The sequence below is a fragment of the Patagioenas fasciata genome, chromosome Z (assembly GCF_037038585.1).
Source record: "Patagioenas fasciata isolate bPatFas1 chromosome Z, bPatFas1.hap1, whole genome shotgun sequence".
Taxonomy (NCBI): Eukaryota; Metazoa; Chordata; class Aves; order Columbiformes; family Columbidae; genus Patagioenas; species Patagioenas fasciata.
The window spans coordinates 26,458,372-26,530,460 of NC_092560.1; the positions used below are offsets into that span (position 1 = coordinate 26,458,372).

General features: G+C 40.1%; 1 protein-coding gene across 1 annotated transcript; it reads right to left on the reverse strand.

Annotated features, from left to right (window-relative positions):
• Nucleotides 1-9,128: 9,128 nt before the first annotated feature.
• GDA (guanine deaminase) lies at nucleotides 9,129-41,842 on the reverse strand. The gene is made up of 14 exons (XM_065861765.2): nucleotides 41,704-41,842; nucleotides 34,779-34,867; nucleotides 32,963-33,134; nucleotides 30,292-30,379; nucleotides 28,947-29,052; nucleotides 26,127-26,154; nucleotides 24,615-24,722; nucleotides 23,463-23,570; nucleotides 21,222-21,319; nucleotides 20,358-20,425; nucleotides 19,698-19,844; nucleotides 17,932-18,050; nucleotides 16,811-16,838; nucleotides 9,129-15,806 (listed from the first exon to the last, which is right to left on the reverse strand). The coding sequence occupies exons 1-14, from the start codon at nucleotides 41,824-41,826 to the stop codon at nucleotides 15,736-15,738; spliced, it is 1,353 nt and encodes a 450-aa protein (XP_065717837.1). The 5' UTR covers nucleotides 41,827-41,842; the 3' UTR covers nucleotides 9,129-15,735.
• Between the last annotated feature and the right edge of the window lie 30,247 nt (nucleotides 41,843-72,089).

The following is a 72,089-nucleotide window of genomic DNA, read 5'->3' on the forward strand; positions in this document are numbered from 1 at the left end:
TTGCAAACTGCCATGTGGATTGTTCCAGCAAAGGAGTGTTGTGTGTCAGGTCCCTTTTTTATTTTGAAAGTGAAGTTCTTCCTTTAAAAGCAATAAACGTAGAATTTCTGCAATATGCAATTGTCCTTTATAGGCCTTTTTCATTAATTTTTCCCATAACTGACCTGACTTGAAAGACTTTTACAGTGAAGGTTTTCCTGGCTGCCTGTGCAAACTGCAAAGGGAATACCACACACACACACACACACACACACACACACACACAAAATAGTAAAATGCTATTTCTTGGAGTTTTATATCATGTTTAGGTGATCTGACATGCAAGCAGTAATAAATAAAGCATTTGTTCTATTTTTATAGTGATATAATAAAATGTTAAAACATGTGTCTCGAAGTCCAGTGTACAAATATTTTAACCTCTGGTGTCATGTTCAACTGCTATTTTAGCATTCAAAAGGCCACAGTTCCCTAAAGGTGATGATCCTCTGCACAGTAGACCAAGGGAAATGCAGAGGAGAGTGAAGGAGCTGTTTGTGCCAGTGAGAGCCATCACATAAATCATGCTCATACATAGTTTTGTCTGATAATTAGTATGCATTTGTGTGGGCATGGAAGGAATCAGCTTATTCAATTCTTCTTTGCAATCCATTAGCTCAGCCCCGATATTTTGAAGATAAATACGTAGAGATCTAGTGAACTAAGTGTGTCACCATCTCAGTAAATGCAAAAGACAGTTCAGTGCTTTTAGCACTAATATCACATATGCAATTAACACTTCAGAAGCCTGGCTAAATAACAGAACCACCCAAAGCAATTATTTAGGTGATACTAGTAGCTAGGGTGTAGCATTCATTGCTCAACAGGCAGAAGTCCCCTTTACATGCATCTTCCCGTGCTGTTGAGGCTGAAAGTAGTTGGTAAAATTATGCCTACAGAAAGGTTTAATTCTCCCAAAGCAATACAAACATTACAGAGTGGAGCAATATGATGCAATCTTTCACTGCTAATCAGAACAGGTTGCTTAGACTTTTGCATGCCTGCAGTGGTGCCTTTTTTTCCTCCAGAGAGGGGCAGAGCTGGTGGGTGAATCCTCCAGGCGAAGGGAGACGTTCATTAATATATCCCCTCTGTTGGCCAAGAAGCAGCAACATCCAGCTGGTTTTTCCTGAGCTCTGCCAAAGACAGAAAAAGCAATGGGGCCATGCTGATTTTCTTGCCCTCCAGTGTAAAAGGGTAAGTCATATTAAAGGTCTGCTGTGGTTACTACGAAGTGATTCTTGGTAATGTCTAGGGCCTTGGTTTTGTAACCTGCTTCCACAAGAGGTGGACAGCTGAAATTTTCATGGTCTTTGCGTCTGTGAGAATGTGGGGGTTCCACAGTAATCTTACATTCAGACAACAGGTCACAAATGCTTATCCTTGCTATATATTAATATAACATAGTTCATTCATCTTTCTCACATTCATCACCACTTTATTTACCTAATTGTACTTGGGTGACCACTTGGAAAACAAAATATAATTGTTCTGAGCGCTCATGTGAATAACGGAAGTGACTAGGAATAATGACCAGAGGCTATTTTGTACTTTGTGCATCTATTTGCACTCAAGCTATTTTAACTTTGAGTTTGCTGGGGCTGGAGCTCCATTATGTCTGTCTGTAGCTTGATGCAGATTTTTAAAGTGGACACAGAACATTAAGCTTTGGTAGTGGTAACAGACTGGACATCAGCAGGAGCTTGCAAAACATCTCTGGAAGGAGTTGTGAAGGGTAACACCGCTGCCAGCTGTGGTGCCTGTTCCTCTCCTGTTCTTATTAGGAGGGGAAACTAACCATTTTACTTTTTGTATCCCTTTTCCGTTGGAAAGGATCTCTTTTAAGAATTAGGTTTTGTGTAAGTAAGGGCTTGTGGAGAGGAAGGAAATATCATCCTCTTGCCTCTCTCCCCTTTCCATGCTCTAGCACACCATTACTGCTAGAAACCATTGACATTTGATACTGTTAGTCAGTCTTGGATCAAGATACAGAGATTAGCTGCACAATATATTTTCTAAAGTCTGGCCAGCCCTGAATCTGAGGCCGTCCTTCAGCAATGCCCAACTCAATGTGTCTGTCATCAGCCTTGACATAGAGAGACCAGACAGTCCCGCAGCAGCAGGCAAATCCCAAGCTGTTTGGCCTTGCACAACATGTACAAAATGTTCTGCACCTTCTGAGTCTATGAAATGGTCTGTTTTGTTTGGGGTCTGGATAGGACTGGCTGTTACTCCATGCTTTCCGTGAAACGAGCCCCGTCTACTTCATGTGTAATTTGCTGTCCAGCCCTAATTTTTCTGTCAAATCAAAATTGCAGGATAAATACATGAAAACACCTTTTTGATAAATGCGAGTCAAAATTCTAAGAAGCACAAAACATTTCTACTTTCCCTTAAAACAAATTTTAAGGACAGTGATGCTAATGGAAAAGGTGACACTATATTATTCACTGTAGCCTGCAGCCTGGGAAGCAGGGATATGTTTAGGCAGCCAGTTTAAAACAAACAGAAGAGAAGGTTGTGCCAGCCAACACATAGTGAACAGGTCATTGTCACAACACATCGTGACAACTCACAGTCACCAGATGTTACAAGAGAGCAAAAATGTAAGTGCTTCAGAAAGGGATTAGACAAACTAAGGAGCTAAACCAAACTGCCCTGTTGTAATGTTACCTTTAAACTTGACTTCTTGGCTGGAAGCAGGGAAGGCTACAAGGGAAGGCTCTTGCTGTGTCCAGCTGTCCTTCATGTCCACATTTATCAGGCTCACTAGAAACAGGACAAACCTTCCGTCTAACCCAGCTCAGATCCTTTTACATCCTCACATATGGAAGAGCACAGATATCACTGCAAGAAGGATGTGGTGAGCAGTGTCTGGTGTGACATTGAGGACACACCCACTATCCACATGAAAAAAGTAACACTGTTAACAACTCTCGGGTTCCTGAGCCCATTCCCCGTTGCTGTAGTCGGTTTGGTTTGGTTTGGTGTGGTGTTTTTGTTTGTTTGATTTGTGGGTTTGTTTTGGTTTGGTTTGGTTTTGTGTGTGGTGTTGTTTGGTCATTTGTGGTTTTGTTTGTTTGTTTCCCCCCAGGACAATTATTTTAAATAAGTGATAAAGGGTGTGTTTTTTTCAGTCTGGAGATGGAAGGGCTGAGGTCATCAGTGTGACTGCTGAGGTCTTCTGAATTCACAGAAGAGATATTCTGTAGGAGAGAGAGCTGTTCAAGCCTGGTTAGTCCCACAACAGCCTAATATTCTCAGCAGGATTTACAGATAGTATTTGCCAGGATAAAATCAATTCTATTTGCAATGGGTGAAAAGTTAATTTGTCTCTTCTTAGTCTATACTTTTAATTCAGTTGCATTTCAGTTAGCAGGGGCCATTTCAGTTGGCAGTTGTTTGCAGCAGCTTTCTGCTGTTGACAGCCTAAGCTGGATTTAGTGGATACCCTAGAACTGACACTGCATGAACTAATTTTAGGTGCAGCTGTGTTTCAGCAACCTAGAAAACTGACTGCTGACTGAAACAGGGATATAGAAAACCACTGCTCTCCGATCTCTCAGCTGAGCACTGAACTCACTTGGTTACTCAGGGGTATGAACAAATTCACTTGAGGCCCATGCCGAGTACATATTGACATATTGACAATTGCAAAAATTGTTATCAAATAATATTTTACCTCAATGATGATTAAATTCCACAGGAACTGACGAAATATTGGAAACAGCACTTTTGCCAAAAGATATTTTCCACCAGAAAAGGTTTCACATTAAATTTTCCAAGCAGCTCTATGCTGAATGTTGCAAGCAGGGCACTTGCCTGACTGGCTCTTTTTGCAGGGAAAAGCTGAGATGATGTTGCTATTTGTGAGGAAAAATAATTTCTCACCTTTTCTGTTTGTGTTTAAGGTAACCAGGGTACGTGGCCACATGTTTGGTGGGGAACTGATGAATTTCTGCGGTGTCATCTCCCTGGAGAGTGCTCCCTCTGCACATTCCCTCAACTATTTCAGGTGACCCCCAGGCCAGCCTGTGCCCAAGCAAGGACTGGGAAGGTTGCCATGGACACCACTGTCCTGGTGGTTTACCTGCTGCCTTCATAACTGAGATCACCCATCCTTTTAATGATGTGATGTGATAATGAGGTAGCACCATTTACTTTCCTGTGTTTCCCAAAGGCTTGGTTCGTTTTTTGGTTTTTGTTTTTGGTTTTTTTGGTTTGTTTTTTGGTGGTTTTGTGTGGTTTGTTTTTTACTGTTTTTTACTGTTTTTTTTTCTTTCTGCGCAGCCAGTTGTGCCTAAATACTTGCATCTTTCATCATACTTTACCATCCTCACTAGAGACAAAAGCCCCCCTGCCAGCATTAACAACAGGTGTTCTTTACTCAAGCAGGGATTTAAAATGCTTCTAAAAGCATATATAAAATAATTTTTATTGTGATCCATTCTTCTTTGACTTTTTCTTTCTTGTTTGGGGTTAAAAGTGAGCGCGAATGCCAGAAGATTACTATAAAAATAGCCCTTCTTGGACACCACAGTTGCAGCAAATAAAAGGACCAGAAAAGCTGGCTGACCTTTCTTCCTACGAGGAAAACTAGGATTCATACTGGGCTTGGTTTTCTTCCTTAAGCTTCACCTTTATGGAGGGACAAAGCAGTCCCTCCCCACAGAGGGCACAGGGGTGTTATTCGGGAGGTGCCAGGCCCTACTCCTGGGCGCTCTGGGGGGCAGATGCGCAGGAGGGCGGCCAGTGCAGGGGGCGGGAGATCTTCTGCCTGGTCGTATTTCCCTGCTCGTTGCAGCTTGCATTGAAGTTCATTCTTGGTTTTCTTCTTAGAAATCCACTACATTAACTTTTTGGAAAGAGGCTAATTTGGGAGGGGATTATTGCTATCAGCCCCATGCTGCTGTGACCCTGTAAAGAACTTCTTGAGATCACAGGCCATCATTAAGCAGTCTTTCAAGGGAAAAATAATCTAGAATAAGATTCCTTGAGGCTGCATTAAAGGTGAACTGCACTTAAGATGTGTACAGTTGGAGAACAGGAGGAGGCAGAAGGTAGATATGTGTTTTACCATTCCTTCTCCCATCTCATAGGTCTTACTACGTGTTTCCTCTCTCATCACCTTAAAATCGAACCTGTTTTCTTCTCACCCAGCCCTTTACACTTTGTGGGAAAATGTCACCAAAACCAATACCAGGCACTTTAAATTAAATACCATTTTTGCAAGGAAGACCCAGAAAGTCATAAAAAAGGTCATCTCCAAACACAGGCACAACTGAGTCTATAGCTACGTGTACCATAGGGGACACCAGCCACAAAGCCTGACGCAGATCCTGCAGCCGCACACGTGATGATGTTGGTGACTGGCACATTCATGGGTTCAGTACACGTTTTGTGCTTTCCCAGCCTATAGCCTTCAGCATTACAGCCCATGTAGCATCTGCCCTTTGGACAATAACCATCAGGTAACTCCACAGATCCTAGAGGGTCCACATTACTGTGGGTTTTATTGTTGTTGTAGTACTGGCTTTAATTTAAATGCAATTTCATGGCCTAAATGCTAAAGAACTGATAATTCCTTTGGGCAAGCTGTGCCCTCTTCTCCAGTGCAGATCTGAACACTGGCACGAAGGCTGGAGGACTGTTCAAAGAAGTACTACAACTGTAAGAAAGAGTAGCACCTAAGACTCTCATACCTTTGCCCACTCTCGATTTCAGCTATTACTCCAGCTGTCTCTATGGGTCAGGCATTTTTAATGGAAGGTTTATATGTTACTGGAGGCAAGAGCATGAAATGGCAGTAAGCGTGTAGGGCTGCCTGTTGCTCACAAGCAATTGCTTCTCTAGATGAAGCACTTTTCTTTGGAGGTGTAGAGATGCTGATGAAATGTGATGGCACATGATGGTGTGAGGGAAACATTATCAGAGGGCTGTGGCTTGCCAGGGTGCTAGGAAGACTGTAGATGCCCTGCAGCCCAGCCTCGAGAAAACATGTTATAAGAGAAGAGGCAGAGGGGCTGTGCAGGAATAGGGAGAGAGCAGCACAGGTGGGTGCCATGATCCACTTACAGCCTGGGCTGCTCCCACTGGTCCAAAACACCTCTGTAAGGTACAGCCTTGGAAATACAGTAAGGAAAAGCCAAAGAAAAATAAAGGTTTGTTTCTTCCATTTTTTTTTTTTCCTCTCCTGCCCTTCTGTTCTGTAGTGGTTTAGCCCTAGCTGGCAACTAGGTACCATGTGGCCACTTACTCATGCCTCCCACCCCTGGTGGGATGGGGAGAAGAATCAGAAAAAAAAGTAAAACTTGTGGCTTGGGATAAAAACAGTTCAACAGGACAGTAAAGGGAAGAAATAAACAGTAACAACAAAGAATATATAAAGTGAGGGATACAAAGTGCAATTGCTCACCATCCAGAAACTGATACCCAGCTCACTCCTGAGCACTGTATTCCCTCCCCTAGTCAGCTCCCCCTAGTTTATATACTGAGCCTGATGTCATACAGTATCAAATGTCCCTTTGGCTAGTTTGGGTCAGCTGTCCTGGCTGTATCCTCTCCCAGCTTCTTGTGAAAATTAACTCTATCCCAGCCAAACCCTGGACACTTTAATAATTTCTTTTGTTCTTGCTTTCCTTTTTCTCTCCTATTTGCTTCCCTTTCCATTTCCCCTGCAACTTTTCAAAGGGTTTTACAAAGTACAGGGAATATTATCAACCACTGTCCTTTTTAAAGAGAGAAAAAAACTGAAGTGCAGGGGTTTATGAAGGTTGCTCATGCCATGTCCCACCTCACACTGCCTCACTTTGTCTCAGTCCTACATCAGCACCTAGAGCCAGATGTGGCAGCTGCTGCAAGGCAGCAGCAGCTCCCAAACCAGGCAGAGGTGCAGCCATGAGCTGTCTGTGCACATGAACAGTTCAAGAAGGACAGGGAACTGCTGGAGAGAGTCCAGCGCAGAGCCACAAAGATGATTAAGGGAGTGGAGCATCTCCCTTATGAGGAAAGGCTGAGGGAGCTGGGGCTCTTTAGCTTGGAGAAGACTGAGGGGTGACCTCATTAATGTTTACAGATATATAAAGGGTGAGTGTCACGAGGATGGAGCCAGGCTCTTCTTGGTGACAACCAATGATAGGACAAGGGGTAGTGGAACACAAGCAGTTCCACTTAATTTTGAGAAGGAACTTCTTCTCAGTAAGGGTAACAGAGCACTGGAACAGGCTGCCCAGGGAGGTTGTGGAGTCTCCTACTCTGGAGACATTCAAAACCCGCCTGGACACCTTCCTGTGTAACCTCACCTAGGTGTTCCTGCTCCGGCAGGGGTATTGGACTAGATGATCTTTCGAGGTCACTTCCAATCCCTAACATTCTGTGATTCTGTGATGAACTGCCTCAAGATGACTTTTCTATAAGAAGTGCAAGTATAGCAATTCAAATTTAATTTTATTAATGATCTTGTAATCTGAGATGGTGGTGGGGTGAAAATGCTTGAGATGGCATGGAGTTGAGGATACCCTGCTGGTGGGGGCACAAATCCAGGAAATTGAGCTCAGTTCCCTGCTCTTCAACAGGCCTCTGGTGGGAGTTTGGGCTGCTTGTGCAGGCTGGCTGGGCAATGGGGTATCCAAGTGACCTCCTGGACTGTTAGCCAAGAGTCCCGCACAGCACCATATTTGAGGGAACAAGCCCTTGTAGTAACAAGACAGCAAGCACTTAGAATGTGGATGGTGTTATGCTGCTCTTACCTACCCTGTCTGGAACAATTCTAACTCTAATCACTCAGACCTGCTCTGTGTGTGTCCTGGCCTTCACTGACACTTCCAGCCCCGCGGGTGGATATTTGATGATGGCACAGACTTGAGGGATGCCACAGCCACCCTTGTCTCAGAGCCTGGAGGAGTCAGAGCTGAGGATTGCAACAGTTCATTCCTTTATAGTTTTAGGCTCAAAAAATCTGCAAACCACTCTTTCTGTAACAACATCTTCAGCACACAGTTCAAACTCTACTCTTTTCCCTCAATTATCCCTCAGAGCCTGTGAATCTTCATATAACAATGCTGGAAATGCCCCCAACATATGCAGCCCCTCTGCGAGGGGAGGGAGGACTGCTCAGCACTGTCACTCCATTGGCACATCTGTTTGCTGTTTCACAAGCCATAAAAATATAACAATGGTGACTCCTCAAAAATAAAATCTCAGTGAACAATTTTTGCAGCACTGAGTTAATACAATGAGAATTAGTGCTACCCAGAGCTAGCTGAAATAAATAGATATTCTGTAAGAATTATTGGAGGAGTTGAGTTTCCTACAGCTATGAACCTCCACCAGTGTGCTGGAAGGTTGAGATTTGCTTAAGTCAGGGCTGAGATTAAACTTTAGCTTCTGTTTTAATACCTCCAGGTTCTTTTATATTTTATATTCCATACCTTTTATATTTTTTGATGGTACTTCTAGGATAAAATATTAAAGGAAGAGGCACCGCTCATATTTCACCTGGATTTCCTGGCATTTCTGGCCATTTTTTTAGGTTAATTTCTAAAGGACAGTTTTAATTGGAATTAGTGTGAGAATGCAGTCACAAACATTACTTTGGAAGGAAGACAGCTAATTACAGAGTACAAGCACAGGACAAGCAACTTTCATTTTCCCTTTTAACTATTCTCTTAGCTCATGAACTATAAACCTATTAAGCTCAGTTATGAATGATTCGGTATCTGATTCCAAATCAAGAGTCTTTCTGTTCTTCTCAAGGATGAAAATTACTCTGGTAATGTGCTCGTGACTATTCAATGACACTTTAAGTCTGCAAATTCTGTTTTTACTTATGTACACTGTGCCTGCATCAACTCATTGTAGTGAAACAGGTAATTGTAGCCTGAGATTTACCGGCAACATGCTCAAAGGATCCAAGATTTTCTAGCCAGCTCACAAATCCTCTATACTGTAACAATTGTGCTCATATCTGGGGTTTGTTACGGAAGTTCAGTAATCAGCTTGCCACCTTTCTTTCTCTCCTCCAAAGTCAAACACAGAAAGAGCTGAGGGTTGCGGTAAACACAAGGCCTCTTTATTTTGTTTCAACAGTACATGAGTTCCCATTTAACATGATCAAATCCAAGGAGAACAGTGGATATCGCATATGCCATTTTTCCTAATACATTGTTCTTCCTTGAAACTACACAAGTACAACAGGAAGGATAAATTCAACAATGTTAACTCCAGTTAGGCATTTTTCACAAACGAACCAGAGCCTATGCACAACAGGAGGCGTGTGAATAAAACCAAGGGCCAGGATCAGAAAAGCTTACTCCAGTGAGATGCGAACCCTCCTTTGAGGAAAGAAGGGCTGCAATCTCCCTCAGCTAAGGAGTATATGCAAGTGCTTTTTAAAAGCTTCATCAGCAAAAGCTGCTAAAGGAACACACAACCCAGCTCTGAAGCCACAAGGCCAGACAGAATACAAGAGATCAAAGCCTTCAGTTGTCACTAACACTGGTCCCTTCTACTGGAGACTCATCTTCAGGGAGCTTTTGTACCTAAATGCACCTAGGCACACTGTTTTTATCAGCTACTCACAGTTTACATCTGGGACTTGCCTGGGTTTAACTGTTGCCAGCTGACACAAGTCATTAAGCCAAATCACTGAGCTGAAGAGCTGTGCAAATATATTAACATCTACCTTATGGGACAAATCTTTTGAGTTGAAGTGTTAGGCAGGCAGGTGTTAAGACTGCCTTTTAGCCTTATCCTTCTCCCAGCTCTACTAATTCAGCATAGTTATTTTCAAATAAAAACAAGGGTATGAGTGACCACAAACTAAAGCCAGAATTAAAGCAAATACACAATTCCAAGCCCTGACCAGAGGAGGAAGTGCGAGTCTAGGCATGACTATTGCATTCACTTCTACAGGAGTGACTGCCTCTGCAAAAGTCACAGGGGACCCCATCGGTCAAAGCACACTCCGATTCAGGACATTTTCCAAGAAAGTATTTCCACTGATATTTCCAGGAAACTGCCCTCCAAAAGTATTGCTCAACCCTTTGAGAAAAACTAACAGTTCTATTAACTTCACAAAACAGATTGTTTTTGATGTTGCTGATGTCCTTTTGGCTTTCCAAGAATGTTTTTTGCTGCTGTTGTTTTTGTACAGTGAGCTGTGCAGATGTCATTTGCTGGCTTCCTTGTTGAGAGAAGCACGAGCTGTTGCACATAGAGTACAAGGGCTTAAAAAACTTCAACTTTAAGCCAAAGATTCTAATACCTAGAAGTTCACTATTAGTTCTATGCTGTGCCCTCTCCAGTGTGCTTAACTTCAAAACAATCATCTGATTTGTAATATAGCTTATTTTCAGTTACTGTAATCACACCAGGTGCTCGTCTTCCTGTGTCGGACTTAGTCATCACTGTGCCACCAGGCACATGACTGGGGATGACGTTTGGGGCATGCAGGAGCAGAGATTCTTCCCCGGGGCTAGGTTAGTTCAGTTTCTGTCCTGGCCAGTGCCAAATGTTTCATAGGACACATGGAGATAACGCACAACATGCCCTTAAGTTAGATTTCTTCTGGAGTTGTTACAGGTAGTTTTGATTTAAATATTGAAGTAGAGGTTGAGAGGTTGAGAAGTGTTATATTATTATGTTATGATTAGCTATGATATTTTAGGCATGTATTATTAAGCATGTAAGTAACTGCACTGGAAATCTGCTCAGTTGTTGGGCCTCAGTGACTTTCAGAAGGAATGAGGTCTGTGATTTAACAGAACACTGCCTGAAAAGATGTTTTCTTTTCTTAGCGTTTCTCACCTATAACTTAATCGACATGTTATTTTATTTTTATGAGTTCCTCTCATCTAGCTTCTTTCTACTTTGCATTATTTTGTAGTCTGGTACCACCCTTTTCAAACCTCTTTTCGAATTCATTTTTTTCCCCAGCTCTTTCTCAAATTTTCAAAATCCCTTGGCTTTTTTAAAGATGACTCCTACTTGTACACTGTCATTTTAGAGATTACTTGATCACTGATATACACAAGGCTGCAGATAAGGCAGCACCATTTATTCAAACAAATCCAGTACTTTAGAAGCTGTCCACCTTAACATCTGTTATGGATTGTCCCTGGAAATGTTTAAAACAATATTTTTAAACAGCGTGACTGAGTAATGTTGTTAATATTGTCTCCTTTTAAGACTCTGGTATTCTTTGAAAGAACTTGGGCTTTTTTTTTTCCCAAGACTCACAAATTCTTTTAAAATGTATAATCAAAAACAGTTTCATTCTCCTTTGCTCAGCAGAACAGTAGATATTTAGCAAGAATTATCACCTTCTGCTAATCTGCATTGTATAATCATGATTACATTTTTTAAAAAAATCTATTTCTCTGTAAACATTTTAAAATAAAAGCATTACTATTCATGTTTGCTTTCATAAAATATTTTTTTTTATTCAAGAGTGTATAATCAAGTACAGACTTTAAACTGTGTCATTTTAACATTACTTAGTTTCTAACAGAAACTCCACTTACAAAAATGAAAATATTCAGTATAATGAACAAATAAACATTTTATCCCCTTCAAAGCTTTTTGATTGCACAAATAACACAGAATAAATATAAACATGAGGCCAAGGCAACATTTTAAAGTGCAGAATTCCACTTGCCACATATGAATAATTCAAATAGTGCTGCATAATGCATAGGCGATACTTACTAGCATTTCATTAATAATCAAAACCTAAAGTGACACTATGAGATCAACATATAACAGTAATTCAAATACATTCCATTTATAATAAATAAGTTATCATCTGAACATAGAGTACATTAAGCATATTGTCCCAATAAGCAAGATTTCCACAAAATACCATTTTATTTTCTTTGACTGAATGGTGTGCTAACATTGAACCCAAAGACACATTAAGAAACAAAGATCTCATCCGCAATCTGGCAAGAGAACTAACTGGCAGCGACATCTGGAAACAGCTGTGTGCACATTTCTCCAGAGGTTTTATCCTAAGTCAGGAGCAGTGTGTCAGTTTACATTGACTGAAAATTATCCCTTTCTTTTCTTTCACTTATTCATCTCTCCTTAGTGTTTGGTTGCCTGTTGTTTTTGTTTGGAAGAGGAAAGAAGAGGAAAGGAGGTTGCTTTAATTTGTCTTTAGCTACTAAGTTTTGTGACAATGAGGATGGAGGGGGAATAGTCCAAGTCCTGGTCTGCATTAACATTTTGGTTTGAGACAATAGTGCTGTTCTGAGCTGAATTCTCGATCATCCTTCCTTCTTCAATATGCAGAGTGGCTTTGGTATGCAAGGATTAAGTTTATTTTAGAGGAAACTACACTGGAGGCCCAGCTGCATGCCAAATACACTCCAGCCTCCCAAAGAGACATTAAGTATCCAAACGAATTATTTGACCTGCTTCAAACTGCATATGTAGAAGTGTCTTTTATCCAAGCAAGCAGACTATATGTAGTCTTTAGCTGCATATAGTGCAGATGTATGAGCCTCAGCAGTAACAGCTTTCATCTAGTGATCCTCCCATGCTGCACAAAGTTATCTTGGCAATCTACATATAACCAGAGTTACAAGCACCAAAACTTAACAGTGCGATCCTCAGTGACTTTCCCAAAATTGCTTCAGAGAAGCTGAGTTACTACATTCCCTGTATCTCCTAAAAACCTTAAAATTTTTGTGGCTAAGCCATTTTCCACTGAACAAACTTTTGGGGCTACCTCAGAGGACTCCACTTCAATCTTTTTTTCTGTCATTACAGTATTTCTCTGTTCAATTCTATTTCAGTTGCTGCTGTTGAAAGTACCTCCTGGTTTACTTGTTATATTAATTCCTCCACTGGCTTACAGTCACACCAAATTCAGGCTTCTTTCATTTACCCCCTAAGCACCTCAGCGTTTAGCCTAACGCTATCCGTCTTGGTCATCCTTGGTCCCCCGGGTCTCAGGCATTGCAGGGTGGTGTGGGCAGCCCATAGCATTACCTGCAGACAGAGCTCCTCTGCCAGCTGAACTTCTTAAAGCGGACTCTCCTTTTTTAAGTCTGGGTAGTGTCTGAGCACTAGACTCTAGTAGAGGTAAAATCAGAAGGCTGAGTTCCTACCTTGTGCCTGAATTTAAGAAGAATCAAACTGTTCATGATGCAGCCAAGACTCAGACACAAAGCTCATTGGCAGCACTTATCCTCGGGAGTCCCTTTATAACTGGGCCAGCAGCATAGTGTTGGACTTGTTAAAGTTTTTCTGAATTCCCAGTTTGCAAATAAGCAACACCTCCTCCCCTGTGAATCTATTAAGAAGAAATGCTGAATCCCTTTCTTAACAACACTACAAAATAGCAGGGAAACGAAGTCAGAGACAGTTAAGACTACCACTAAAAGTGTTGATTTAATTCATAGTTCCGGAAGTGAAGCTGAGCACAAACACATATTGCACACAAGGCTGTGTAATCTTTCTCTGCCCCAGAAAACACTATTCTAGGAAAACCAAAGCTGAAAACCATGCAAATCTCTAAAAATAGTTTCAAACAGTAACTGGGAGGATTAAAATGTGTCTCACAAATCTTTGGTTTTGGAAAGTGAAATTTGGTCAATTAAATTCCTGTCAAAATTCATGAGGAAATATACTCCCTGAATCAGGAAACCAAGTTAAAGAGCTGAAGATTCTATTTGCCAAGCAAGTGTGCTACTATGTAGGTGACCGGGACACATGAAAACCAAAATGTTTAAGAAAACACCCTGATGGAATGTGGAAAGCCTAATCATTAAGTCTTGACTCCTAAAGCCTTAGGAATCAATTGGACACAAAGGCTGTACCTCCAAAAACATATAGCATAGTGCAGTGCTCTGTGATGCCACTGAGCTGGCTCTCCATGAGTAGTGTCTGCAAGCCAATAAATATCCTCTGCTCTTCAGCAGAGATACTCAGCTCCAGTAAAAACAAACAAACCCCACAAAAAAACCCCCAAAACAAATGAAAAAAACAAAAATAAAAACAAACAAAAAATCACAAGGAAACAAAAGAAACCCCACACACTGAAAAGACTGCACTGCTTTAAGTGCCTAAGCTAGCCTTTACAGTACTTCCACTTGATGCTATACTGTCTCATGTATGAATAACCATAATGGTATGTGAGCTCTGAAAATCCCCTTAAAATCAGAAAGTTATCAGCAACATTGGGCCAAGCACACTCTCAGAATGAGACAAGAAGTAAGACTTCGGTGCAGTGACCTCCCTTGTTTTGTGAGCAGAGGGAAGTTCTGTGCCTTTACATCACCAGGCACTGTGATGAAAGCGTGAAACAAAGCTTAGTGAAATCAAAGGAGTTTGAAGCAGGCCTTAAAACCATATTCAATGCATGTTTGTAGTAACTCAATACAATGTTGTCTCAACTGATGCTGAAATTAAAGCTTACAACATTTGTGTTGTGTTACAAACTTAAAAAGCAGGGAAATAGGCTTTTTAAGAATGGAAGTTGCACAGATTTTCAAAGCAAAAATGGCACATTTTTTTACTTGGAATTGTACAGAGCTAGAATTTTGGTTGTTACATTGAAAGACACAGTAGATCACTTTAAAGCTGAGCTGCTTTTTCCAGCAAGGATTTCCGCCTCAAGCCAAAGGTGGTACTGGCCAGAAATAGCTCGTTTCTCTTGAATTTTTTTTAAACCTACTCACTTCCCTTAGAGAAAGGAGAAGGGACATCATATAATCCTGTCCGAGCAATAAGGAGCAAACAAGCTTGGGGAGGTTCTGCAGGAGGCTGACCTAGATGAAGTAGTGCCTCTAGTCCAGAAAATACTCTTCATTTTTTTGCCATCAAGTAGCCCACTCAGATACCTTAGTGCCTGCTTCTGATTTAACACAAGATCCATTCAGCTGTGGTTCAGCTGAAGGTAGTTCAATGCAGTGGGTAGGGAACTGGTGGAAGATCTAGACTTAGATGGAAAATCTCCAGAAATGCAGTTTCAGCTGTCGACATCATGGAATGATGCAGCCTTTCCACTCTGCCAGCCCACCTCCCTCTGACTAATGCCACATTTATTTGGTTCTTCCACCAGTTCTCTTCTGTCTGACTGCAAACAACATATCTGAACTCTTTGATAAAAAAGGACCCTTATTTATTCATAAATACACACCTCTTCTGTTATTTCTCTTTAAAAAAAAGTGGTTTAAATGAGATAATTACTTAAAAAAAAGCACCTAAAGAAAACTGAAAAATGTTCTAAATGCCTCAAAACGTCAACAATTGTTCCATACTTGGTGATAATATTATGGAAATTGCATTCTGCCCTGATATTAATTATCTTCAAAATCAATTCACTAGCACTGGCTTTCTTTAAATTCAGATGCATTACAGACAATGAGAGTCTCATTACTCTTCATAACACTTCCTACACTATTATTAAAAGGAACAGCAGGTGTCCTATTTAAATAAGGTATTTACCAAATCCCTTATCAATGCACACACATGATGTTTACAGATAAATTTAAACATTAATTTCCTCTAGAACTGTGACAATTCTGGTAAAGTAATTTTAGAAATATCTAAGAAAATTTCCAATGTTTGCAAATTTTGAAACATGAAACAAAAACTATGTGTCATTCCTGATGATCAGGCACTGTGTTTAACCAATCTTTTCCAAATCAGATGCAAAAAGATCAGCAGAGCATTTGCAAAAAGGAAATGAATTTATACTGAACTTGAAAAAGGAACCACTTGCTTTCCAGCCACATACACTTCAGAAATATTCCGATCATCACCTGAAACAACATGGTCAAAATAGAGATTTGCATCTAAATCTATGCACTGATGTAATTAAAGAAAATTGTGCAATTCACAAAAATCAGTTTTGGAATACATCATTTGCAGGGACCATTTCTAGGACTGAGGGAGTTTATTTGGAGAGAGATAGTCAAGGCTTCCACAAAGATCAGTGGATTTTGAAACTACCCATGTTTTTTTTGGCTAAATAAACATAGGATTCCGCTGCTGCAATGGTGTAATGGGATTTCTATATGCTTAGTACATCCAAACCCTGAAAATATTATATATCAGCATAGAAAATTCATAGTTGCAAATAGTTGCACCTGCCATAGTTGTACTAACTCCGGTACGAGGCAGCAGTAAAGCTGGATTGCCTCAGCCAGCTTCTCAGAAAGGCAAAAGCCTAATGAGAGTGACCCAAAAGTGGCCAGAATACCAGTTACATTGACATAGCAACATAACGGGCAGCACAGCTTTGGTCCAGATGATGGCCTACAAGGAATATCTATTCTCCTAGAGAGACTGGATTGTTTGCTTTGGGTTTTGTTTGGCTTAACACAATGGCAAATGGCCTGCAAAAGTCCTTCTGAGCTGAACTGGTTCTGAACTGGTGATTAGCACATCAGTGTTACTTTACTCTATGATTTAGCTCATATTGTAGATAAAGTTATGTGTGGCAATACACTGGACAAACTTGGTGCATGTGGTCATGTTAAACTGACTATTTAACTATGTACCAAGGAACAAAAGTTAAACCACTTAATTCTTACTCAGCATTTATAAACAAAGGTAAATAAATATATCTTTACTGTAAATAAATATTAAAAAATAAAGACCTTTATTTTTATATTAAATGTAAATAATATATTTAATTAATATAAATTAGTATATATTTAATTATTTACAAATACATTTATTATTAACCTCCACAATAATTTAGACAATTTTTGATGTTTCAAACAAGAAGATAAATTTACATGGGCTGAGAATCGGAACGTACCTAGATACAGGAACTTCTGGAGAGTGTCCTGTAAAAAAATGGGAGAGAACCAAATTCAGCCAGCTGTATCTGCTATCCCAGATCACACTTATAAGAAGCTTGAAAGAATTGATAAAAATAGTTTTCCTGAATATTCCTACTAACAGTAAAATTGAAATTTAATTTGCATGTTTTCTCATGAATTACTTTCAGTAAGGAGGCTGTATGTCTCAAGAAGAAAATACTGCACAAGTTGGACAGTATAAACAAATATATGCATAAAACACAATGCTTCCCTTTCCACTTTTTTAGAGTTCTCAAATTCATTTACTTATTGAAAAATGAGACAAAACTATAAACATTTTTAAAGTCCTAAGAACTGATAGCTAAAATTTAAGACTTAAACTGGATTTTTTTTCCCAAAACTATTTGAATTAGGGAAAAAAGATTTTAAAATTAATTAATTTAATCTAATCGAGATCACTGAGGTTGAAACAGATTAAGGAACAATTATGTCACCACTTATGCCCACATTTCTAAGTAAATGGTGACATTCAGAATAGAGATGGCAATAGCGTCTGGCCATATCAGTAGATTCAACTGTTGTTCATTTCCTTTTTTAATCATAAAAGAAAAGTTTTTTGTATGAGAAGGTGTGCCCATTGCATAATGCCAATACTGCTTATATGTTTGCATGAAAACTGTGCTTTCAACTCAGAATAGCTGTCTTGAGTTTTTGTTTACATTTACAATGGCAGTGCAGTCAAGGCCTTTATCTAGGAACAGGCTGCCATTTCTGAGTTTAAACTCAAAGTGTTAATTAAAACTAAATTGCTTTTTCTTGGCTGCCATTTCTCACTTCAGATAGGTAACTTTAATTTTCTGCTTGGGCTAATAAAACATTCATTAAAAAAATGTAACATGCATTTTTTGCTCATGGGGATATGGGACTGTCACTGAGGACAGCAAGATTCTGAAAAATCCCAACTCCTGAATCTCCTGGGTTGAAATACAGGCAGCAGTGGTGTAGTACACCTGACTACTGTTACTAGAATAACTCTGAAGAGACTTACTCTGCCTCTATCACAGACCTTCTCCACATCATTTCCACGTTTTTGGATCATTAATTCGGTTCTGATTACCTCAAAATTATCAGCAGAGAACAAGTCAAAAGGGCTGTCTGAAGCCTTTGTGTTGATTAGCAGTGCATCAAATTCTTTCCCGACCTCAAAGTTTCCAATCACGTCGTCTAGTCCTAGGGCTAATTAAGAAAATAAGCTCACAAACAGGTCTTCAACACAAGATTCTTTCCACCATGTGGAAGCACCTGGAAACTTACTTGAGATGTTCATAACAAAAAATACAATACTTTATATGATTACAAGGAAAAACATGAAAGCAAACTGAACAGTGAATAGGTTAGCATCTGAGTTCTTAAACAACTTCTCCCTAAAAACATGTATATCTTGGTGAATTTCTGAAGTGCGTCTGTGAATGGCAAAAGAAATCCAAAAAACAATTCAAACAGAACTTCACAATACATTACAGATGTTTAAGCTCCTCCAAATGGGGAAATATTTTTGACTGCCTACCACTTTTAACTAAAACAGTCACATATTCCTTTAGGTTTGTGAGCAGAATGCAATTTTAAGATTAAACACAAGAGGGTGATATGTGTTCAGGAGTCTCAGCAAACCAAATCATTGCAACAAAGAATTGCTCATTTAAATTTCTGTAAACCATACTTCTCCAGGCTACTGGAAGATTGTAATTTATATTTTATTTTTGAAAATGATTCAGTAAGAATCATACAGCTCAAAATCAATACATGAAACAAACACATTACTAAGCAAACCTAAGAACCCAGATAAAACAAGCACAGGAGTAACCAGGAAGGAAAACCAGACATGAGTTCAGGATTTTTAGAAGTTTTCTTTTCCATATCTCGGCTAATTTATTTTCACCCTTGATGAGAACTGTATATATTATGGGGAAAAAAATCTCTGTTTTTGTCCCTTGTCCATTTTTTGTTTATAACACCATCCAGAAATTCAAATACAGTCCAAAGAAGACCTGTTTGATGACATTTTAATTATATCTTTCAAACTTTCATTAATAACTCCCAAAAGCATTTTCTGACAACCACAAAAATGTTACATGGAAAAGACTGTAGCAGGTAATGCATTCATTTCTGGTTATTGATGCAGTAATAATTTTTTACTTACGTGTGGATTTGCTCTCTACTAAATAATGCAAGTTCCACTAAAATTTTGCTAATCATGCAAATCAGAATGTACATATCATTCATGACAAAGCACATCAGTGAATAACAGATACACTATATGACTATATTTTGTAGATGGAACTGTGTCTTAAACAACCACAGTGCACATCTTATTTAAACTTCATGCTTTTCTCTGACTGATGACTGATTTGCATGAAATTTTGATTTGCTGGAAAGATGCTAGAAAACTGCCTCACTGAGAGCTCAAAAAGCAGAAACAAAATCAGAAACTGATGACAAACAGGATGTATGATTTTATAGTAATTGCACAGCTTTTCCTTTTCAGTGTTGGTTGCTGAGAAAGCTGTCTTTCCAATTGATGTGATAAATATACAAGCACTAACAATAAATAAACCTGAGGATTTTTCCAAAGAAAATGTACAACCCTGAAAAATCATTAATATTCTGTTATTAAACTCTCAACATCAATATGAATGCTTTTCTGTAATGAGCCTTGTATGGGCATGAGAAACTGAAGGATATCTCTGCCCAGCAGATACCATTTTAGGCTTCACTCTAGCACTAGAAAATCTGTAAATTCAGCCACCTTTTAAAGACAAGGAGACATAATATCTAAAAAGAGCTGTAGCTCTCTGTGCACATCCTAAATAAATTTCTTCTTACCTTGGCTTCCTCCTAGAGTGGCTAGTTGAAAAGCTTCTTCAAGAGTTAGTCCTGTTTCATTCACTTTATTGATCTGAAGGCTATTAGATGCTATCATTGTTTTCCTGATGGCATCAAGCATAGAAGCTGAATATCCACCAGCAACATCTAGAAGGGATCAGACTCTTAGAAGCAAGCTTTCATGAATAAATCTCTGGGTCAAATTTATATGAGCTTTAGTTAAATGTTATGAAGGAGCACGTGGGGTAAACACAAAAAGTTTACAGCTAAGAGAAGTCTCCTAATAAAGGTGCTCTCACATACAAAGTCAGGTAAACAGAACACAACTCAGAATTACAGAAGACTGAAAATCTATTGTTCAAGATCTGATTACTCTCACAACAGTAACAAAACTTTCTTCAATTATTCTTGGTTTTTTTTTTCTAAACACTTTTGGACCAGTTCTAGATTTCAGTACTCTAGAATTCAGTACTCTAGAAGTAATTAAAGAACAAAAAAAAACAAGCAAACCAACCACCCAAACAAACAAACAAAACACCCAACAACAAAACAGGTCTATAAGTTGGAGACATGCGGACTTTTAAATACGAACAAGTAGGCATATTTTTTTTATCTTCCAATGGTTTCCAAAATAAATCATTTTTACAGCAAATTGCTAACCTGTGCCAAGGCCAAGCTTCACATTGTGTTTCAGGACCTTTTTCACATTTAAGACGCCAGTGCGCAACCTGGATTGGAATAATAAATGTGTTATGTGTGATACACCCAGAGGAAGCTCAGGAAGAGAGACACTGCAGAGCTGTTTCATGACAAAGGCTCTCACAATGAGTGCAACAGATTTGGCTTATTAAATTGGGATGGAGAATTTGTGTTTATACATCTGAAAGATGGGGTTTGATTACTAAAAATAAAGGCAGGGTTTTTTCAATTAATAACACACAATTTTATAGTTATTTGTTGAAAATGAGCTCTCAGTATTCCTGTGAAAAAATCCATATTTTTTCTAAAGTATATTCCAGGAGATGGGAGGTCATTCAAGGAGCTCCAGTAAGTCATCACAAACAAGATATTGTTTATGTTAAAGGAAAAAACTGACCGTTAACATTTAGCACAGCATACTGGCTGGATACCATAAAGTATTGTATTTCTGCTTAACAGAAAGAAGACTGTATAGCCCATTGCCATTTCCCAAAAACATATGTATATTTGGGGGGAAGGGAGATGGCCTGAATCTGTCATTGATAAAAAAGTCAAAAGAAATAAAGTTTAAAAAAAAGAAATTTATACATATTTTTATATAAATATAAATATAAGTATATGACTACGCTGAAAGATCACAAATTAGTCCAGAGCATACCACATAAAAGCGAAGCATGAATGGTCATGCTGAATTTGATGTGTCGTTTCTGGCGGAATGGGGAATCATATAAATCACCCTGTAATTGTAGGCTAGACTCAGGTACTATGTGAACAGCAACTTTATTTAATTGTACGCTTTTTTTTTCGCTTGTTTGTTTAACTTACGAAAAATTAGAATTGGGGCAGTGTGAAATAGCAGCTCCACGAAGACTAAAAAGTTTCAGCTCTTCTTCAGAAAGATAACAAGCATGAGCCATCACCGTCTAAAGAAAAACAGAATCACCCATTTTACTCGATATTGCATTTACTTCAGTGCCTGTGATTTTTGCTGCACTGCTTTTAATAGCCAAAAGGACACCTGTTACCATCAAGGGAAATTAATGAACTTCCTGAATGAAGCTCTTGAAATCAACAGGGGAGAAGCTCTCATTAACTTCAATATGCCTAACATACCGCTCCCTCAGCTTTTCTTCATTTATTATTTTAAGAAGATAGGGTGCTGACTCTTGTAGTCACTGCTGTGACCTGAGAGCTGCAAGGAACAAAAACAAGAATTCCCCAGTCGCCTTAGCACTGTAGTAGCCGTATGATTTGTACTTTGTAGCTAACACAGAGATTAAGTACTGGGACTAGGCGTACACCAGATGCAATGGAAGATGTATGCATTCTTGCCATTTTTCCCATTGTCTCTCCTGAGGTTTGCACCAGATAGATATATATCATCTGGAATATTCTTTAATTTAAATAATCTAATTGTTATGCAACTGACTACTGACCTTTCTTGACCTACACAGCTGACTTTAAAAGTGAGTTCACAAGCAGTATAGGCAAAACATAGAAGTATAGAATATTATCATTTAACGGGACATAAACCATATAACTCCAGACAGATCTACCTAGAGTTATGCCATATGCCAAATGTCCATTCAAAGAGAAGAACAAGAGCCCTGTTAGGCCTTGCAATGTGCTGATAAAAGTGAGAAAAACACAGGAACTGTTTTCACTGAGCATGTCCTAATAGCACTGTACCATTGCAATCTCTACTCATAAATCTCAAATGCAACTAAAACTGCAGTGAGAATAGCCGCATCTTAAGTCAAGGACATGCATATGGTACCTGCTGAACCATATCTCTGCTGATATGTGGGGTTTTTTTAAAAAAAGAAGGAAATATTTCAGCCATGTGTCTGAAAATCTTACTTTCAAAACATTAAAAAAAAATAATATGGTGTCTTAGTTTTGGTGGCTGGGGAGAGGGGAATGTCCTGTTCTGTTATGCTTGTCTTTAATAGAATGCTGCCTCAAATAACAAGGATCCTGGCAGCAAAAGGCAGCAGTTACCTGATTTTCAGTGACCATTTTCAGTGCTGTGCATATAAAAGTCTGATAGAATTAAGGCTAATGTTTTTGGAGCACTAATATTCTCTCTAGTACACTGATGCAACAAATCAGAGCACATAGGACTGTGCAAGACAACAAAAGCTAATACTGTGTGCATAGTTAAGTAGTCTATATTGATTTCTCAGGTAAAAATGACTGTAAATAAGTAATTTACTGGGGGACATTTTCAAAGGCAGAAATGGGAGTTCAGTAGCTAATTCCCAAGGAGTTCCAAGCTGCTCCTTGTGCCTCTGAAAACTCTCTCCTAAAATTTCAAATCAGTTTGACTTACATTTAAGCATTCTGACTGTAGTTAGGCTGTTCATATTCACCCTTGCATGGGATCATGACTACCTAACAAATTGTGCCCTGGTGCTCCAACCTGTACTTGGTGTGGGCTGGCATCAGAATATCTTGTATTTAACTCATCAGCAAAAAGCTTTAATGAACTTCATCTCTTCAGGCAATTACACCTCTCAATACTTGGTAAAATCAGCTGATGAGATTACAGTGCTTTTGGAGAGCTGGAACATTAAGGTGTACCTGTCTGTATGTGAGGTTCACACAAAGAACAAAACAGGACAAGCAGCTTTTCTGGAGGAAACTGCCAAAAAAATGAAGTTGATCCTACCATAACACCATAGAACAAATCTTGAGGCAAAACCAGTGTATAAGAACACTGGATAACTGCCAAAGAATTACCAGCTCCTAAAACAGCAGCTTTACCTAGCCTCCGTCTGATCCCACTGCCTCAATTCTCTTTGGAACCTTTGGAAAATGGATCACGAAGCATAAAATACTTTTATTGCTCATTTCCCCTCAATGCTTAGGAAAAGTTTGGCTTCTTTAAAGTTCCAATAACTTAACCAACACCTGTGCAACAGAGAATAAAAAACCTATTTGCTTTCATCCAGATGTCACTGACCTTGACAAAATAATGCAAACTTTTCAAGTAACTAAAGATAACCATCAAGTTCTCTACAGGGATAAATCTAAGCTAGGCTGTGGAGGTTTTTATGCAGTTACCTTGCTAGTAAGCAGCTTGTTTTTATCATACAATTCAGTGTAATTTTGGTAGGCAGGAAACATGTTCTCCACAAGTTTGACTTCTTCTTCATTCTCACTTATGTGACTCTGAAATAAGAAAATATATAGCAATAAGTGCTTTAAATAGGATTCAAACTGACATCACAACATTTTGAGCAACCTATTGATGTTAAACATATAAAGATAGAAACTAGTATTTATGAAAGCCTATAGTTAGATCTAGTCCTAGGGTTTCTCTTTTCATCAGAGAGGTCTCTGGGACACAAAAGAATAGCTTCATTTTTTCCTTTAAAAGTGGTATGAGATGGTTGGCTTGGATGGTCCATCCCAGTAGCTTGGTGACATAATGGTGCACTTGGTGTCTGGCGAATGTTAAAATTTAAAATAATAAATAACACATATGAATGTGAAGTAGAAGAGAGAACCAGCCTACCACAGAGTAGACTCTGAGATCAGGGCAACATACAGGTGGCTGCTACCTTTATCCTCAGATGGGCTGGTCTCAAATAAAAAATGGCTCCTCCCATACTCCCATTAGAGCATATATTTTCAAAATGTCCACTTCTTAACGGCAACATATTCCTAATGTAAGATAGCTTTAAACAGTATATGTTTAGAACTGTGTAACAAAAAAGGTAACACCTTGAATTTTCAACAGACCTGTAAGCTTTAAAATATTTCTGCTTTAAATACACACTTCATGACACTGGAAATCCTACAGCTATGTTAACAATGGTAAATAAGAGACGAAGATGAGTAATTCTTTTAATGACTGAAATCTGCTCTGTACAGAAGCAGCAGAAAGCAGAGACAGATGTAACAATCTTGGGCTAGGGAAAGCAACTTTTAGCAACCCAAGGGCTGCTCTAACCTACAATACTGCGTGTTGGTCTCCTAGTGACCATAAGCAGCGGCTTGTTGAACTGCACTTTCTTCCAGCTATGAGCCTTCTCATTTCCTGGCAGGTCACAGTGCTCTTGCAGAGTGCCATTAATAATTTCAGAGCCATTTAAAAGACAGGCTCCCAGGTAAGAATGTGGTTTAAGTGTTTTGCTGAAATTACAAAAACTATTGGTCTGTATACTGTCTACACAAACTATTTAACTTGTATACAGAGCTCTCAGAGCTTACCTGCACAAGGAGATCATGAGCCTGTGCTAAATCACCAAGGGCACACAGCAAATCCTCTGTGCAGGAAGGGCCAAAGCGGGGGGTTATTACAGGTTGTACTCTTGGATACTGAAAATATTAAAAAAGACATGATTGGGATTCTCCATCTATATATCAGTAAACATAATTAAGAAAAGCATTTACTCAAGAATCATATCTTGTCTCCATTTCTTCTTGCTTACTGCATCTTTGCCAGCACAAATTAAGCTGTATAGTCATTTCCTCATTTTTATTAGAAATTTCACCACACAAATAATCAATGTTTCTTTCTGAAAACAGCTTTAATGAATCTTAGTGAATAAGTTATGTTCATTAGAACTCTTTCATCAAGTTACTGAGTTTACTAGACTTCAGGAGAAGCACTGGATGCTTTTTCATATTTGCTGATAGTCCAATATGTATTAGGAGAAATAAATCACATTAATGACCAGACCTTTTTCCAAGTCCCACTTATGTGAATATCAAAGATGTAATGATGCAAAACTGCAGAGTTCTGTAAAACCAAAGCCTTTTTCTTGTTAATCTTCTCCACTCATGACAGCAACAAGCTGTCCCTGTATTCCCTGGATAGAAGTGTCCATAGTATTGCTAGATATCCTATACAGTACGAAACAGCAGGGAAGACACCAAGACTAGAGCTACAGGTGTTTACACCTTGCTCTTCTGGATTGAATTTTTATTAAAAAATAGAGGAGGGCATTTCAACTCTGCTTTCAATCACAGGCAGTATCTGTGCATGTGGCACCACTGGAAGACAGTATACAATAACTTGGTTTGCAGTCACTTATACCATCTCACAGATACAAGGTCGGGACTTCTGCAGATTAGCCAATTTACTCTACTAATACATGTGATTTAGGTATTAAATCCTAGGCATCTGCTTTTTGAGTATTTTGAGATACAAATGTCAAAAAATAAAGCCATTGGAAATAAAATGCTGATAAGAAAAGCAGCCCTGCTCATCATATTGGAGTGTAAATCTTTATTTTTCCTCAGGAGTGTAAACCTGAATTTCTTAACAAATGCACTTGTAGACATGTGCTGACCAAAAATAGTAATTTGGTAATGGATGAGTAATTGTACTGTAAAAGCACTCATTTCTGCTGGTGAGGACTTCTTTTACTGGTCCCTTTATATACCAGAGAGTGATTGACCAACTTCCACCTGTCTTTCACAGCATATTGTCATTTCTAGGAAGCCAAATATTTTGAAGTCAATAGAAAACACACACATAACATCACTCTGCTGTGCCATGATCACACAAAACTGAACTTAGTCTGCTCCAAGTCCATTTCTCAACAATATGGCCAACAGAACATTTTTCAGACTGATGATATCTGTCTGCTACACAGAAAGATGTGTATTTATTCATTTGTCACTAAGCCAACAGAGTTGTCAGTGGGACTAACTATTCATATATTCACACAGCATTTTCTGAATACAGAAGTGAATACAAAGGAGAAGTCTACTTACTTTCTTTTCCAATAGTTCTTTAACAAACCTGAGAACGCATAGAAAAAATACGTTATAAATTTGTCATCTGTGTTAGGAATTATGAAAAATACAGAAAATATTTACTTAGATACTCTATTAAGCATCAGCTTTTCACAGAAAGTTGGGCCAGATTCTCAGATGAAATTTTTTAAAAGCAACACAATGAAGTTGGGATAGTTACACAAATCTATGCTAGTTGTGAATTTGACCCTGAATATGCAGATTTTTTTTTTTCATTTGCAATAATTAACGTTACACCCACGGTAATTGCTTGGAGTTCTCACTGAAAACCCAATACATATTACATTAGCTTCATTGAAAACATAATTTTAAACTACAGCTACAACATTAGAGAAAAAAAAAAGCTTATATTTGTCCATTCATTAATTCAAATTACAGCATTAAATATAATCTATTATTTAAAATCCTATTTTTAAAAGATGCTGCAATATTTCATACATCACTTACAGTAGTTGCATACCTCATCCAATCAAAGGACCCTTGATTTCCTGGAAATGCTTATATTAATGTTAGTGTATAGATTGTCTACCTCATGGAAAATACAGTATAGATTTACTTACTTTGTTCAATAAAAGAAACTACCTCAGGGACCTCTATAGAAAACCTTAAGCATTCAATATAAATAATGCAGGTAAGCAAATAAAACTTCTTCTGACTTTGCAAGGAAGAAATTCTTTGAAAACTCATATGCACAGTTCATGCAAAGAATTTCTGAAAGCCAGTGTGAGATGGGTTCTGGACAGGATCTCTGTGAATTTTTATGTCATAGTTTATATTCAGAAAAACCCATTGTTTTGGTCGCAAGAAATATTGAATCAAATTTCATCAAAATTTCATCAAATTTCCATCTTCAGATGAAAAATAAAATAATGCTAGAGGCTAGATTCACAACACGGAAGCTGGTGCTAGATCATGACCTGGAAGTGAGAGATCTAAGCTGAACTTCTGCAATGACCAAAGGAGTTTGAGCTCACCATTGTCTACCTTTGAGAGCCATAATGCAAGGTAAATTAGGTGTTGTCTGTGTGTCTCCCCTCTTATTGATTCACCTGATATAATAAAATATTCACTGGAGCAGAAACTGTTACACAAGTATAACTCTCAGGTGATAATCCAAAACCTCCACATGGCTGTTTTCTTTCTTTTTCACATCCTTTGAACAGTGTCAGCACTGTTTTGAAACTGAAATACCTTGCTCAAAACAGTTTATGCCTTGTTGGCTTATGTACTTCTCCATAAGGAAAGAAGCTCAGGTTCAAATCACTGTCTTCTGTAGCAGAACAGATCTGAGCACAAGTCCTCTTCTTTCCAGGTGACTACAACTACTAGTAGCATGCAACATATTCTAGATTTCAGTTTGCTGACTTTTTGTTCAATTTTCTTTGCAGAAGAAGGGTAGATTCAAATTCTTAACTGGAATTTAGACTTAATACATGAAGTACTTGGAATTTTATATTCTTTCCATGCACACAACATAACTACTTCCATAGGTTAACTGTAAAGAACTGAAATCAGTGTAATACATTTTCTGACAGTGTGACACCTTTCTTAGTTTTGTTGTGGTTGGGGGGGATTGTTTTTTGTTTATTTGTTTAAAAAAAGATATTGCATTCTTAAAGGAAGAGCTTTTTCATCCCTCTGCTATTGTATTGCTGAGATTCAGGCCTGATGAGGTAAGTACTCCTGATCCATGCTGGCAAGCACACAGCTCTTATCCAAAGCAGGCACACGTTTGTTATTAACACAATCACACAAAAAGGGAGTTGGGGACACAAGACAGGTATTTAAAATAAAGATATTTAGATAGTTCTAAAGCTTTAAAAAATATTGGAACTGGAAGTTCTGGCACATTCAGGCCCATTCAGCAGAACTCGTGTTATGAAAACTGGGGATTCATGTGAAGGAAAACATGTTAGTAGAGAACAAACAACTTATACTACATGTTTTAAAAATATATGTAAACATAAACATCATTAGAGTCCCTGATCATTTCTAACTTCTACTGGCATTCTTCTAGCATGATTTGCAAAAATAAGGCAGCAACTTCATGCAAGTCCCATAAAATGTTTATATTACTCGTTGGTATTTTTTGGCATGATATTTGAAACATTTATACAAGTAAATAAACAGTCCCATGAGAGAAGCTGTATGTCTGCTTAAGCACTTCCTGAGCATGGATGCAAAAGACAAGGGAAAGCTAAGACAGCAGTCTGACATGCTCCCCCCTTGAGTCCCCTCCATCAAGTACATTGCTGTGATTTGATTCTCCTTCACTCAGCTGCAAGCTGGAGTAATTTCACCAGTGCTATGCTGTAGGAGAGGAGAAACACAGTATATTTCAAATGGGGTATATGAAAGTTGATTCCTACAACTCGAATAAAGCTTTATCCTAAATGGGGGAAGGAACTAGCTCAGAAGTTAATAGTGGTGAAGGAACCGATTGTCACACCACCCTGACAGGTCACATCACCTCCACAGGCAGAGCTGTGAAGGGAAAAGAGAAGGCAGAAAACAGACAACAACATACGTATATCTTCTCCAAGCCCTGGAGCTGCAGCTTCTCCCTTTCCTTGCCAGAGCTAGAGAGAAAATGCTTGGGTTGTGCAGAAACCGGGTATACAGGAATTGCCATAAATGTAGGAAACAATACTGTTGGAAGAAAAAAACTGTTCCTAATAAATTTACACCTGTAAGTTCTTAGTTAGTTTCACATTCACTTTTCAGATGTATGAAGAAGTCTTCTTTCTAAAGGTTGTGCCCTCAACTTAATCACCTTACCTTTCTGTCTCATGAACAGATTCAGCAGTAATCTCTTTGTATTGTGGCACACTGTCATTCATATCCATGCAGACTTTTCCAACAAATGCTCGTTGACCAAATTTATCTGTTGAGATGCATAAGAATATAAAACTCAGAATCACTGGTTATCACAAACTGCTATCAAATTTACACCCCAGCCAGCTTCACTTCAGATGACCAGAATTTATGCTCTTTTCTTAGGTTTAATTTGGACTTTTAAGGCTAAAAAGGAAAGAGAAAAAACAAACAAACAAACAAAACCCAACATTCGAATATGAGTTCTCCTCTTCCACATTAGTACTCAACTTTATAAAAGTTATAATTGAGGACTGGATTATTGTAGTTTAACCATAACCAGAATTCATATGGTAGCACATGAAGAAGACTGTTGTGAAGTAGAGCACAAGAAACACAAGTATCAAAGTACAGTACCTGTAGTAGATTATTACCCTGAGCTGAGAAAAAGCATAAAGATCTCAGCAAATCATCTCTCCTTACGAGAAAAGTAATCAGGTTCCAAAATGCTTCTCATGTTGGATGGAGAAACTTACCAGAGCCATTTCTAGAGAAATATTTATTGAGATGTATTGTTGCTAGGACTCAGAACTCATGTGTAAGTCTTAAAAGGAATGTAGGTAATATTAAATTCTAAGCTTTTAAATGTGTTTCCTCATAAGACGTCTTTTGCCTGTTTTTACTTTCTGAGATGTTGAACACAATGTCTTCAAAGTTTTGGGTTTTCCTACAAAATCAGAAAGACTAGGGAACTTTTAACAGAAACTGAGATCCCCATTAAATTACTGTGCTTTAGGAGCTGGCTGAGCCTTGAGAAATCCTGCCAGAATCACATCGCTTTCCAACAGCAGGCTCTTGTAATGGTGAACAGAAAGGAGGGATAAGATACTGATGCAAAGCCCACTGTTTGGATTTTTGATGTTGGTTCTCAACTGAAACTTCAGAACATCATGAAATTAACGCACTGACCGCACCTCTTGTCATTCAGCCCTTTAATCCTCAAACAGCGAAAAGCTGGAAAAAGCAGAGACCTGCAGACGGAGGATAACTCCAGCAGACCTAATTCAGGCTCATCCAGCAGCTGATTTGGGAATGAAGAGACTAGCAGAAACAACTGTAGGAAAGAGGTGGGTAAGGGAACAAGTGTAACTAGGGTGGATTTTGGGGACATAGTACAACAGATACAATTAATCAAAAAACACATTAATAGAAAGACAGATCCCTAGCTAGCATAACACTCCCAAGCTCTCTTTCCTTCAACTAACACGGTCTCCACAACCTCCTTCAAGACTCACTCTGTTAGTCTTACCTATAATTTCAGCAAGAAGAAGAGAAGTATCTGTGTAAATTGTTGCAAAGTAGCAAGCTGTAGTCGTGCCATTCTTCAGGGTTCGTCTCTGTAAAAAGAAACCAGTTTTTACTGTCTGGAAAAAAAACAGCCAAGCTGCTAAAATGCAGAACAGGCAGTCTGATTTCAAATTGCGAGTACATTTAGTTATTGTGAAATTGTGCAGTAAAGTGGGAAGGAAAAATATAGGTTTTTAATTTCATAATAGCTTTTTTAAGTCTGAGTGTTAAAAATTTAAAATTTCCTTTTCCAAATTCATACAGGATTTTAACAATGGTTAAACCCACAGAAATCAGTCTATATTTCCTTCACTCAAACTGGAAATAAATTCTGACTTGTGTCTAACTTGAATTATATTTAGAAATATATATATATATATATATAAAATATTTATGTTATTTCCTAGTTTTGAAAGGTTCTCCAGTTTTTACAGTGAAGCACTGCTTACCTGATGCTAGCAAAGCAAGGCTTTTGGGAAAAAGTAGTGGGTTTCATTTGTCCACCTGATGTGGCTGGGAAAAACAGCCAGGCTTTCACTTATAAAAAATCTTTGCTATCCCTGAACAGAAAGTAAAAAACTCTAAGGTAAAAGGAAACTGAGAACAACTGCTCAGAGTGCAATTAAATTATTTATTTAATTATACCATCTGAAAGGAGACGGTTGTGGATACCTGTTCATATTACTTTTGAAGGCTATAACAGTAGATGAAGAACCATTTAAAGTTACTTCAAGTTATGATGAAATTTATAGCTTCACTTCATCTTGGTACTAATGCATACTATATTGACTAACCATCCAACATATAGGTTTAAACTACATTTTTGGATTTTGGCTACAATGTAGTTCAAGATTTTTTTGTTTTAATGAGATAGAAGGTAAGACATCCAATGCAACTTTTGGGAACGTCTAGAGCTAATTATTTGACAAACATGAAGCCAAGCTCTGTCTTTTTCATACTGTATTCAAATTGAAGCCAATAATTAAGAAAATGTCTTTAAGGGTTCCTAAAATTAGTCTCAAAAACAACGTCATTACTGAGACAAACTACCTTTGTCTTTCTTAGCTTTTAAAACACCGAATTCTCTATTTCTGGATTCCTAACATCATTGATAAATGAAATCTAAAAACATTTTGTTTTCAAAACATCAGCATGAAGAACTGGCTTTCCTGAAATTTGAAGGACCAGACAAGGTTCCAGGTAAAAACTGGCAAATTTCACCTACTTTCTTTACCAAGTGCAGAAAGTGTTTATTGGAAACAGAATTTCCTTTTGAAGAAAATCATTATGATTTCATTACAATTCCAAAAGTTTAAAGATGCATATGAAACAATATCTGTTCCCTGCTAATTTAGTCCTGTTTCTAACAGTTGAAGATTATCAGCCACATCAAACACTACAGAGCAACTGGTATTCTGTAGCATTTGAGGCTGAAGATGTTCTCCTGACCTTGTCCTGTTTGATGCATACAGCCTAAGAATTGTGTTGATGCTCCCACAACAAACTTCTGTCTCTCACTGGCAGTTCTTTTCCAGGTGATGTTATTAAACACTTCGCACAATGAGAACTCTATCTGTGTTGCTGTCACCCAATCCAAACTGATGGAGACAGTATGTTGAGGCACACAGCTAGAGGGTGAGATCATCTTTATGTTTTATGTAGCTGAAGTTATGTGTCCCTGTCACTAGAGTTTGTGACCAAGCTGCTCCCACATGGTTTTTGTTATGACAGATGGCAGAAAGTATTTTTTTTTTTCTAATTTGTGTCACCAGGATAGCAGAACTATTTATTTCAGATTCACTATGTTATTATTTTGATAACACATGTTGTCACAGTATCAGACAAATGCAAGGCAACTTACGCTGGTCAAATAATTTAATCCGTTGAAGATATTTCAGTCCACATATTAAAGGATGCATTTCAGTTATAGGACAGAATAATTGCTCTGCAAGATGGCCTAGCTGCTTATTGTTCATCAAGTGGAATTTGACCTTAGAGCCTTAATATTTTACAGAACCAGTCTAGGTCAAACACAGCCTCTCTCTGTGCCACAATACCATTGTCACATTTAATGCAAAGACCCTGCAGTGAAAGATATTCCTGCTACAAGGACATCAGCTGTAGAAATGTCTTCCTTAATTACTGCAAAACACCCCAGATTTGTTGTCTGTGAGAAGCATCTTCTTTTTCATGCAGTCTTTGCAGAAGATATTTTCATAACACAGACTGTTTGTGCAATAAAGCAAACATCCTCTGATGTTCTTTCTTTTTTTCTTTTTGTTTTTAATTATGCCTGATTATTTCTCCATTGAGGCTGTCAGTACCTGCTGGCTATACTAGCTCTAAGAGTACTCTTAAATGTTGGTCATCATACTCAGATATTTAAAAAGATGATAAACAAGTGGGTTGTTAACCATGAGATCGAATTGTCTTACCAGCAACAACAGAACAAGGCTGGAACTAGAAGGGGACAATCTCAGCTGGCAATTAGAACTGTGGCTGTACTGTTAGTTTTATCTGGTTTTCATTACTCCAAAACATGCTCTACTACTTCTGCTGACCTTCTGAAAACATACATGTATTTCACAAATATGAATGTCATCAAGTAGTTAAATTACATATGCAGTACTTACAACAACTCTGGTGTACACTTCTTCTGCAAAATCACTGTCTTTGTATTTGGCTTCTGTTGGGAAAGTGTAGGTAGTCAACCACTGCAAAAGAGGTAGATCTACTCTCGTACCAGTAAATGAATACTGAGGGGCATGAATGTGTGTATCAACCATTCCTGGCATGAAGAATTCACTAGGTAAAAAAAAGAAAATTATAATAGTCTAAGATGTCACATTTTTTTCTATGGTAAGTAGTTCTGCTTTAAACCATATGTTTGAGCAAAATCCACCAGAGTAAACAGCAAGCACAGATTAACTTTCCTCTTTCAGCATCAGCCTGTCAACTCCTACTATACTTCTACTCATGCTCCTTTTACAATATGAAGCAGCTGAATGATAACTTTTACACAGACATAAATAGCTAACTGAGAGAAGAACAATATAAGAGCTTGAAAAATCCAGCTATCTTTGATATCTACCCAGACTAAATACCAACAAATAAAGCCAAAACAACTTCATAATAACTAAAATTACTTCAGTGTAGAACCCATCTGAAAATGAGAAGATTTGGGCACAGTACTGCTTCCTAGTAGGGAAATATTTGGAATGCCTCTAGCTGTCAGTCCATTAGATGTACAAAGCTGCAACTTTCTACATCCCAGTTTTTCTCTACATTTTGTGTGTGTGTGTGTGTGTATATATGCAATCAATTAATTTGAAAGGCTAATGTAAGAACAGCCATTGCACCTACAAATGCAGACACAGACACTGGTGAAAAAAAAATCTGCTTGATATCTTGACAAGAAAGGCATTGTTATGATGGAACTGTAATATCGTTGGTTGTCATACAGTGTTCATGCAATAACAGGGATTAATATATCCACAGCATGGAGAAGTTGTATAATTATTTTAATTTGTGCTGGAACTCCATGCAGTATAAAATTTCTCTCACTCCTCTTACATTCTCCCTCACTACTGAATGAACAGAGATTTCACCTCTTCATTATTCCCCTTCTTCCCGTTTTCCTACATGCTAGAAATACTGAAAGATCTTTCTCAATCTGATCCATATTCCCAGAACCTTCCATTTTCCCCAGGCTATTTCAAGTGAAGAAAAACTCTTTATGACTCGTATGATTAGCCCTCCAACAAAGCACACAGACTTTTTAACAAATGAGTGCTAAAACCATGCTGCAGCACTAGATTCTAAGCCGCAAATCATTTACAGTTGTGCTACTGCACGCAAAGCATAGTAGGTGCAATCCAAAACTACTTCACCAGGAAGGTGGGGGATTTCACTAGCTGAACACAAAAGAAATGCTCTACCTGTGGTACGGTTAGAAATCCAAGGTTCTGTGTTTAGAAGGTCTAAATCTTCTGATTTTATAAATTTTATTAGGGAGCATGTCAAAGCCCAAGCAATTGAGTTTTATATCTGCAGTGTTACTGTTACCTACATTACTTATTCCAGAGTTTTGGGCTAGTTAGGCCCACTGCTGACAAAACTGATATAAAATGCAATCTCAAGAAAGAACGTCATTTACTTCTGCAGGTACAGAAGAGGTCATGTATGAAAGCTAAGTACAGCATTTTGTTCTGTGCACAGAATTGCCACAATCCCAAACCAAGGAATGCAAAAAGCACACAGACCATCCACCCTCCAAATCCAGGATGCAGGTAGCTCTTGGGTTAAGAGCTCTCACAGAGCTGAAAGGAAGTTTTGCCCATGAGACTGAATTTAATGTGGTCCCTGCTTAAATCCATTAATTGAAACTCACATTACTTCACTTGGAGAATAAACTGTATTTGCTGAAAGTAATCTAAACAAAACACATACTGGTTACTCAGTTCTCTTATGTCAGACGTTTTGAATCCCCACTTCTTAGCCAGTTGCTCTTGCTGATCAGTTTGTTCCAAAAACACAATCTAAAAGAAAGAAATCATAGTTAGGTACTTTAAATCTGTATCTCTCATCAGCTTTACATAAAGGGAAAACAAGTCGTATCTTAAAAGAATTTTACAAAGGTGAGAGGTTTGCATTGAAATATTAATACTTGTTCTTCCTGATTATCAAGCACAATTTTGAAATACCTAGTCACAATTCTGTGAATTACCACACCCATTTCATAGCTTCTAAGAAAACAAGTCATCCTCAAGTAATACACGGGCAGAACCACACAGGCTCTAGTGTTCACTGCAATTTCTGTAACATGCCACCATGCCAGCAGTAAGGTCATTCATTGTGGAGGTGTGCGATGGCCTTATGAGAATGCAATTACAGTATTCAAAACTGGAGGGGTTAAATTAATTGCTTTGCCTAGGACAGACTGGCACTGAGATAAGTATTTTCTGGTTTTCTGCTCATGTCATTAATTGTTGGGGTTTTGGTTTTTTTGTATTTTTAAGTGCCTAGGAAGAAGAAAGAAATTGAGAGAAAAAATGCAGAACATCTTTTCAGTTTCCAAAAAAGCTTGCCTAAAATCTTTGTTTGTTGGGGAAAAAACCCTGCAGTATGGAGCCTAACTCCCTATTTGAATCCTAGATGACATCGACTCTCTTGCTGCTGAGTTTCTGCTGCCAATTCAAAATTTTAGCACAATTTCTGTTAACTTTTAAATTTCATGGTATTTTAATCTACAGTATTACTCTTGGCAGCTGAATTCTCAAGTCTTTAATTCTCTGGTCTGGCAATACTAGGCACGACAACTCTTCAAGAAACAAGGAGCAGGCGGAGAGTTTAGGAACTGCAGTGCCTGATGCAAGCTCCAGGCGGGATGGAAGTTTCTGTGACACTTGACAGAGCAGAGGACCCTGCCATCCCCCCAGTCTGTCCTGGGCTTTGAGCAGCTCTTGACTAACCACAGCTTCTGCCAGAAACCACCTCATGGTCTTCTAACCCCTTTGGTATAAAAGCTTATTCCTCTAAATTCAAGGGAGTAATCTTATTGCTATCAGCGTCCTTCTCCTCCTGTGAAGATTCCCACGCTGAGGGCCTGTATCACCCTCATGACAGCAGTTTCTAAGGCAGCAATTAAAAAAACATGTAAAGGCAAGATCAAATAGCTGTAAAAAGGCAATAGGAAGGAACTTAGGAGGGAGATCAAGAGGACCAAAAGAGCACTGTTTAGCAGTCATTTGCACACCTGTTTTTTTGTGTGTATGACATTACCTTTTGCTTTTTCTATTTTTTCTACAGAGAAAAATAAGCAAAGACTGCTAAACTGTAGACAAGAAGATTTTGGCTGCCTAGCCTTTAAATGGCTTATGGCTTGTATGATTTAACATCATTTAAAAAAGCAGATGTTTTAAAATTTTAGTCAGGAAAAGAAAAAAGATATTAAAATCACGACAAATAGATAAATACTACACTAGCAAAAATTGCAAGAATAATGTCCCTTAATACTTCACAAAAAGCACCATCTCTCTCCCTCTAAAGAGGAATACTTGGACTCCTCAGCCAGCTTAATTACCTATATATCTGCAGAGGGCTTAGAATACAGACCTACTGAAATTTCTGATGAGCAATAAAAAAAGTGTCATTTAGATGCTGAAGTCAAAATGGATGCAGAATGAGTAATGTTAGAGCTGCTGAGGAAAAAAAAAAGTAAAGAGAAAGAGAGAGAAACAAGAAACACCAGATGGCAAATTCTGGAAACAGGCGTTGCCATGGTAAAGAAGTGGCTATTATATACTCTTAGGGTGTAGATCAACAAAATTCCATTCATGGAAGAAAGATGAAAATATGTTTCAAGGGAGCTGGACACACAAAACCAGTGCTAAACCTGACACCTGGTCCATTGTTGTCATAGAATCATAGAATCATTTTGGTTGGGAGGGACCCTTAAGATCACCAAGTACAACCACAACCTAACTCTAGCACTAAACCAAGTCCCTAAGAACCTCATCTATATGTCTTTTAAACACCTTCAGGGATGGTGACTCAACCACTTCTCTGAGAAGCCTGTTCCAGTGCTTCACAATCCTTTCTGGGAAGAAATTTTTCCTAATATCTAATCTACATCTCCCCTGGTGCAACTTGAGGCCATTTCCTCTCATGCTATCACTTGCTACTTGGGAGAAGAGACCAACATCCTCCATGCTGCAACCTCCTTTCAGGTAGCTGTAGACAGCAGTCAGGTTTCCCCTCAGCCTCCTTTTCTCCAGACTAAACAGCCCCATTTCCCTCAGCTGCTCCTCATCAAACTTGTGCTCCAGGCCCCTCACCAGCTTCGTCGCCTCCTCTGAACTCTCTCCAGTACCTCAATGTCTTTCTTGTAGTGAGGGCTCAAAACCAAACACAGGATTCGAGATGGGGCCTCACCAATGCGGAGTACAGTGGCACAATCACTTCTTTCCTGCTGGCCTGATCCAAGCCAGGATGCTGGTGGCCTTTTCGGCCATTTGGGCACACTACTGGCTCATGTTCAGCTGGCTGTCAATCAATACCCCCAGATCCTTTTCCTCCAGGCATTTTCCAGCCACTCTTCCCTGAGCCAGTAGCGCTGCCTGGGGTTGTTGTGACCCAAGTGCAGGACTCTGTACTTGGCCTTGGTCAACTTCATGGCCTCATGGTTATGGATGAATGAGTAAGATATCTATACTCCTTTCAAACAAACGTCTCAACAGAACTCCTTGGTGTCCCAAGAGATGTTCCCACTCGCTTTAGGATGAAATTAGTTTGGCCACTTTTCTAACACTGCATGCTTTACGGTCTTTGAGGTCCCAGGCTTGGATATTTGCTTGAGTATTTGCTTGCACATTCAAGGTTACCAACCTGGTGCACTGGTCACCTGCCCTTTAAATTAGTTCCAGATCTTAACACTGCAAATGCAAGAAAAAACTCTACAGCAGAGTCACTACAGAGTCAAGGGAAGTGTACTGGGTAGACTGAGACCTTCAGCTTGTAAAGAAGGGACAATAACCAGGGTTTGGGAAAGGTGTATCACAAAGAGCAGGATCAATGGCTGCTAATCCAGCGCCCAAACACTTCAGTTAGTTCTGATGTGTCACACATGTGATGGGACTAAAGGATTCAAAGATGAGAAGCTGAGACATCTCTACCTTGGTGTCTAGCTGACGCCTTTTTTATTCCAAAAGATGCCCAAAGGTCCTCCATCAATGCATAGCTGGTACTCTAAACTATGTATCAGCCCTGATGCAGTAAGTTCTGGCAGCCTTCAAGCACCATGATGAAAAAATTTTTCCTATCAAAAGAGGGGAAAGTGAATGATGCTGGCTGAAGAAACACATTTGTTTGGTTTTGTTGGTTTTGGTTTTTGTTTTTTCTGATCCAACCGTGCCTATGTTACTTTGTTTCTGGCTATGACATTAATATATGAACATAAGTCCATCCTTCTTTCCCTCCCACCTGTTTCTCTTCCCTCCCTGTTCCCACAATGCTTAACTGAGTTTTGCAATTAAAGACATGATGTCTGTTTCTTGCCTGGATCCTAAAACTGGAATGTGAGGGTAGATGAGAGACATGAGCACTTAGGACACTCAGCTCCTGAACGAATAGCCCAACCTGCTGAGAAAGGCTAATTAACAAACTCCAGATGGATATTACTGCCTCGGTATCTTCTTCCTTGTACAGCTAATACAAGCCACTTTTTGTATCAGCTGGCTTAAACCAAACACCCAAGTTTGGTAGTACTTAACAGTGTTAACTCTTATTCCACAACTCTTGTGCTTTTCGTGCTTTCAACAGGAGCTTTTAGCCTAATACTTGCTCTATTTATTTAACATTCTGCTCACTGAAGTCAATTACACCAACATTTCAATGATAACTCATATTTTGCACCTATTTTCTTTACCCTGAGTAATACTACTGTATTTGCCATTCCTCAAGAGCTGCCCCACGCTGCTCTGCAAACCACTCAGTTAAACAGAGTCCTTATTTTCTCACTTAACGATAACTGGGGTTTTCATACATGACAGCAGTGTTGTCATTGCTAAAGCTGCCTTTTCATCTACAGGCAAACCAGAGATAGCTAGCACTTCATCTGTAAGCCTTTAGCAGCCAAGTATCCCCATGTGCAGTGGGGGTCTGGGCAGTGTTTCTGTGGAGCTGGTTGCATGCTCCCATCCTTTGGAGGACAGGCAGGGACTCAGACTGGAGAACACGACCTGGCTGTTCACAAAAGCCGATCTATTCACTCCATCAGAGAACATGCAAGATTTTTCCATCATGGTGCCAGCAACATCACACAGAAGAATTATAACTCTTTAGCTAAACTTGCTTTTTGGGGAGCGATAAAGAGTAAATTTGGACAATACAGGAAGCTATTTTCACAATGTCCTTCTCAAAAAGTCAACTCTTCAGTGATTCCAGTGGAAGTTCTGTATGAGATTAAATCATGAGTAATAGGATAAAGGGTACTGAAACTCACTACTCACTGTATCAGACTCTGTAATAGTAAAATCATAAGAATTTCTATTAGTATTAAAAAAAAAAAAAAAAAGAAAATGAAAGGCTTTTTTCCTGTAGTCTGGTGGGAATTTTATTTTTGGGTAGAAATGTTTACTGGATTTTTTTTTACAGCTGCATGGGATTATGCCAATTTACACATTTACACAAAGAAAACAATAGCCAGTGAATCCTTGTTCACTAGGAGAAGAAAGTGACTAAGAGCACAAGTCCCTAGGTATACTTTACTAAAGTACCTATTTTTCAAGAAAAAATGCAAAGGTCTTAATTTCCTAGGGATGCTGAGTAGGGATTCTTTTCTGGAAAACATCATTAGAAAGGGTGGGATGAATCACAGAATGTTAGGAAATGGAAGATCATCTAGTCCAATCCCCCTGCCAGAGCAGGAACACCTAGATGAGGCTACACAGGAAGGTGTCCAGGTGGGTTTTGAATGTCTCCAGAGAAGGAGACTCCACAACCTCCCTGGGCAGCCTGTTCCAGTGTTCTGTGATTCTCACTGTGAAGAAGTTTCTTCTCATATTTAAGTGGAACCTCTTGTGTTCCAGTTTGTATCCATTGCCCCTTGTCCTATCATTGGTTGTCACCAAGAAGAGCCTGGCTCCATCCTTGTGACACTCACCATTTACATATTTATAAACGTTAATGAGGTCACCTCTCAGTCTCCTCTTCTTCAAACTAAAGCAACCCAGCTCCCACAGCCTTTCCTCATAAAGGAGATGCTCCACTCAGTTAATCATCTTTGTTGCCCTGCACTGGACTCTTTCCAGCAGTTCCCTGTCCTTCTTGAACTGAGGGTCCCAGAACTGGACACAATATTCCAGATGTGGTCTCATCAGGGCAGAGCAGAGCGGAAGGAGAACCTCTCTTGACCTCCTAATCACCCCCCTTCTAATACACCCCAGGATGCCATTGGCCAGCAAGGGCACAGTGCTGGCTCATGGTCATCCTGCTGCCCACCAGGAGCCCCAGGTCCCTTCCCCCTACGCTGCTCTCCAATAGGTCATTCCCCAACTTCTACTGGAACCTGGGGTTGTTTCTGCCCAGATGTAAGACTCTACACTTGCCCTTGTTATATTTCATTATTTTCTTCCCTGCCCAACTCTCCGGCCTGTCCAGGTCTCGCTGGATGGCTGCACAGCCTTCTGGGGTGTCAGCCACTCCTCACAGCTTGGTGACATCAGCAAACCTGCTGACAGTGAAGTATGAGTTTCTGCCTCCTGCACCTGATTTACACAAACAAACCCCTTTTTTATACAGCTCTATTGTTTTTAGTTGACATCAGCTAAAACATAGTTTTGTAAGTTATTCCCCTCCCATGCATCAAAAACACAGCTTCTCATAGCCTTTGCTATGCCTTGCAGCAGGCTCCTCATGAGCTATAGGAGGGCTGTCTTGAAACAGGCCTTCATGGAGCCCTACAAACAGAGAAAATAAAGACTGTAAGGGCTCAAAGTGTGCTTGGCACAGATTTCAAATGCTACTGAAGCCTGACACACTGAAGTCTGTTACTTAGCCTCAAGAAAGAAAATTACTTTTTTCTGTGGTATATAGGGTGCCTATATATGTCATTGAGTCTATATGAAACTAGCAGTCTACCTACACAATGGGCACTGTGAAACTGAGTTTCACGTGTGATATGATAAGCTTCCCTGCCAGAATCGATCCTGCATTATCAGTAAATGCTATGCTTGTTTTCAACTTGGCTTGTACCACTAAAATGCCCAACGTCATCATCTTCTTGACTCTTTATGTGTATGTGCCATGGTTTTTCTTGTCTTGAGAAAAAAAAAAAAGCCTCATTCAGAAGGCTGTGCGTGAGTGCAGGAGGTGCACTGCAATTGCTTACAATCATTTTCATAGTTAGAGAATGAAAAATCTGATCGTGAAACTGAAAGAAACCTGAGATAATCTGAAAGAATCCCTGGTCTAGCATGGTGCTGTTTTGCAAATATTCAACACATTTCAAAAACAGGGTTAAGCTACCTGAAGACCCGTCCCAAGGAGATAACGTGCCATCCCAGTTATCTCCAGCTGCTGCAAGCACGAAATCCCTCCCTCGCGGCTCTTTTGCCGACAGACACCGGGTACTTCGAGTGCGAAAATTTTCCACTTTCTCTCTACAGACCGGCGGAGGCGACTCTGTCCCTCACCACCCCCGGACTGGCACTCGGGACCGAAAGGCGTCATTTTCACCCCAAGCCAGCGGGACACCTGAGCGCGACAGCTGGAGACCATCGCACCGGAACGGCGACACTAACATCTCCCCAAGCCTCCCCCGGCCGCCTGCGCTGGCCGTCCCCGCAACGCCCCTTCGCTCGCCTCCCGTTCTCACCGTCCCGCTCTCGTCCACCCCCAGGAGGTGTCGGTGGAGGATCTCCATGGGCGCGGCGGGGCTGGAGTGCACGAAGGTCCCCCTGAAGACGTGGGCGAGCGGCGGGCGCTGCGGGGAGCCCATGGCGGCGGCGACTGGGCTGGCGGCCGTCGGCGGGGCTCGCTTCGTGGTGACGAAGGCGGCTGGGAGCTGCCACCCAGCGGGCTGTCACCCCTCTGTGTCTCCTGGTACCGCCGGCGGCTTCCTGGAGCTGTCACCATTTCCCCACCCCTTGGTGACTTTCTCTTCAGGGAGTGGTTTCGGCGGAGGGAGGGCGGCAGGCTGGGCCGCCCCCTTCCCCAGACGACGGCGGGCGGGAGATGCCCGCTAGCAGCCGGGACACGGCCGGGAGGTGCGCGGGGTGCCTCCCTGCCTTAAAGCCATCAGCCACCGCCATCGCCAGACCCCTCGTCCTGCAAGAATGGGTTCTCTGCCGTGTAAGAGGCGCAAAAGCCGGGAGCAACGCCCGGTGTGTTTTGGGGTCCCGGTTGCTTTCTGGGAGGTGGTGATAGAACTGACAAGATGTCTGGAAACACTTTAGGAGTGTCTGGCAACTGACTTCTGCAAGGAACCTGGAGGTTGTAACCACTTTCAAAAGTTTCATAGGTTGAGCTTGTAAGCTTGCTCTACCACAATCTTCCAGCAGCTTGCAACCTGTTGCTCTGTGCCTGAAGGACTAGGAAGTGCATTTGATATTTTCAGAAGAATATACCTAATTTTAAAATATTATAAACTTTAAACATGTATTTTGAGGTAGCCATTACTGCTTTGTTTCACCTGTTCCATTGTACTCTGGTGCTCCAAGATGAATCTCTCAGTCTGTCCCCTCAGTCTTTGGCACCTGTACTGCATGTTAACAGGGCATAGGAGTAGAAAATAGATGCCAGCTGAGGTACCAGAACTACCGAAAGAAATCAGCCAAATGCCTTGCTCAGTGGAGATGGTCTAGAGAAAAAGAGAAAACAGCTTCAGGAAAGTGAAAGGCAGAGAAAATTTGTCGTTGTTAACTGAGAGCACTGCACTTCCACGGCAATATTCTGCTCCAACAATCTAATTCAAAGCACAAACTGAACATGTGCTAAGAGGATCACTATTGAGAATATTGAGATAAGGCTTTATGTGGCTGGCATAACGTACACCAAGGTTAAGACCATGTGTGCGCTCTGAATTCCCTTTTGAAGACACTTATCTGTATCAGGTTGTCAAGTGACAAGGGAACTTGGCAACAACAGCGCTGACACTCATTTTCAAAGCTGGATTGCAAAGAAGTTTGTCATTACATAGTTTATCATTAAAAGACCTTTGCACTGTGTTGGCACTGCAAATGCATAGCAGATTATGTTTCCTACAAGCTCCCCAGATCAGTGGTGGGAGGAGAGAAAGACACAGTGGGAAAGCACAGAATTAATTTAATTTTAGTCTGCTATGGGCATGTCATCAGCCTTTATCTTCCCTTCTTTGCATAAGAATGCTTTAGGATGCTGTGAAGCAAGTTTAAAAAATAATGGATTTACAGCAACCAACTGAAATATCTTACCTTGATTTTGCTGTCAGTTTAGTCAGACCATGAAGAGTGTCCAAAATAAAATGGACATGTGAAAGTGACTTTTACATGCTGATGTTGGTAATTTCTTGTGAGAGGTCTTGTAGTTTAAGAAGACACTCAATGAGATAAAATGGGTTTTTTTAAGAGAGGTGGAAGATTTTTATTGCATTTCTTATCTATTTGACATGAGAAACTAGCAAACAAAACAACACAAATTGGTCTTCAGGTTTATCTAGTTTAGAGAAGAAACTGGCATGAGAATCTTACACTCAATTTAGTTGTCTTACTACAGTGTAATACTTCCTGCTTTCTTGAACAATGGAGTAATTTTTTTTTTTTTTTTTTTAAATAGTGCCAAAAGTCTTTAAAATAAGCACTTCCAAAAGCCATTTTTACAATGATGTTTCTGAGATACTGCTGGATTTACTAAGACTGCAGCTGAAATGAGTTATATTCTGAGCTGTGATCCCAGGTGAGGAAAATTGTCTTTTGCTGTATGAAGGATAAGGAGTGAGAGGCAGGCTGATTTTGCCACTGAATAACAGAAGAAAGAGGTAATAAAGCTAAGAAACAGGGTGAACAGAGGCCAAGGCCTGCAGACATAAGCTTGCTTGTTCCTCCTGTGACCAGAAGAGTGAAAACAACTTTTCCTGGCAATAGCTACTGCTCTACACCACTCACCTCTGCCATGGTGGCAGCAGGTAGCCTGATTTTTCCTGTATGCTGTTTTCACTGTATGCTGTTCTCCCTTGTGTGCTGCCCCAGGTATCTGTGTGGATCCCTTAACTCAGGTCAGGATACAGGCAGCTTTCAGCTTCAAATCCTGAGCTCTTGTGCTCGCTGCTATGCACACACATGTATACTGCTGCCCAAAGTAATACTCAGCAGAGCTCGCTGTTCCTGAGAAACACTTTGGTTGCTTTTGGTGGGCATGTGGGCTGCTTCTCAGAATCTGAGGTTGCTTCAGCCCATAATTTCCACTAGAAATCTCAGGGATTTCCTCAAGCTATCTTACATAAAGGGTGATACTTACTCCACTGATTTCAGTGAGATTTAATCCGGCCAGGATTTGTGCATTAGAAGAAAACAAAAAACACTGACAGTTTCTTCTTTTAGCACTTTTAGGGAGAAATGTCAATAACAAACACTGTTAATGACAAATCTTTTGCTATAAGTGGGTTGCAAACACTTTGAATGTGTATGATTTCACTAGAAGTCTCTTCTGCTTTTTGCACCTGTCATGTGGGAGAGAATGGGAGCCCCTGAAGAGGGCTGGTGGAAGAACAGTCAACACCCTTCCCTCCTCCTAGACTTTTTTTCGGTTATTAGTTTGCAACAGTAAGACATTCTTGCCCTGGATACTGACATGGGTGTGACAACCTTGAAGCATTCCCCTCCATCCTTAGCAGAACAAAGGACCATGTCATGCCTTAAACATCTAGGTTTTGTTACTTTGGGAGGAAAAGATAGATGGCTGTGGAGGCAGACACTTAGTCTTACCTTTTTTGTGATTGGTGTAAAAGATAGATAGCCATGGAGGCAGACATCTTGTAAAATAAAGGTAATTAACAGAGTTGCTGTGAAGGCCTCATGGCCTAACTGGAATGACAGGTGAACCATCTGTTGGACAACCAGTTATCAGAAGAAACCACAAACCAACAGCTACCCCTGACGGGCAAAACAACTCACTTCTGGTCAGTATTGTGAACTTTCCCCTAGTTTGAAGACCCCAGACCCATTTCCAGAAGAGTCTTCCTAATCAGCACGAAGAGTGAACAGAGAGAGGAGATTAACCACCCACATGTAAATGAACAGGGTTATAAAATGAACCTGTGTGTGGCATCAATTGTGGCATGTATATGCTGCGCAGCATGACCGAAGTCTTCAACATGACCACCTTCCCTCCATAGGACATCGCTGGACCGAACACCTGTGGAGTGGTGATATCCTACTCTCTCTCTCTCTGATATCTTAGTTTTCCTTCTCTCTTTTCCTTTTTCTTGGACATATAAAAGTAATATCACTGTAAGTTCTGCTGCCAAAGTCGTGTTAAGTTTTGCATTATAGTTACTAATTGTTGCTGATCCACTGTTTTTTAGAAGGGCTTTTACTGTCAATGTATTGGTAAGTTTTGTGATATTATAACATACTTTTGCAAAGTCACTAGTAGCTGTAATTTTTATTCCAACAAGTGCTTTTAGTAAATTCATAATTGAATTGGACCTCTCGAGTGAGTGTCCATCATTCACTCTGCAGAACCATGCAAAAATACCCAGAGTTAACTCACACCTGATCTCATCTGTTGGGGCAGGGTGTGTGTCACGTTTAGAGTTATACTCATGCCTTGTCCCATCTGTTGGGATGGGGCAGAGGGTCAAGATAAGACTTAGACCAGCTGTGGAAAACTGAGTAATTCTTCCAAGATAAAGAGAATTACAGTGATGTATGTTTAGTTTCGCTGGGATACGCTGGGCTAGGCACTTTACCTCCTTGGACAGAAATGTAATGCTCTGTTGTGACTGTTACATACTAATTAACTTAAACAGTGATTGAAATAACCTAGTCTTTTTGAAACACAGTTCAGGGTCTGGAAAAAGAGCTTTAGCTTCTTACAAATTACACAATGTCGTTTTGTTTTTTTCTTTTTTTAATAGTATTTTAAAATAAATCTTAACTTTAGAAACTCCTTGAAATCATCATACCTGGATTAACACATTAACATTAAAGTACATAGTCACTGTACTTTGATCTACTGCTGTTGAAAAAAAAAGTCTATTTCACTATTCAGTAGCTTTTCAGATGCTCTTTTTCTTCTAAGTCATTGTCTTGTAGTGAATTACAGAAATTAGTCTTTAGGCTGAGTCCTGAAGCCAAACAACTTCAGGACTAGAAGACTAATCAGTCAACGTACTTCTAGGAGCACAGGCACAGATTTAGCAGAATTAGAGTGTCTTCATTCTCATTAATATTTTCACTTTCTGATCTTTTGTTTCACTTGGTACACTTTTTCAAAGTTTCAGAGCACCTAAGATGATCCTGCAACATCCAAGAAATGTAAGAAAAAAGAACTTGTTCCCCTCCTGCCTTTCAAAAAATAGTTGATGGGGTACATGCCACCAAGCAGAAACTCCTATCATCAAGACTATATGGAGGTAAGAGCCTGCAGAGCCTGTGCATCAGAGTACAGTAATTATTGTTCTGATATAGAAGAGAATGTTTTTATTGCATTTTATGGTCAAAAGGTACCTTGTATATAATTTGTAACATAGCAACTAAGTCGATGGAGAGACAAAATCTAATGGACTTGTCTGCTATTGAGTGATTTTGTTTGTAAAAGGAGCTGAGTATGCAGCAAATACTTGGGATTATTCCAGAAAAGAAAGTAAGCGATGCACAGTAAATATCTACTCTCAAGTATGAAACTAAGTTGTGAGCTAAGGTTAATCCAGTACAGGCTACTACAAGTACCTCTTTTTCCCTGAAACATTCACAGAATCACAGAATGTTAGGGATTGGGAGGGACCTCAAAAGTTCATCTAGTCCAATCCCCCTGCCGGAGCAGGAACACCTAGATGAGGCTACACAGGAAGGTGTCCAGGTGGGATTTGAATGTCTCCAGAGAAGGAGACTCCACATCCTCCCTGGGCAGCCTGTTCCAGTGTTCTGTCACCCTCACTGTGAAGAAGTCTCTTCTCGTATTTAAGTGGAGCCTCCTATGTTCCAGTTTGCACCCATTGTCCCTTGTCTTACCATTGGTTGTCACCAAGAAGAGCCTGGCTCCATCCTCGTGACACTCACCCTTTACATATTTATAAACATTAATGAGGTCACCCCCGTTGTATCATCAATAGCTGTTTACAATATTTTATTTTTCCAACTCCATTTAAAACTGAAAATTTCACCACCCAAAAAAGGATAAGAAGCAATAACCATGCACACAAGCTCTGCTTCATTTACTGCCATGGGTGTTCACTCTGAAGGTTCAAGACCAAGCTCTCAGCCATTGATTCCCAAGTCCACAAAGGCTTGCAGAGGCTAGACTCAGACACCTCCAAGTGAAGATGGAGGTACCTTCTGATGTTTTCCACTTCCAAGGGAGGCCAGTACTGATATAGTAATGTCATAAAATATACCATCATTAACATTTACAGATAATACTTCTTCCTTGTTCACTGACACCTGATTATCTGAAGCACAGATAAGCTAATATTAGATTTAACACTGATAACAAGAATTGTAATAACTGAGCCAGAGGTGTTCTTATGAAGAGCCAGGAAATACTACATAAATATCAGTAAAACTCATCTTTCACTAGAAGTACAAGCATGAATGGGTTTAATGTGCCGAAAGATTTTGTCAAAAAACTTGTTTTCAGTTTCCACAAGACACAAGGGACAAATCAATACACTTGCTAGACTTTACTGATCATGCTAAGAGAGAATAGAGGAGAATTTGGTGTCTGCTGTTTTTAGTAGGAGTTTATGGGGAACAAATTGGACCAGTACTCGCTGTAGCTGCCTGAGCCCTTTCACCGAGAAAATTTCATTTGTTGAATTACATTACACAGTGAATGTATGCTTTCTTCAGTCCTCCCAGTAAGGGAAGGGGACTTGGAAAGAAACAGGCAAGCCCAGGATATCAATACCTGGCTCCAGGACTGGCACCTCTGCCAAAACTTGGGGTTTTTAAACCTTGGAAGAACCTTCAAGAGACGCGGTATGATGGACCCTGAGGAGATCCACCAGTTCTGAAAGGGAAAACGTGTCTTTGGGCATATGCTGGTGAGACTGATCAAGGGAGCTTTAAACTAAAATTGATGGGGGAAAGGAATGCCAAAAGGATTGCAGTAGGTAAGCCAAGGGTTGGCATGGCATCACGTGAGGATGTCAATGCTATTGGGAAGATTTATACTGCTTCTGGGAGCATGGAGGGCTCAGAAGCATATCTGAAATGCTCATACAACGACTCATGCAATATGAGAAACAAACAGGATGAGCTGGAAGCCTTGTTCAGTTCCCAGAGCTACCATATCATTGGTATTAGTGAGACTTGGTGGAATGAGTCCCGTGACTGGAGTTCTGGGAAGGGCTACAGGCTGTTCAGGAGGGATAGGCAGGGCAGGCAAGGTGGAGGTGTCACACTATAAGTAAGGGAGAGGTGCGGTGACTAGAAACAATGCACACCGGGATGCAGACAGAGATGCACAGGCACAGAGTTCATGTTAGCAGCGAGAGCAGAGCCAGGCAGAGCTGAGCTGTCTTTTATTAACAGTTCTCAATTTATATGTTTACAGATACAGGACTGGACCAAGAGTTTAGACAGTTTTTTCAAAAAATGTTATTCTAAACACACCACACTCATGTTGTGACTGTTTTCAGTCACGTTCCCATGTATATTTTGTGAGCGGCATTCTGACCCACTCATTCACATGTCCACGCCCAACATTCACACATCATACATATGGGGGCGGTTTTCCGACCTGAGATATCATTCTCACTGGCCTGGGTGTCGCGGGTTTAGATTGCGGGGTGTCAATAAAACCCTGGTAGATGTATTGTTAACCTCCTCTCCCCTCCATCTCCCCCTTTTTGCCCCTCCCTCTCCGCCCTTCCCACTAAGGACAGACGATCGGGAGGAAAAGAAGGACAGAGAGAAGAGAGTTGGAAAAAATTAAAAATGTTTTACTAATGCTACTAATAAGAATAGAGAAAATAATGCAAAAGATACAAAACCAATCTTGGAAGTCTCAGGAACTGTGGAGTCGGCACCCGAAGTCCTGGATTAGACTCTGCAGCCAACCAGAGCTGGATTCAGTCTCTCACTAAGCCTCAGTTCACAGGGATGACTAGCAAGGTCCTCTCCTAATGTCAGCCATAAATAGAAGGGAAAGAAGGAAAAGGGCAAAGAGAGAAAAAGGGGCGAGATCCTTGTGATCTCCCACTTTTATATGAAGTATTCACGTGAATGGAATGTTATACACAGTTGATCAGTTTCTTGGTCACCAGTTTCTCGTTGCCCCTCTCGCGAGGTGTCCATCCATGCTTATCAATAACTTTGCATTCCATTGCTGTGTTTACCAAGACATGTATCTGGTTCTCCAGGAAAATGCAGCTAATATGAAGGCTTTAGCTGACAGGCAAATTCACTAAAAGAGAAACTTGTTTTGAACAAAACCAGGACACTGGGCTATCACTTCTTACACTCATAAAAAACATACTTCTGTATAATCTGTCCAAGGCCCTTTAACTGGAGCTACTGTTCCCACAAAGAGGTATGATTTTACAGTCTACAGTTAATGACGATGTGGTTGAGAGCCTCTTGGTGAGGATCAGGTGAATGGAAAACAAAGGAAATTTTGTAGTGGGTGTCTACTATCAATCACCCAGCCAGGATGTAACCACTGATGAATTATTCTAGAGGCAATTAGGAGAAATTCTGGATTGGTAGCCCTGATTCTTATGAGAGATTTCAACTTCCCAGACATCAACTGGGAATATTGTACTGCTGCATTGAGCAGGTTTTAGAAATACTTGAAGTTTGTGAGAGATAACTTCTTGTCATAGGTACTTAGTGAGCAAACCAGGAAAAATGCCCTCCTAGACATGTTGTTTGTGAACAGAGATGGAGTCATGGGGAATCTGAGGATAAGTGGCCATCCTGGCCACAACGATCATGAAATGGTTGAGCTTAAATTTTCAGTGTAGTGAGAAAAAAGGTCAGCAGAGTTGCCATTCTGGACTTCAGGAAAGGAAACTTCAAGCTATTTAGGGGTTTATTTAGCAGAGTACCCTGTGAATATACTTTTGAGGGCATAGGAATCTATGGGTGCTGGTCAGTCTTTAAGAATCATCTTCTAGAAACACAGAAGCAAGCATAAAACAAGCAAGCAGGATGGAAGACCAGCTTCACTGAACAGGGAACTCCTCATGGAACTCAAGAGGAAAAAAAAATTGTATGATCTCTGGAAGCGAGATGAGTCTTTGCGAGATGATTACAGAGCTGTGGTTCACATATGAAGGGAGAAGACACAAAAAGACAAGCTCAACTAGATCTGAAACTGGACAGTGTTGTTTCAGATAACAAAAATGAGGTTTTAAAGTATGTTAATAGCAAGAGGTCTAAAGAAAACATTGGACCAATACTTGTTGACGATGGTCACTGGACTACTAAGGATGAAGATGAATGCATGTCCTGGTTTTCTTAAAAACAAGGTCAGTTATCTTTTAGTGAATTTTCCTTTCTGCTAAGTTCTTCTAAGTAACTGCACTTCCCTAAGTTAGCTGCATATTTTTTGAGATGCTGTGCTCCGAAAACTGGTAAGATGACTGGTGGAATGCAAAAGAAGCTCATGTTCAGATTAATTACTATGGTAACCAAGGTTAACTGATAACAGGACACATCTGCAAGGAGGGGCAGACAGAACAGGTGACTAAAACTGACCGAGTATTCCACTCCATATGCATCATACACCCTGTAATAGAGGGAGATCATGAGGGTCTCACTCTCTTTGACCATGGCTGGCATCTGAAGAGGACCCTGGCAGTGGCACCTGCAAATCTGAGGCCAACCTCCAGGCCCTGCATCCCTGAATCCAGTTTCCGGGTCTCTGTGAGGTCCCACCCAGGACTTCCAGTTGCGTGCCCTGCAGCTGCTGGAACCACACCAGCTCCTAACTCCGTTGCTGCTGGAGTGACGCCAGCTCCATATTGGGCAACGCTACTCTATCCGAGGACATTCAAGATCAGTTTTCTATATTTTGTATAATTTTCTCTATTTAGTAGTAGCATTAGTAAAGCCTTTAAAACCTTCCCAACTTGAAGTCTCTCCTCCTTCCTCCTTATCCTTCTTATAACTTTTTCCTATCTAAGGTGAGGGTGGGGGAAGGGTGAGGGGATGACAGAGAGCATCTGCCACAGTTTACTGTCACCTTGCAATTAAACCTCGACAATGCATATTCTGCTTCAGTCTTTAATAACACTGGATAGATGGTGAGCTGCCCAGCCCTCTGATTCAGAGAACCACAAATGTGGAAACAGTGACTTTCAATTTGTGGGCGGCAAAATTGTAAAGGACCAGATGTTCATGGGCTGATGGGATTCATCTCAGAGTACTGAAGGGCTAGTGAATGTTATGGCAGGACCTCTCTCAAGCACCTACCAAAGGTTTTGGGAGTCTGAGGAGGTCCCTGCTGACTGGAAGCTAGCAAATGTTATTCCAATTTTTTTAAAGGGTGTGAGAGAAGACCCAGGAAGCTACAGACACATTAGTCTAACCTCAGTTCCGGGAAAATTGTGGAGAAGCATATATGGGGTACTATTGTAAGGAATTTAAATAACAGTGCAATCACCAGGTACATTCAACGTGTGTTCACAAAGGAGAAGTCTTGTTTAATTAATAATGCATTAATCCAAACTTACTCCTGTAAAAAAATAGTAAGTGCAATGTATTAACCAGCAGTTGCATTTGTAAGCTGTGGAAAGGACCTCTTTTATGTGTGAAATGTTTTGTGATCAGGGTGGAGAAAGTCTACTAGAAATAGTAAAATCCTCAATATTATTGTTTCATCACTTTGTTCCAGAAGATATTAAAACATAAATGTATATATTGTGAGAATTAAAAAAAAATCAAACACACACTGAATTCTGCTGATAATACTGATATGTGTAAACTGGATTAACTGATTTATTCACAAGTACGTAGTCTTATGGATTACCAGCTCTGGAATTGAAAAGGAATTTATTTCTGTGACATGTTGACAGAAAGTTTCCTCTTTCCATCCAAAACAGGTTTTCTAAGACTTCTAAAAACAGCAGTCTATTATTTGAGGTATACGACATTTCCAAATTCTCAGTAGTTCATCTTAGAGAAGTGGGAGAGAGAAGTGGGGGAAGGAGAAAGTGGGAAGGGAGAAAGGAAGGAAGTTATGAAAGGTAACCATTATGTAGAAGTGCACATCAATATTAATTACCCAAATTAAACCTGGGAAGTTGATAAAACCCTGCTTAACTTACCTAAAAGGCAAATAGGTACAACAAGTGGGAAAAAGTGGAATTTTTGTCACTTAAAGGTAGATAAAAATATTCATTGTTTCACTGATGCTTCCCAGCCTCACACCTTTCCTATCAGGCTTTCCTGGGATGCTTCCTACTGGCTAATAAGCCATATGACCTGGAGGACTGCTCGGTATCTTGTGTAGGGACCATGTGAATGTCAAAAAACATCATTTCCTAATCCTGCAAAACAACAGATGTTGACGGTCTCTTATCTTTCCTGTATCCATTTCCTCTGTCCTAGTTTTTGTCTACATTTTGCTTGTTTTATGAGGGTTTTCAGTAGTGTGAGTCTTCCTTACAAAATTATTATTTAATCTTGTGTTCTGATTCTCAAGCACTTAGTGGTGTAACTTCAAAGTACTAGATGTGTGTGCCATATTGGCAACAAAAAGAATGCATTTACATTAGTGATTTACTGTGCTGGACGTGAAAATTTCCTAGATGGGATATTTATTCTTTTGGGCTGCAGATTTGTCTTGTGTCTATGTCAAGAGTCCTGCAGCTTCCATTTGTGCGCATCACTTGTGCGTTTGGCATGGCTTCCCTCTTGATGTGAGGGAACATATGATGACACTGCATGCAGGAACGCACATAGGCATCCCTGCCTGCAATATGTCTGCCAGGTCCTTCAGTAGTTTGCCCTTTACATGCACACAGGTTTCTATTAGTAAAAACTAGGCAGTCTGGGATGTTTCTACAGAAATCTAGTTTCACTTATCAGCTATAGACACATGCATCTAGGAATCACTTATCTGGTGTGAACACGTAGTGTGTACTAAAGACCATGAACTCCACTGCTGGTAAACACAACTTGGATATGTGATCCTAGAACAACAGATAGCACCAAATCAGACCTCTACCCCTTTGTATCACATCAGTAAGTAAGGAGAGATCCTTAAGCCGTCAAGAACATCATCCCACACTACATCCTTGTCACCAAATTAGAGAGTTGTGTTTGATGGATGGACTGTTAGATGAGTAAGGAACTGGCTGGGTGACTGTATGTCCAGAGTTGCAATCAATGCCTCAGCATCCAAGTAGAGATCAGTAAAAAGTGGTGTCTTTCAGAGATCTCTATTGGTACTGGTCCTGTTGAATATCTTTGTTAATGACATAAAGTGGCATCAAGTGCACCCTCAGCAGATTTGCAGGTAACACCAAGCTGAGTGATGTGGTTGATTTGCTTGAGGGAATGGATGCCATCCAGAGGGACCTTCACAGGCTTGAGGAATAAGCCAATTTGAACCTTGTGAAGTTCAATAAGCCCAAGTGCAAGATCATACACCTGGGTCAGGGCAATCATCAACATCAAAAAAGGCTGGGTGGTGAATGGATTGGGAGCAGCCCTGCAGAGAAGGATTTGGGGATACTGGTACATGAAACGTTAGATATCAGCCAGCAATGGGCACTTGTAGCCCTGAAAGCCAATCATATCCTGAGCTCCATAAAAAGAAGCATGGCCAGCAGGTCGAGGTAGATAATTCTCCCTCTCTGCTCCACTCTTGTGACACCCCACTTGGAGTACTGAGTCTAGATCTGGAATCCTCAGCACAACACATGGACCTGTTGGAACAGGTCCAGAGGAGGCCACAAAAATGATCAGAGGGCTGGAACACGTCTCCTGTGAGGAGAGGCTGAGAAAGTTGGGGTTGTTCAGCATAGAGAAGAAAAGGTTCCAAAGGAGACCTTATTGTGCCCTTTTGATATCTACTATTTCTCATGTATATATCTTATACAATAATTTCTCATAAGAAAGTCAGAGGAAGACTTTTTACCAGACCCTTCAGTGACAGCGTAATGGGTTATGATTTTAAACTGAAAGAGGGTAGGTTTAGATTGGACATAAAGAAGACCTTTTTTTTTTTTTTATGATGAGTGTGATGAGACACTGGGAACAGGTTGCCCAGAGAAGCTGTCAATGCGCCATCCTTGCAAGTGTTCAAAGTCAGCTTGGATAGGGCTTTGAGCAACCTGATCTAGAGGAAGGTTTCCCTGCCTGTGCCATGCAGGTTGGACTAGATGAGCTTTAAAGGTCAAAACAAAACAAACCATTCTGTGATCTTAAGTATCTTCCTTCTTCTGAAGATACAAGTCTTATTTTCTTTCCAAAAGTAATAACAGTCTTCACAATTTCATAGTGTGCTATTTCTCTTGACTCTAAAGATGACATCTGGGAAATGCAGTTGCAGACCTCCTGCTGTTGTTGACACCTCCAGAAGGGAATCTTGACAGAATTCACAAAAGCATCACAAGGCTTCTCCCAATCCAGGCAAAATTGTTCTGTTGGAAATCGTCAGGGCACTAATGGTTCCAGTATAAATTGGGAAATGACTTATTAGAGAGCAGCGTAGGGGAAAGGGCCCTGGGGGTCCTTGTGGACAGCAGGATGACCATGAGCCAGCACTGTGCCCTTGTGTCTAGGAAGGCCAATGGCATCCTGGGGTGTATTAGAAGGGGGGTGATTAGGAGGTCAAGAGAGGTTCTCCTCCCCCTCTACTCTGCCCTGATGAGACCACATCTGGAATATTGTGTCCAGTTCTGGGACCCTCAGTTCAAGAAGGACAGGGAACTGCTGGAAAGAGTCCAGTGCAGGGCAACAAAGATGATTAAAGGAGTGGAGCATCTCCTTTATGAGGAAAGGCTGAGGGAGCTGGGTCGCTTTAGTTTGGAGAAGAGGAGACTGAGGGGTAACCTCATTAATGTTTACAAATATATAAAGGGTGAGTGTCACGAGGATGGAGTCAGCCTCTTCTCGGTGACAACCAATGGTAAGACAAGGGGTAATGGGTTCAAACTGGAACACAAGAGGTTCCACTTAAAATTGAGAAGAAACTTCTCAGTGAGGGTGACAGAACACTGGAACAGGCTGCCCAGGGAGGTTGTGGAGTCTCCTTCTCTGGAGACATTCAAATCCTGCCTGGACACATTCCTGTGTGACCTCATCTAGATGTTCCTGCTCTGGCAGGGGGATTGGACTAGATGATCTTTTGAGCTCCCTTCCGATCGCTAACATTCTGTGATTCTGTGAAATGCACCTGCAAAAGCTGTGGAGAAACCATGCTGACTGGAGCATTATAAACGCATACATAGACAGCATATTGCCACAAAGCAGAACACAGAACAGAACTCCGTGACATGGAGACATGTTGTAGAGGCTATGTATTTGTGGTAAGAGGTGTTGGATCAGTTCTCATTTTTAGCCAAGTACTGTTCAAGAAAGATTGTTTCATCATGCTTGTAATTCTTTATTTCTTCCTCTCTAATTTATTGACTAGCACTGTAACTAACAGCTCTTTTCCAATTCTGTTTTTATGTGACTCCTGTTTATACTGCAGTCTTCCTGCTACTTATGAATACTATCAGATTCAGGTTTGTTTTCAGATGTGTTATCTTGCAGCACTGAAGGATTTCTATTGTTTGTACAATGTTTTCTTTAGATTTTCTTAAAACTTCAAGTAAAATTTGCTATTTAAAAAAAAAAAAAGCTTTTCAATTTCTGACATTAGTGTTATGAAGCAGATTCCCATTTTCTTTCAGATTTTAAGCTGAAATGCTATACTTGTGGTTGTTAAACTGTGATGTGTTCCATGGATGTTTGCTTCACTCATGCACACAGCTAAATCTGTATAAAGAAAAAGGGGCAACTGTGATCCTGTAGTCTTATCATCTATGTAATAGGCACAATTGGCAATGCCTGAGGTTATGCATGTTTGGATATATACCTAGGAAGATCTTTATACAAAATTATGTAATTTGCCAAAAAGGAGAATTTGTTATGGCATTTAGTAAAATATGCAAAATTATTTTTATTGATAATTATCTTTTGGGCGGGGGGGAGGGACATTAAAAAAAGGCCACACCATTTATTTTTTTTTTTACTTTGAATTTCCAGACACACAATGTTTTTAATGAGCAGAAAAACTCCTTATGAAAACTGTGCTTTCATTGCAATCACGCAGAGCTGTTCATTCTCTCTTTGACAAGCTAAATAGATTGTGCTTTTTGTCTTTCAATGTATAGCTTGTTTCCCCAGCGTTGGTGGTCCTTATGGTTCTTTTCTGGATCCTGTCTAATTTCAGTTTCTTTCACAAGCATTAAGAACTGGACATGATATGCCAGAAGCGATCATGTTAATGCCAAATGTAGAGGTTATGTAACGTCCCCACTTACACAGTTGAAACCAGCATGCTTGCCATTCTGCTTGTGCTGCTGCACTGAGAAGTCATATTGGCTTGATTATCAATCATAGTCAATCCTACAGCACAGTTAACTGCTGAATAAATGCAAGCTAAATTCTTCATTCCTAAACACACACCTTATATTCATTTTTGTTGAAATGCATACTGTTTGAGACAAGTCAGTGAGGCTGCCCACATCACAGAAATGACTCTGTTATTTATTGGTCTCACTACCTCCATGTCTTTTGCAAGTTTAACTAATGACAATTTTTTATTTTCTTCCAAATGGCTGGTAAAAATAGTGCAGAGTCAAGCAGTGGTATTTGCACAATTCCAGTAGAGACACACCATAATGTACTTCCACATTCATGGTATGCCTTGAGATCTGTCTGCTTTCTCATATGAGCTGGTGGGGTGGTCAACAGCAGACTGTCAGTGATATCCCATCTTGTGTTTTATTTAACAGAAGAATAGGTTTGTTAAACATTCAGGGTGATTTTTTTTTTCTGAATTTTCAAAATTTTGAGAACAGAATTGCTTTTTTTAATTTGCCTTTTTTTTTTTTTCATTTTGTCACTACACTGTAGCAGAAAATTCTTCTTGTGGAAGAATTCTCACTTGTGGAAAAGAGCAGTGGGATCTCCACTCCAAAGCATCTGTGTGCATCAGCTGGCACACATTAGTAAATGTCAGCTCTGAAATGCTTTTAGAATCCATTAAAATATATCAGTTAAAATGTATGAAACAACCTCTCAGGCTGTCACAGGCATATTGAGTGACAACCACCAAGGATCTGGGTACTGAGGTTTGTTTAAGAGCCAATGGGATTAAGGCATCTTCACACACTTGCTTCCCCCAGCATTATATTCCCACGCTCTTGATCTCCATCCCCAGCAGAAAGATCACTGCTTATCCAGTATGGTTGGCTAAAAAGTCATGTGGGCTCCTGAAGTACCACTGCTGGCAGTTACCTCCCTTGGGTGTTACTGGCTAAGGGTGTTGGGCATCCCCTGGCACTCAACTTCACTCAGCTCTATGATCTCCAGGATCTTGTCCCGCTTCCAGGATGTTTCATTGAGTGAAGACCTTCACTTGCTCCTTTCTAGGCTCCAGCTTTCCCAAACTGAATAGTCTGTGTGCAAAAACAGGACATGTGATAAGCCTCTTAAGTGGTGTCTCATGTCTCTTTGTCAACTGGATGATTCAGGATGTGCCATTTGTGTTTAGACCAGGTGTTATCAACATTTACAAGTGTCCCTTATGCCAGTCCCCACAAGCAAGCAGCAGGCTTCTGCTTGGGAGTGTGAAAGTTCAGTTTTAGACATCCACTCACATGCACACATGCATCTACTTGTCTGTGCCTGCTAGCATTCACATTTCAAATATTTTTTCATCCATGGCACAAGCAAGTTGTTTTTGTGATTCAGAAGTACTGTCGTGATTCATAGGCCCTTTTTATATGCAAGTACAACGCTTTAAATAGCACACTGTGACAGAAAGAGCAGGCAAAGTGGCTTGTCTCCTTTGAGAATCTTGGTTCCTGGTAAGTCACACTCATTCACACACTTTTAGTGTTAAAATGCTGTATTTTTGTAGGTTTTTTAATTAGATATAACAGAGATTTAAAAATCTAAGCCTTTGTAAAAGGCAGTTAGTTTACACAAATGAAAGGGTCTTCTGTTTTACAGTCCTCCAGACACACAGAGTTGCAAAAAAACAGCTGAGGCACCTGCAATGGATTCTCAGTGGGTGCTTCATCGTCTGGAGGAAGAGCAGTTTTCTCCTGCTGCCTTGTCAGTGCAAAAAAATGGATGTCTGGAATAACAGGCAAGTATTATACCAGCCGAAAGTACTCCTGCTCTGGCTGTGCCATTTGAAAAAGAAGACTTCTACTCTTTGACTCTACAGCCACACTACTTGTGATATGTCTCTACCCTACAGTTTCCAAGGCAGATATCGTCAGAAAGACCTGCTGGGCTGAGGGAGAAGAAAAGAAAATCCCGTGCATTCCCAGGAGAAGTTTTGTAACCCCCATGGTATCAACAATAATTTCTAGTTTTGTTCTCAAAATAGATGTTAGAGAAAATGCTTCTACTCTACTTTTTGCTTTTTTATTGAGTTTCAAGAGATTTAGGTAAAACATTACCTGCTAAAGAGCAGGAGAGTGAGAGAAGAACAGCTCATAGCTGTTTTTGCAGCAGCTCTACGCCTCTCAGTGAACCTTTCAAGGCTACTAGATCATGGGTCATGTACGTGTCTAGTTCTTCAGTAGAGTCTCTGAGTAGATGGATTGCAGGATGAAGCTGGAGACAATTTGAAATTTTAATATAACTGGTCTCCAGTATTGCAGCAGTTGGTTAACAAGAAGAAGGGCCATCTTCTCCATGCAGAGAGAATCCCAAGTAGCTACTGGCCAACTAGCTGGTGGTCTGGGATCAAGAGATATGTGGTAAATTCTGTTTTTCTAGACAGCACACGGTGTATTTCAGAGATGTGTGTACAGGACAGCCAGTGTGCCAAGGGACATTGAGAGACTAAGAAGTTGATGTGTCTGGGTTATTCCAGAGTCATGTGCTAGCAAATCCTGGAGTGCTTTCAATAGGAATTACCATGCTGCAGTGATGCCAGGTTTGGTGTGCCACACCAGAGGAATCATGCAGAGTCGTAAAATATTCAAGCAAGTTTCTTACAGGAGAGTTTCATGAACCTCTCAGCCATTCATCACCTGACGTGGGTAGTGATCCTCCGTAGACTCTAACTTCAAAGTATGCTCTGCTGTTGTAGAAGTTAGGTCCTATGTGCATTTGAGAATCCTGAATCACACTGGAGCTGCCTGAACTGAAATGGGTGGCAATTTTGAAAAAAATACTGTTATACCTCCTGATTTCACCTTAGCTATGTAACTACAAAATTGATTTTTTAAAAAGTAGCAATTTACAACAAAGGCTGACGTGCACAGGGAGCCTAATTTCATCATTCACTGCACAGTTGAACAGTCAAGTTTGAACTGAAAAAAACCAGTCTACATTGCCACAAGCAAACTACGAAAGAATTGAGGGTGTTTTTCATCATAAAATGAAACTAGGTGTTACATTTTTCTGAACTTTTGGCAGTAGAGTAGAAATACAAGATTTTTTTGTGTATTAAACCTTTCCTTTATTACTGATAGGACCCATTTATTTCTCCAGGGAGAAGATTCATGAGGAATGTTTGTATTGTGAGATAACTTTGTACAGTGAAGGAGTTAATCGGAAAAGCCAACTTGTACTTCACTTTCTAGGCAACTTAATTTAACTAGCTTTTGAGATTGAGCAGTTACCTTTTTAAATAACTTTAAATGGTTAAATATTAAGCAACTGAACAGTTGAAGATCGTATTAACACTACCAGCAATTTCAGTTCATGTGCCTTAAGCAAAAATAGCAACACCCACAAGTATTCGTTAACTCCTCACCACCAAATCCCTTCATTCACTTCCCACGTGCAGCCACCCACTCTGTTCGTAACTCATTCCTTTAAATCATGCTCAGATGCACCAGATTAAATACAGTCTTGAGGTTTTTTAAGAGTGATAATGCATTATACACTTTCATGGTGAAAGTCTGTCTGCTAACAAAATGTCTAATTTCCTGGGGGGTGGAGATAAGCTTGCATATGCAAATCTAATTAGCTCTTTGGGGCCTGATTTTCCCCCTTATTTTCTGATTTAAACTTCTGAAATTACATGTTTCACTTAGAAGCAATTATTTTTGTTGTTCCTGTCCAATCTCCATCGGGTGCTTGCTTTCACTTCCCAAAAAAGAAGCAGTTTTCATAGCTTTCTGTTTAGCAGACTGCCAACTGAGGTATAAAAAGTTACAAAGCGGTTATTTCCATGTGGAGCATGTGAAATGTTTTACCATACTTATCCTATGACTCCTGACACTAAAGTGTTTTTTAAAGGGCTTATAAGGTTTCTACTTATGAATCTGAAAGTTTAGTTTTACCTCAGCAAGAGAGTTCAAGGACTATGTAGGGAGACAAAACTGAGGCCACCTTGCTCCTTATAAAGGTATGGCCTCCACAATTAGTTATTCTTTCAAATAGTTCTTTCAGCTAGTGAGTTGTTATTTTTCAATCACTGTTCCCTTGGACTCAAAAGCTACAGCAATTTCTGCCATGTCAAGATCTGGCTTCAGATCGTATGCCTGTTCTCTAAGCCATTTCAAGGCCCTAATTATAACAATCTGTGGTTGGATGAACTTTAGATTAAGATTCTGAGTTTTCAATAACTTGAGGACAAGAAGGGAAGGGAGAAGAGAAAAAGCTGTTCACCTCTTTTACATGTGAACTAAATGCCATATTTCCCACTAGAAGTTCCATAAGCTATGGAGTTCCAGCTGCTATGCACCTGAATCATACTTCTCTGCAGCTGCAACAGGAATAATTGTTTGATAAAAACTCAATTTGTAAGATTTGTGACTAGTTCAATGAACAGAACAATGACAAAGGACCAAATAAAGAACTTGGCTGTGTTTTTCTGGAAATATCAGCCCAGTGTGCTTGAAGAAAGGGCAGGGATGTTTTTCTTAGTATAATCCCCTTATTTCTCTTTCAGGATGTGGGATAAAACTGCTTCTTTGTTCTTCCCATTTCACTTTTATAGATGCATAGGTAAATACTTGAGCAACTGGCTGATTTTATTGTATATTTGGAAGACAATACTTGAAAGATTAGGGACTACTTTTTGCAATAGGGAAACCCCCTAGAATTACTGTCATGTGTGTTTCCATATCATTCTTCTTCACGGTAACATCATTTTCAGCATGCTTTTTATTTAGCTAACGATTTGGGAAGTATTATTAAATTTTCATTTCAGTTCTTGTTAATGACGAAGATTATTCCTTCTCCTATGTCTTATATCAGCTCATAAAAGAGAGAATTTTCATAGCTATACTCAATTTCCCATCCGAAGACCCTCAGTGTTGCGTATATGCTAGACAGGCTCACAGCTTACCTTGCCTCATAGGTCAGTGCTTAAGGGAGCTGACTTCCACCAGTTGAAAATGAGGTCTTGTATTTCCAACCAGTCTTGTATTTGCAGCCAGTCATCCTGAAGACTCACTGAACACTAACTGATGCACATATATTCAAGAATCTAAAATATCATTACAGTTCTTACCTTTTGGATCTTTGTCTTCCTTAACAAACCAATGGGTTTTTTTGTTTAATGGCTTTACAGCTCTTATTCAACATAAAGAAATAATGCGAAAGTACTTTAGCTTTTACTGTCCGTAACTATATGGAAATGAGAGTGGCTAGTGCTGCTACTAGGATGGTACATATTGACTGCTTCATGGAGTGATCATTCATTGTATCCAGGGAAACTCAGTAGAAAGTAGCAATAGACGTTTTGCAGAATATGAACCCTAAGCATTCGTACATTATGCAAGTATTTCAGCCGCCCACATAGCACAGCCTGCATACAAAAGAATAAAAAGCAGCAAAAGAACATTTCTATTGAATTAAAAAAAAGGAGTCGGGTGATCTTCCTTCTAGTTTCAGGGGTTGCAAGAAGTTGGCATAGGCTCATACTTCCCAGCTATCCAACTTCTGATAGAAGAGTAAGCATTTCACAACAGAAGTAAACATTATATAGCTCAATATGTGCTTACTTAAGTAGAATGCCCCACTTATTTCTGCACAATGTAAATTCCTTGGATTATGGGTTTTATTTGGAATCTTTCTCCTGCAGCAACAAATACAATCCAGGAGAGATACTATAAGGCAATAAAAGCATTTGGTGCTGGCATGAAATCAGCTCAGTGCTGTGTTTACTGGTGCTCAGGCAGTGGGCATTTCAACAGAGCCATGACTAGTTAGTACAGATGGCTTACTCTTCTATCCTTCTTCTTTTTAATAGTATTGTTTGCTTAAATCAAAGAACATGACTTCAAGAAAGACAGCTGCAGATCCTGCTCTTTTGATTAGTGTCTGCTGTATGAAGGCTTGCAGAAAGAACAGCTGCAGGACCCTTGCTGCACAGCAGGTGCAAAATAGCGGTGAACATTGATATTTCAGCAAATGAAGGGCTTCCCTTCTTGCATCAGAACCCATATGAACCAAGCTTTTCCATACCACCGGTTCTGATCTGTTCACCTACTGAATTACTTTGAAAAGTAGAGCTGACTCTGCTGTTTGTTTACAGGGCTGGCTTAGGCATATGTTGGTGACTGTTTAAGCCAGTAGGACTTGATATATGGAAGCTATGACCCTTTCAATCATTGCTTCCACCAAGGAACATTTCAACCTTTGCACCATGTTTGAAGTAACACAATTCATGTCATTATTAAGGAACAGATGGAGGGATTAATTCATAAAGTTAGGAGCTTTGTCATACTGCACAGTCAATGAAAAATCTCAGTTAAGTGCTTAAGACAGATAATTCCCATTGTCTGTTACATCCTAGGGCAGCTTTGTACTTATTTTAAACTGGAAACAGTAAACTTCTGCCTAATATATCTACAGATAATGTTATCCCAGACTTAATTCTGTAATCATTTACAGGTCTATTATATTTACGGCAATGGAGCAGCAGGAAGGACCTTCTCACTCACTGAGATCACCTGATACCACCTCATGAAGTCCCATAAAGCCATGCAATATCATTGCCATCTTGCAGCTACCTTGGATTCCTGTCCTGACACATTTGAGGTGGCAACCATTCCAGATCCTCATTTTTCTAATAAAAAGAATGTTTCTTCTGATTTCTAGCCCAAATATATTCCTGGACATCTTGCATATCAGACAAGGAGGACCTCTCAGTTTACAGATGAAGTAAAATTATTCAGATACAGATATATTCTTTCCATGCACCAAAAAGCTTGAAATCAGATTGATTCCTGTTAATGATCAATTTTATTTTTTCTTTCTTTCTCTTCATGCAACACTAAAACTGCAGTTAGGTGTCCCAGCTATTATTACTTCTTTATTTTTACAAATTTCCAAATTTAAACATTTATATCAAAACTCACACATTTTTTATTTGCTTTAATTTTTATGCAAATAATAGTAACAGAGATCTGAATGCTTCCAAAATGTGGTATCAGGATAAAAAGCCTCAGTAATTCTAGGCTATTAATATCATTTATTACTCCCTCAAGGTAGCATAGTGTAGGGTAAAAAGTGGATTTTTGGCCTCACTCTCCATGCTTACGGTTGCCATATACTGTCAGAGCTTGAGACACCACAGTACAGGGGAGAGTAGGGGAGCTTTTATTGCTACTGGTCCTGTCATCAAGAAATAGATTGGAAAATTGCAAAATAACAATGGCAGCTCAGCTCTGCCTGTGTGCATGGTGCATTTGTTCACCTTAGCTTTTGTTCGCAAGCAATACATATTTTCTTAAAACTTTATTAGCTAAATAACTTGTCCATGTTGGAAGAAAAAAATTTTTCACTATTTTTTCTAGGTTTATGATTTACTAAAGAACTAAGAGACTAAGCCTGCAAAGGGCATACTTCCAGATCGTGCTTTCAGAGACTGTACTGAGTCTGTTATATGCTGCTGCCCTCAGAGGCACAGTGTGGCATCTGCAGATGTGTGATGGCTTTCCATCTGTTTTATACAGTGGACATAATGGCATTTTGTTTGCCCAGTAATATGTGACTCCACGCCAATGACTAAATAAAAGCTAAGATTAACTAGTCAGATTAAAATAGATAGTTCTCACAAGGACATATCTAAATAATCCCCTAAGGAAAAGTTATCAATGCTTCCAAAAGATTTCCATTTTCTGGATATGCACAAATCCACCATTTTGGATTCAGGCAGTTCAAATGCAAGTTGTGATCTGAAGAGGTGATTGGGGCTCTTGTCTTTGCAGTTTGCAACTTTCAGGTTAACAGCAGCAATGCCCTCCTGACAGCACATAGCAATGGTTATCAGTCCATAACAGACACTTTCACAGCTCATTCTTCTTATTTATACACCACATTAACCATATGTTTGAAGGAAAAGAAGCGGAAAAAGGGCTGAGAAAGTAGATAATGGACAGAATGGAGCTGAAAGCCCCTTAATAAATGTAATGGGTGTGCCTATGTTAATCAGCAGAGACATTTTCCTCCGATGGTGCTTCTGCTGGATAGACTTCTACCCTGCTCCAACTACCAGAATCTCCAGAGTGTTCTGAGGCTTGTACCTCCTGAGGAAGTTGTGCACAGCACATCTTCAGCAAAAGCCCAATATCAAAATCTGCCCTGGCTGTGATTGCAGTGATAACTCAGTTTTGTAAATACTCAGTATGCAGTCTAGCTTTTCCTGAGAAGTACAGCTCAGTCTGCTGGACCAGACTTGAAATGATTACACCTACCCCTCCTCAGATGCAGGATGATGCCTTTAGTATTGCCGTTAGCTTCGGCTGACCTGTGTCTGTGCTCCTTTCAATCCAAGCATCAACCAGGTCTTTTGCCAGTTCCAAGCTGAACCTGGATGCTTGAGTTTACAGGCCATGGGAAGGGGCATTTCTCAAAACATGGAAGCTGCAGAAGACCTGTTAGTATGATGGGAACTTAGGAAATTCAGGTTGGAAGGAACCTCAGGAGTGTCTAACTACCTGTTTAGAGCAGGGAGATCAGATTTTATCAGGGTTTCAATCAGCTGGGGCATGAATCCCCACCAGGCTGGAGATGGATCAACCTCACTGGGACCTGGCTGCCCAGCCGGGCCAGTCCCAGTCCCACTTCCTCACCCTGGAGGGCAAAAGCTCAAGTCCTGTCATCTCGGTGGCCTCCCCTCACCTCCCACCAGTTTTTCAGTGCCTTTCCTGGGCTGGGAACCCAAACTGGAGGCAGTATCCAGATGGGGTCTGGAAGACGCTGAGCAGAGGGGACAGTGTGCCATCCCATGCTCTTGAGGACATGTCCTGCTCACAGTACCCCAGGCAACATCTAAACCATAACCAGCACCCTGTGAGCCCACCACTCTACCAGGTCCTCACCTGCCAATGTGTCCTCCCTCTCAGTCCATAAGGTCCCAGCCCAGGGACAAGAATATTGAGGGAGGCAAAGACAAAAGCCTGGCTGGAGCAGAGGTAGGTGGCATCTGTTGCTCTCCTCTTGTCCCCACAATTGTGTTGCAGAAGGTAGTCAGGTGGGTCATGCATCATTTACTCTTGATAAATCCTTGCTGAGTGCTTCCCATCACTGTCTTTGCTTGTTGTTACTACACATGGGCTTCAGGAGGTCTCACTCTTTTATTTTACCTGGGACTGATGGGAGGCCAGCCAGTTTGTGGTTCCTCAGGGTGGCTTTTGCCATGTTTTGAAGTCAGGTGTGATATTTGCCTTTCTCCAGTTGCCTTTCTGCAGAGGTCTCCAGCTGGGGACCTCTTCAATCTCCATGACCTTTCAAAGCTGATGGAGAACAGATGCACAAGGACAGCAGCCACCTCCCTCAGTACCTAGGGGTGCAGCCTGACAGGTTCCAGGGACGTGTGTGAGTAAAGTACTTCTGTGTGATCTCTGACTTGACCATCATCCCCAGCTGGTAGGTCCTCTTCTCCTTGAGCCCCATCACTAAGCACAGGGGCCTGGTAGACCTTGCTGGTGACAATTAAGAAGGCAGTGAGGTACTGCCTTAACTGTGTCTGCTGTCATTAAATCACCCATCCCATCCTGCAATGTGACCACATTTGCCTTGGTCAGCCTTTTATGCAATATAAGCTATTGTTGCTCTTGACATTCCTTCCAAATTTCAGCTCCAGCTGAATTTTGGCTTCCCTGACACCGTCCCTAACTGCCTGGAAAGTGTTTAATTCCTCTTTATAACCTGTTCTTGTCCTCCTCTTGTACACTACCCTTTACAATTAGAGCTGTGCCACAACTTTCGTGCTTTGCTAAGCTGGCTTCCTAAGATGTCTCCTTGTTTTGCTGAGAATGGACCATTCTTACACTTGGAGAATGTTGTCCTTAAAGGGGGTCCTTTGCCATGCAGAGCTGCCTCCTATGGGATCCAACCTACAAGTCCTCTGAATAAGGCAAAGATTTTGTGCTTGAAGTCCAGAGTCTCTGCTCTGACACTTGCATTGCCTTGTATGAAAAAAATGTGATATTCATGTTAGACCCACGTTTGAGCCCTTTTTAAAGGCTGGACCAGCAACTGTAACTCCGACAGAATGTCATCTTCAAAACACTTAGCTGTGAAGTTTTCTGTTCCTGGAAAGAAAAAAGAACACACTGTTTCTAGAGAATTATTTTTTGTTTCTTCATTTTTCCTATAAAATCACTTCAATTTTCAATGAAAAGCATGAGAAAGGGGAACAGCTGTGCAGAACATTAAGTATTATCACTACCTAAAATTAAACTGGAAAATATGTGTGCATGCATTTTTCCTCCACCAAGAACTCTCTGTGAAAAAACCAACCAACTAATTTCCTATTATTATGGCTACTAAGTTTGTCTAGGAAATAAATCTGTGCTTCATGCTTCCTGCTGGGTTTGAAGTGATATAGCAGTTGCTTGGATAATATTAATTTCCCAGAAGAGAATAAGACACATTGAATACATATAATTTGTCAGTTTGACATTTCTGCCATTGTAGTCCCTCATTGAATTTTAACACAAAAGAGGGTTATATTTTCTACTTTATTCCTGAATGTACAAATGTAAAACAATCATTGACCCACTTTGTATTTTTATTTGTTAATTTATATGTATACGACTGGAGTTGCTCAGTCACATGGAGCTCACTAGACTTATAGTAGTTGAAAAAGGCAGTCATCTGAAAACGGTTATTTTCCTGGAATGTTTCTTCACTGAGCATGACTTAAGGTAAAACAGGCAAACTCTTTTACCTCATGAGCTTTATATAACATTAATTCAGAATCACACTGAAAATGTTGCATAGAGTAAGGCTGATACTTCAGATAATATACATTTTGGATTTTGGTTTTGTTTTTGTTTGTTTGTTTGTTTTTGGTTTTTTGTGTTTTTTTTTTGTTTTTTTGTTTTTAAAGGGACAGAGCTGTGTGACCAGTCACAATGCATGTTTTATACTTGTAATCATGAAGCCACTCATGCCAAATATCCATTTATCTGTCCATTCATCCATCCATCCATCCATCCATCCATCCATCCATCCATCCATCCCAGCAACTCAGATTTTGTCTCTCGTCCTTGATCTAGATCTTCCAGATAGCCACATATTATTCCTACAGACCACTGAACGAAGAGGAAGACATATAAAAAAAAGAAAAAAAAAGAAAAAAGCAAGCATGTTCGCAAATGTATACAAGTGACCTCATATGGATCCTGGGGAGAGAAAGAAGAAACCAGCAACACCAACATCTTTTTCCTTTCAAAGGACTCAGGGCAGTTGTCAACTAGGGGTATTGTCATCTAAGAGAGTCCAAAGCTATTGACTTTAAGATGCAGGAGAGCAGTAGAAAGGTGAGCATAAGACCAGGAAAAAGGACATAGAAACTACAGAATGTGCATGTTTCAATTTTAATTATATTATTATTCAGACTTTCCCTACAGAAGTAATTCAAATGCAATATTATTCTGTCATTTTCTGTAATAATTAGATCAAGATGACTGAAGATTCTTAAATTAGGCTTTTAAGATTTCCATCATCCTAACAAGAAATTTCTGGCTTTACTTGTATATAAGATATGATTCCTCTTTCCCGTAAATGAGATGTTAAGCATAATGCTGCAGCAGCTCCCAGGGCACAGAGAATGGAGACATCTCAGAGTGACACAGTGTTGGTTGCCGCAGGGGTGTAGCAGGTTGTCAAGGTTTAAGGCAAGGTGGCAACAAACCGCGGCAGACGCTCCCTGTTACCCTCTTACCTCCCACCACCCTTTTTTTTCCTTTAGATCGGAAAGATGATAGGGAAGATAAAAGAGAAGAAAGAGAGACTTCAAGTTGGAAGGTTTTAAAGAGTTTTACCAATGCTACTAATAAATAGAGAATATATACAAAATATACAAAACCAATCTCAAGTGCTCAATATGGAGTTGGCGTCACTGCAGCAGCAGAGCTGCGTGTGCGGAGCTGGCGGCTCCAGCAGCTGCAGCTCAGGCCCCCCGGAAGTCATGGGCGGGACTTCACAGCAAACCGGAAACTGGTTGCAGGGATGCAGGGCCTGAGGGCTGAAGATCACAGGCAGACAGACAGGGTCCTCTCTAGATGCTGGCCATGGTCGAAGAAAGCTTGACCCCCATGATCACACTCTTATATAGGGGGTATGACAATTATGGGATGGAATACTTCTGTTGGTCAGTTCTGGTCACCTGTTCCATCCACCCTTCCTCAAACACACCCCTCTCACAACGGAATGTTGGAAAACTTATCAGTCTTTCTTAGCTACCATAGTAATAAATCTAAACATGAGCTTCTTCAGCATTCTGCTGATCTTCTTACTCGTGCCAAGTACAGCATCCCAGGAAAAATATGCAGGCTAAAACTCAAAAAAGTACAGCCACCTAGAAGAACTTAGCTGAAAGAAAAATCACTAAAAGAGAACCTCTCTTGTTTTTTAACAAAACCAGGACGAAAGGCCAGAGGTCTTTGCTGAAGGCTGTGCTGTGATGGAGTCCATGACAAAGTCCCCAACAGGGGCCAGAGTGATGAACCACCAGCTCGTTGTCAGGTAACTTTTGACCTTTTTCAGTTTTTGGAAGAACACTCAGAGAAAGTTAGTCCTAATAAATCAGAAGGTTTGCTGAACAATACTGAATTGTAGGTACAGTCTGATTATTTAGAAAAGATCAACCAGACTGATTACCAGCACTTCTGATACAAGCATTTTTGAAAGCCATCTGCAAGGTTAAATTGTAATAACAATGATGGGGTTGCAACTGTTATTAGGGGTCTGTGGATTGTCATGATGGGGGCTGGCAAACCTCAACATTTCCAACATTCTTTTGTCTACATTCAAAAACTAAGCAATCTGTTAGCAGCTAAAAATCATCATTAATCAAATGTATTAGTCAGGCCTCAAGTCTGATGCTTCTTTTCTGGCTCTGATGTTCACAGTCTTGGTTGGCTTTAGATCGCTGAGGCCACGGGGATGAGGTTCAAGACCTCTTTGATGAAACAAAAGTCAAAAAACATTGGTTAATTTGGCCCAAATAATTATTTCCTCATTTTGTAGATCAAAACCAGTCCATTGTGGCTCTTCCAGACACCTGTTAGTGGTTTTCCAGAAGGGTGTTACCTGTTAGGTGGCACTTATCTGATTCATTCTAATAGTTGCAGACTGGATGTCATTACCTTAGTTCCACTGTTTATATGTAACTATAGCAAACAAACAAAGCTTAAAGATCTGTAACTTCTTGACCTGCATGAATCAGTCTTTTGGCATGTGTGGCTGGAAGGCAAACAGAACAGTCGTTAACAGCTCCTGATGCTGTGAGAGAGGGTAGCATTTTCATTTCATTAATAAGGCATGTTAAGCCATGCAAAGGTTACAGCTGGAGTAAGGCTGTGACTTAAAAAAATTTCAAACAAGTCCAGATCCAACCTCAGAAAAAATATGGCTCTGTTTAATTTGGAGCTTGTTTGGTGGTCAAGGGGTTCCACAGAAAGAGAAAGAATAAAACATCTCCCTCCCACAGAACACCCCCCTCAAAATTTCCCACACTCTAAATTCAGATGAGTTTAACGAAACGTTAGACAGAACAGAAATATGAAGAGTGTGCTTAGAATCTAGCACACATTTTCTGTGATCACATCTACAAAGGGCTCTACAGAGAGATCAGGACCGACTGGATCATTGAGCTGAGGCCAGTTGTATGAGGTTCAACAAGGCCAAGTGCCAGGTCCTGCGCTTGGGTCACAACAACCCCAGGCAGTGCTACAGGCTCTGGGAAGAGTGGCTGGAAAGCTGCCCAGTGGAAAAGGACCTGGAGGTATTGGCCGACAGTGGCCGAACATGAGCCAGCAGTGTGTCCAGGTGGCCAAAAAAGCCAAAAGCATCCTGGCATGCTTCAAGAGTAGTGTGGCCAGCAGGACTAGAGAAGTGATCGTCCCCCTGTACTAGGTGCTGGTGAGGCCCCACCTTGAATCCTGTGTTCAGTTCACTACAAGAAAGACACTGAGGTGCTGCAGAGAGTTCAAAGAATGGCAACAAAGCTGGTGAGGTGTCTGGAGTGCAAGTCTGATGAGGAGCAGCCGAGGGAACGAGGGCTGTTTAGCCTGGAGAAAAGGAGGCTGAGAGGAGACCTTAACATTCTGTACAACTACCTGAAAGGAGGTTGTAGCATGAAGACTGTTAGTCTCTTCTCCCAAGTAACAAGAGATAGGATGAGAGGAAATGGTGTCAAGTTGCACCAAGGAAGGTTTAGATTGTATATTTGAAAAAATTTCTTCCCAGAAAGGGTTGTAAAGCACTGGAACAGGCTGCCCAGGGAAGAGTTTGAGTCACCATCCCTGAAGGTGTTTAAAAGACATAGAGATGAGGTTCTTAGGGACACGGTTTGATGCTAGAGCTAGGTTATGGCTGGATTCGATGATCTTAAGAGTCTCTTCCAAGCAAGATGATTCTATGATTCTATGATCTTTATTCTCTGACTCATCCCTTTAAGTCTCTTCATTAACCAGCCATGCATGTTTAGCGGAGAAAAAATACCCTCATTAACTCAAAGACTGGTGTGAATATATTTTTTTAAAATAGATGTTTTCTTCCTGTAGCTCAGGGAGCATGGTAAAAAAACAAAGTTTCCCCTTCTTAGAAAAAGGTATTATTACATTTCTCAAAAATTGCTTCAGATTTGTTCAAATGGAACAGGAAGACTTCAGTCAAACATGTATTAGTTTTCCACACAAAAAGACTGGAACACCTTCAGGCTAGGGGATTTAAAATGTTAAGCAACACAACTTTTTTTCCAAATTACAGGAATTGGGTTAGAAGTCTTTTGGCAGGTGGTATACAGCAGAAATGCTAAACAGCATGACTGTCATTTATTACGTTGCATTTGTGAATTACAAGGAATAAAACAAATTGTCATCTCCAAAGTAGTTTGCATTATAAACCAAAACAAGGAATTCAATTTTCAGACAGACAGCCTCTCTCAAATGGTAATTTAAATTCTGTTAAAGCTCAGTGATGGGTCCTTCAGGCGAGGGCTTGTCCAAAATCAAGAAGTGAACCATCAGGCAGCAGCAAGTATTTGGAAAAATTATCCTCAGCTTGGGGCTGGTAGGATTTGGTGTGCTCCAAAAAGAATGAGAGTTCAGTATATATTTCATATTTTTATCCTAGCTCATGGATCTCCAGTTTTACTCTACACCAGTTTTGGGCATATGCAAGCAGTGGTGGTCACTCAGGCTGATCCATTTCTGCTGCATGCCAACAAGCCTGCCCCAATAATCAGCATGGTATTCACAACACACATGGGGAAGTGAGGAGAAGTCTCCTCTTTCTTTATACTGACTGGACCCCAAAAGCCTTCTTGGGCCCCCAAAACCACACTGACCTCCCCACCATGCTTTCTTCCACTGCCACAAAATTCAGTTTACATTGGCCAAGAATAAAAGGATAATTTATTGTGTTCCTGTTACTTAGAACAACAAAATATAATTTTTAT

What these genes read in the sequence shown, in the direction of transcription:
- GDA (XM_065861765.2), bottom strand. Translation starts at nt 41,826, where the DNA reads ATGGGCTCCCCGCAGCGCCCGCCGCTCGCCCACGTCTTCAGGGGGACC. An exon ending in TCTGTTCATGAGACAGAAAG is followed by an intron (nt 26,155 to 28,946) that starts GTAAGGTGATTA and finishes ATGCGTTCTCAG; the next exon opens with GTTTGTTAAAGAACTATTGG. An exon ending in GAAGCTTGGCCTTGGCACAG is followed by an intron (nt 19,845 to 20,357) that starts GTTAGCAATTTG and finishes GATCCCTTCTAG; the next exon opens with ATGTTGCTGGTGGATATTCA.